Source organism: Mesoplodon bidens (genome assembly GCF_964165515.1).
Source record: "Mesoplodon bidens genome assembly, chromosome: 12".
NCBI lineage: Eukaryota > Metazoa > Chordata > Mammalia > Artiodactyla > Ziphiidae > Mesoplodon > Mesoplodon bidens.
Genome location: NC_138168.1, coordinates 30,630,815 through 30,702,903, shown reverse-complemented (window position 1 = coordinate 30,702,903; position 72,089 = coordinate 30,630,815).

Below are 72,089 nucleotides of genomic sequence, written 5' to 3'. Positions count from 1 at the left end.
CAGTGATGTGCATTATAATATTGAAGATGCCATCTGATTTGCACAGATCAGTATGCCATACCAATAGAGATATTATGTGTAGAGGGTTGCAAGTCAAAATTGGTTTCTTTTTCCTATTCTTTGCTACCTGACAATCTTGACTTCAAGACACATTCATTATGGCAAACACATTTCTAGCAGTTTGAACCTTGGAATTTCACTTGAGTAGGAAAGTGCCTGAGTTTGTAGGGCTAATTTGAATAGCTTAAATCTTTTGGATGTTTAATAATTTAAAAAAATTAGGAAATAGTATTATGGTTTATAGCCCAAATTGTACTTGACTATACAATCAAAGACTTACTAGTAGTAGTCTTTGCATACATTATAGTAGACTCAGCCTACATTGATTGCATCCTCCAAGCCTTTCTCCACATGGGTCTTGGAAACACTGTACAGCAGTGCATATTCCCAAACAAAGTGGGAAAGAACATCTGCTGAAGGGTTTATGTAATTTTCCAGTCAATTTGTTCTGTCAAGAAGATAAAGTATTTCATTCCTTTGAAGAAGCCGGTATCATTGGGTAGAATGGAGGTGGAGCTTAAAAGACTGTACAAATTGATGACAACATCTCTATACTTAAAATAATTTTTCTGTCACAGGAGGATGCTAATGCTGCTTTAATCTTTTACTAAATTTCTCCTAATTCTATTCTGAGTATTTCTGATACAGAAGTACATTATTTTTCAAGAACATGTATGATTTCCTGACACTTCAAAAACTGCTTGGTAAGGCAGCTTAAAGAGATTAACTGAGTCTATGCAAAATTGTTACTGTAGACAGTGTCTATTTTATTGATCAGACAACAAAAAATTTCTACTTTTGAGTCAACTTACAAGTATTTATGTTAGCATAAATGCTTTTCAAAAAGAAAATTATTAGGTATTACTAAAACAATTATTATTAGGAAAGTTATTAAATTAGCAGAATGAAAAGATACATGATATTATTTCGATATCTTTAAGTCTTCACAAATAACATGAGAATATTTTACAATTATCATAAATAATGGTAAGGAAGAGAAATTATGTTCACTGCCATAATTTTTATCTGTTCTTTTTAACAAGCATGTTACTCTTATAGGGTAGAGGAGAGGGAAAGATGATAAAGGATGGTTGCTATTGGAATAAGTTTTTCTTCTTATTAGCATAAAGACTTTATGTAGAACATTAAGAGAAGATCAATTTCCACCTGGGAAAAAACTTTACTGCAGCCATTCCCCCTTGTAGAAATTAACATTTTATTAAAAGACATTTAAAGAAGCGTGCTATGTGTTACATTTTTTTAGTCAGCATAGACCTAGAACTTATGCAACATAGCTTCCTATTTTCTTAAAGTTTTATATTCTAAGAAATTATAAGATATAGTTTTCCAATTATCTTGAAAGTTTCATGGGTGCCTTTTGGACAGGTGTTAATGCTACTTGATAAGTAATGAAGCTTGAAGTAGCAATAAATATTAGAACTATTAGAAATGTTTAATATTGTGACATTGGAATGCCACAAACCTATTCTAGAAAATGCAACATTTCTGATTTTCAAACACGTCCACAATATTTGTATTAACTTCTCTAAGTTTTCATTATTCCCTTTACTTATATAAAACTCAGGGCTTTTAGTTATGCATAAAATAATTTCCTGCTTCAAACAATATGGTTTAGCATTGTCAAGAATAATAGAACAAGTATTTACTGAAATTGACTAGAATTGGGAAGAACTCTAATTTTTCCTTGTGTGAGTCTTGCTCTACAATGACAGATATTATATGCATTAAGAGCTGCCCTTCCTATGACAATTAAAATTTCTAGGAAAGGGAGCATATTTATCAGTCTGTGGAGTGTTAATCAGATGAGCTGAGTGGCAGGAAGTTGTGCCCTCCTGGGTGACTGATGCAAACTGTGGTGGAACCCCTAATGCCCTTGCCAGTCATCTGGGAAAAAATCACCAATCAAAAACTGGTATTCACTGTGACACATGCACAATAAAACACGTCAAAGGCAAGGAACAAAATAGGTATTTTCAGTAAATTAGGGAAGTGAAGTTACGGGGAGAAGAACAAAGTTATTTAATCCCTCCATCAGAATATTCAGGACATAGTATTATTCATCACTTTCATGCTCTCATTCCTCTAATATGTCAAAGCCACTCTTAATGCAGTGCTTCACAAACTTCAGTTAGTCATACATCATGACTTCATGATTTATTTCACATTTAAGCATTACATATAGTTGTAAGTCATATTTTTGCTTAAATAAATAATAAAATAAATTTTATATCATTATTATAGATGAAATTTCAGTATCACTTTACATTATAGCAAAGCAAATAGTTTACTTTTTTCTAATATATTTATACATCATGAATTTCAAAATAGACATGTTCAACATGTAGATTCTGAAGTAAACTCACAGGCCATAACGTGGAAGTCATTACCCTTAGGCTCCATAATAAGGCAGGAAGCCTTTTTTTTGGCAGTCAGTATTAAAACACATTTCCTCAAATCCATTAACCTTATAATCTTAGGCTAGTTAAACCTACACTTATTTACAGGTACAAGAATCCCACATGATAATGACAATCATTAAAGGGAAGCATTACCCAACTCTTCATTTAAATTGGATGTTCCCTACATCACACACACACACATACACACAAAACCACACTTACATGCACACACGTATACACACATGCATACTTAAACACAAATGGCACAAATATGAACCAGACACCCAAGATGACTCTGTAGCCACTCCCAGTCCTCAACCACTTGCCATGACTCATTTGTGGCAGCACATCTTACTTTGAACCTCTCCACCTAAATTTTCCCATCTACAGTTAGAACTGTTCCTAGCTAAATTCCAGGCTCAATCTCAGAACTTTATTCAACTTCTTTCTTGCTTTATTATCATAGAAAACCCTTTGCTAAAATAGTCTTGTTTCAGTGTTGCTTCTAGAATATACAGTTTCAATAGAGTCCATTGTATGATACCTGTGCTATATTTCCATCACATTCTGTAAGCAAGATCAGAGTTCTGGAGAATGGGGAAGAGAAGGGAAAAGGGAAGAAATTGGGAAAAGCATTTAAATATAGGCCATAGAAGAGTAACATGAATGTCTCTGCTTTAATAACATTTCTAATAATGTTTAGCATTACAAAGTAGTTCATTTCATGAAGCATAAAGAAAGAATTAGAAATAAGTAAGCATCCTAATAATCATTGCTAACATTTATTGAATTCTATGCTACTCATAATTAACAATTTTAAAAATTAATTAATTTCCACAAGAACTCCATGAATTTGGTTCTATAATTATATCCTTTTTACAGAAGAAGGTAAAGCACAGAAAACTAACATATTCATGGTCCTATCAATAGTAAATAATCAAATTTAGAGAGAGAGTCTGTTATCAGAGCCTGAAATTTTTAGTTTTCTACTTTCTATAATCCATCAGCAAGAAATAAACATATCTATTCCCATCCTTTACCTAAAATAAAAGTATATCTACATAAGATCTCAAAGAATTCAAATCATACTAAAATACTATATGTTACATAAATTATTTTGCAAACTATTTTTAATTTATCATAAACATTTTTATGTTTGTGAGTATGTTTGTTTTATGGACTAAATAACATTCTGTAAGGATTTATAGCAGAGTTCCCCAGATTTTCTCAGTTTATGGGACTATTAGTGTCTCAGTATTTGTTTTTCACAGCACTTCTAGGAAAAATGGTTTTATTTACTAAGAAGAGGCACAAACAGCTTAATCAGTGTCTGTAGCCTAATAGCCTAATGACATTTGAAAAAGAATGCACATAAAATAGAGGAAAAATATTTCACTCCTAAATAACCATAACTACTTATAAATGGGATGTCTGTACCTGCTGGGCACTGCCTACTCCTGAAACCTTGGAAATAGATTGGATATCACAACATCATTTCTTTTTTCACATTAATTTTCACAGAGTACTTTCTTTTCTCCCTGGGACTGCCAAAAAAACAGCTTTGCGAAGATATGTCATCACTGAAAGAATTGTAATCCATTCTAATGTTGAAACTATGAACTACATGAAGCTAATGAAGCATATAATATCTGATAGGTGTCACATATTGTGCTTCTCCCTAACATTTAAAATGTCCCTGGGAACACTTTGGGGTTCACTACAGCACCCTGAGATGTACAGTTTGGAAACCACAGGCTTATGTTGAAATAACCATCACTGATATGCTCATGATTTTTATTTTGTAACTTACACAAGGCTTAGGAGATAGTTCATCCTTGTTCTATGTAAGCTTAGCTGAGGAGGCTCAACTGAAACTGTTGGGTCAACTTGAAGAAGACTTACTCTCTTGGCTAGGAAGTTGGTTCTGGCTTTAACTTAGAGATTGGGAGGTTTGCTTAGGCAGAGACTGCCGTAGTCTGCCACATGGACTATTCCATGTGACTGCATGATGGCTATATTCCAAAAGACAGGAAGTGAAAGCTCCTTAAAGAGTAACCCAGAACTGGCACATTATTCTTTCCATCATATTCTGTTGGTCACAGAAGATACAAGTGAAGTCTAGAATCAATGAAATGAAGAATTATACTGCACTTCTCAGGAGGGAGAGACAAATTCTTGGCCATCTTTAATCCACTATAGTTTGTATGAAATGTATCAAGCATAGATCCTGACAATACTTTAGGGAGGAATGTAAAAGCTTACTTAATTTAATATGCAGAGGATTGTATGTAAAACTCCATTTTAGTAGTAAGATCCTGAAAATACTGTAGAGTATTTGAGAGTTGGTGTTTAATTCCAGGTTTTCTGAAACAGTTTGTGTTCATCAATGTAAATGTTTAACCCATCATCTGTTTTTAAACAATTTGATTACCACTCGTACTAGTAAGGGTTCTCCAGAGAAACAGAAGCAATAGGCTATATTTGTATAATTATGGAAAATAAATGAAGAGATTATTTATAAGGAATTGGCTCATACAATTATAGAGGCTAAGTCCCAAGATCTGTAGTAGACAATTTGGAGACCCAGGAGAACTGATGGTGTAATTTCTGTCTGAGTCTGAGTCTGAGTCTGAGTCCAAAGGCAGGGGAGCACTGATGTCCCAGCTCAAAGGTAGGCAGAGAGAGTGAATTCTCCTTTACTCAGCCTTGTGTTCTGTGCAGATCTTCAACTAACTAGATGAAGCCGACCCTCAACAGGGAGAGCAATATGCTTTACTCAAGTCCACTGATTTTAAATTTATTAGCCTCATGCAGAAACATCCTATGGACACACCCTAAATAATGTTTAACCAAATATCTGGGCACCCCATTGTATAGTCAAGTTGACATAAAATTAACCATCATACCTTTTTTTTTTTTTTCGGTACGCGGGCCCCTCACTGTTGTGGCCTCTCCCGTTGCGGAGCACAGGCTCCGGACGCATAGGCTCAGCGTCCATGGCTCACGGGCCTAGCCGCTCCACGGCATGTGGGATCCTCCCGGACCGGGGCACGAACCCGTGTCCCCTGCACCGGCAGGCGGACTCTCAACCACTGCACCACCAGAGAAGCCCCCATTTTTTTATAATTGAAGATTGCAATGGATATCCTAATATAGGAATATTTGTTCTTTGTCTTATTATTTCTTAGGCTTAAATCCAGGAGAGAAATTGTTCTGTCCTAGGATCTAAAAACTTAAATGTTTTCTAGACGTTGTTATGTTTTCTGTAGCAGTGTGCCAGTTCCTTCACATAATCACTAACACCTGGATGTTTCCCTTTCACTTTTTTAATCTTCATTCCCCCGTCCAATGAAATACAGGTATTAATACTTGGGATGAATAACTTGAGATTTTCAAGGAAAAAAAATACGATTTACGGAAAGAAGTGTAAGCCAATATGTTACAGTGAGAAGTATATACCTTTGTTTTTTGTTATAACAAGAACCATAAATACTATCATTTTCCAGTGGCTGAGTTTTCCTCTTTGTGGTCTGGTTGACCTGTTTCTCTTCACTGCCCAAATTTTGCTGTTGTTCTCCTGTCAGTCTTTGGCAAAGTTCCTTGCTCCACAGTTTTAACCCTGTGTTAGTGGCTATTTAGTATCAGTGATGCTGCTAATACATTTGTAATGGATTTAAGAGTTAAGTTTAAGTGAAACTTTTAACATCTTAATTTAATAAAGCTCCTCCTCCTTCATTTATGCTTTGTGAAAATCTTTCTGTCTTATTTTGTTTTGTTTCATTTTGTTTTTGCAAATAGCATCTCTTCTCTAATGAAAGGCTCTTAAGGGAATCTTTGCCCTGAATTGGAATCAACGTTATCTCCTATATGTCAGTGACAGACAGGATGCATTGTCTGCTCCCTTTGTTGGGGAAAGCAATTTCTCATCTCATTTCCAAGAAAGTTTACCCTCGATTGGGAAGTGACTTGGTACTTCCGGTATCACATCATTAAACATCTTCCTGGCAGCAAAAGTTTATGAATAATTGCATCTATCTAGTTCAAACTAAATTTTATCCAGACTTCACTTATCCTAAATGGCATGATTAAACTTGATATATACAAATTAACAAACATAATAGCCAAATCCATGTAGGTACTTCAGGTTTTATCTCAGTTTTCAAGTACTAATAGCTAGCTTCATTCTCTTTGACTTAAAATTTGCTCTATGACCTGTGACTTTTTAAAAAAGCAGTTACCTGAATTAACACTGACCACTGAAACCATGCCTTTGCTCTTTTATTTTACTAAGATACCATGTAATCATAGCTGCATTTTGCATAGTACAAAAAAGCAATTAAATATTATCTTTGCAAATTAAAATGCCAAAAGATTAAATTATAAAACAGGAAGGATGGTATGACTTACTGTTCTCAATTCCACCCACATTTTGAGCTTCTTTTAATGATTGCCTAACATAATTGCCACCAGGTTCATATTTTATTTTTTGCCCTTCTGAAGTTAAGTGAGGCTACTGTAATTGACTTCTGCATACCTGGGAAAGATGCTTGTCCTCAAGATATCACTTTTTTTTCTATTTTTAGTCAGCAATTTTTCTACCAGAAATCTTTTAAAAGAATAAACAAATAGACAGACTTGTCAAATTATTTCTTAGAAATAATTATTTCTTATTATTTCCTCTTTTCTCCATCCAAAGAGGATGGGGACCTAAACGAGGTGTCATTTTCAAGTATGTATTCCAAAGTCTTTATCAACTAATTCTCCACTTATTCCCAGATTCAATTAATGGAAGGAATACAAGCTAATATTTAAATTCCAGGTTCTATAGACAGAATCTCTCTGGTTCATTCTAATATAATCACATTGTGTGAAAAGCAATTACCTATTATTGTATTTTTATTTATGTGAAAAATTAATCAAACGACTTATGCAAATAAAAATGAACATAAATATAACACGTATTTAAATGAATTTAATTAATTCTCATATGTAAGTAATTTTAGTTCTAGGAATTAACAAATAATATTCCTAACAATGCCTGTATGTATATGATCACTAAAAAAGGAGATCTTTACACTCAATTTGTCCTTTTCTGTTTGGCTTATTAACCATATCAAGTTAACTTTAACTGCTGTTTCCAGAAGGTCACTTGTCACTTTGTAATCAGATATCCTATTAATTCACTACCAATGCAACATGGATCTATCTCCCAGGAAATGTGACTAAGTCCCAAGTGCTTTTTCTGGAATTAAAATATACTATATTGTAAAACCTACCTCAAGAAAAGTGAAAAAATTAATTAGTATTAAGAAATTTAGGTGTGAGAGAAAAACATTAATATACAAATAATTATTGTAATTATTTAAAACTAATAAAGTAGCATTTTCTATTATTGAAAGTGAGTAGCAAATAAATAAATAGAATAAATAAAATTTAAAATAAATACTATTTAAATGAATTAAAACAGTACTAATTTTTAAATTTGTCAACAAAATGTAGGTACTTTATTACTCTTTTGTACTAGGGACTAAACTCTATTGATTTGTTTATTATTAATGCTGGTGTCTATAAATAAGAGTATGAAGTGATTTGTCAAAAATTATAAGTTCTAAAAAGACAGTGTGGCATCCATATACCAGGACATATGCTAAAGTGGTTAAAAGGGAGTTAGCATTACATAGTAAAAATTACAAAAACATTAGAGAAGAGACTCTAACTTCAAATCCCTTTTTACCCCTAACCAGCTCTTGATCATTATCATTCATGTAACCTTTCTGAAAGCCAGTTTCTTCAATAGTAAAATGGATATAATAATTGTTATCTTGAAGGATTGATAGAAGGATAAAATATACAGTGCATATAAAGTGCTTAGCACCATGTTTGGCTCATGTTTGGGAGTCAATTCAGGATAATAATAATAGTAATTATTATTAGTAATGGTGCAAAAGAATGCATATAATAGAGAAATATAGGTTGAGATGGCAGATAGTTAACAGAGCCTGGGGTCTGCTCCTATTCAAATACATATAAAGATATATGAAAAGTAAGAGTCTCAATGAAACAGGAATAAAGGATGAGAGATAACCATATTACTAGAAGCAATGAGGAACTTTATGCAATAGAGAAAAAGTGAACTAATAAAGTCATGGCTAACATAAAGTTTGTAAAACAATGTCACCAAAAAAAAGAAAAAAAAAAGAAAGTGGAAAATCAAGGTCAAACTTACTTCTACTTTCAGAGCCAGTATTGAGTTGTATAAGATATACCAACCAGTGTGTTCAAACACCCTTCCATCACAGACAACATGTTTTCCAAGGTAATCATGGTTGTGATCCTTCTCTCACTTCTCCTCCCAGTGACAACTTTGCTATATCAATGTAAAGAATATGTAGATTGTCTATTTAATTCCTTCTTTGAAAAAGAGGAGTAAAGCTATTCAACAACCAAGTTTAGAAGCAAAAGCTATTAATATACTTGGTATTGTTGCTCTTATAATTTTCCTAAGAAGTGCTGTGGGAAATAATCTCACAGATGATCTGGGCAGAGATAATTTCTATGATTAACTTTGCTTGAATCATGTACTTGTTCTTTGCCCAATCATTGAGCAACACTGAGGAAGTATTCTGATTTTGTAGGCTGGCTGATAATTAGGATTTTTGAAGATAATGTCAACTCCAACTAAATCTGTTTGCCAAAATCTTTATCGTAAATACAGGTTCTTTTGCCAGAAGTAACTAAAAGTGCTGAGCAAATAAAAAGAATATTTCAGTACAAGAATTAAATAAATGTCCACTGTGTATAGCAATGTGGAGGTTATTGGTGACCTTGGAGTTAATAGATTTGAGGAAATGAAAGCACAAGAGACAGTAGGGAAATAAAGACAGGTTGTATAAGAGGTAAAGAGACCAGGTAGTAGCTATGAGAAAAGAGGGATGAGCGGTTTTTCTAATGAAAAAAAGCTTAAGCTAGTTTAAAAGTTAATGGAAAGGATCTATTTGAGAGCAAGTGGCTGAAGGGTAAGAGCCAGAGGAGATATTGGTCCTCAGTAGGGGAAGAGAGAGTTCCTCTATTTTAGTAGGAAAGAAGAACAGGATGGGTGCCTATGTGGGTAAATTTGCATGTTGATAGATCTGATGGCTACTGTTGTCACTGAGAAGTATAAGGCAAGATGAAAGGAAATGCAGGGTGTTGTTCAGATGCTTGAGGGAATTGGAGCTGGTTTGAAATGGTTATGATTGATGGTAAATATATGAATTATGCAGAAAATCATAACAATTGCTAGGGATGAGCTGAGGTTGATCATTGAGACTTTAAAGGGTTAGGTTACAGTGTACACATCCTTATTGTGTGACTTTCTTCAGTAGGGTTGACTTCCCTTGATACAAGCAAAAATAAATGCTGAAACAAAAAGAATTGCATTCACCTAGGGTTAGACTTGCTGTTGAGGCAACAAAAGGAGAGGGTCAGTGAAGTCTGCGTGTTGTGAGAATGTTGGAATAATAAAAGTAGGATGTTAAGGTGGGGGAGAAAGGATCAGTAGCTAGGGATGCAAGGGGAGTTTGCATATCTTTTTTTATTAATGGGAGAAATAAAGGCGGAGAGATCCTAGTCCAATCTGGCATAAGACCAGAAATGAAATAATGAAATAAGTAAGTATAAAATCAAATTGAAAATAAAATGAGATGCACTGATTATTTCAGTTAAGGCTATTTTATTTATGATAATAAGGAGATAAATTGGATAAAATAAACTAGGAGAAATTGAAAAAGGAAAAGTTGAAATGTTCATTAAGTGTATTCAAAAATAGTTTAATTTTTGCATATATTCAATCAATGAAATGCTGTTTTATGACCCATAAGCTGGTAAAAGAATGAAATATAATATCCAGTGTTGGCAAATGAGGTCTTTAAATGAGCCCCTTCATATATTTGAAGTGGGAATAAATGGATACATTTCAAGAGAACAATTTACAATATGTATAAGAACTTAGATATGATCAGACCTTGACCAAAATACAGAATATCTAAAAATATGCATTGAAGGATTTTGCAAGACTATATTAATAAAGATGCCAATAAAATTTTACTTATAAAACCCAAACATTGCAACATGTTGTAGAAGGTTATTTTATAAACTAGGAAAATATTGGTAATAAATGATCACAAATTGAATAGAAAAAACAGGTAAAAGTTGTCACTGTCTTATAAGATTGTAAGTACTTCATTTTTCCTTCTGCATTTCAGTATTCTTTAATTTTTTTATATTTTGATATAGTATTTTCATAAAGAGAAAGAATTGAAAGTGTCCTAGAATCATAAGAGAGGGTAGTTAATAATCAATTTTAATATATAGATTAAAAGGACATTTGTTATAGCATGTATATTAAGATATGGGGGAAAAGCATATTTTAAATGCCACAGAACAATAATATCCTGCTATATGCTGTTTAAAAAATACACAGTCACACAACAGTAGAAAAATACACATTATTCTCAAATGCACACAGATCATAATCCAGTATAGAACAAATGTTAGGTCACAAAACAAGTCTCAGTAAATTTAAGAAGATCAGAATCATACCAAGGGTCTTTTCTGACCACAATGGAATGAAACCAGAAATTAGTAATAGCAAGGAAACAGGAAAAAATTCACAAATATGTGGAAAGTAGCTAACGCACTTTTTTTTTTTTTTTTTTTTTTTTTTTTTTTGCTGTACGCAGGCCTCTCACTGTTGTGGCCTCTCCCATTGCAGAGCACAGGCTCTGGACACGCAGGCTCAGCGGCCATGGCCCACGGGCCCAGCCGCTCCGCAGCATGTGGGATCCTCCTGGACCGGGGCACGAACCCGTATCCCCTGCATCGGCAGGTGGACTCTCAACCACTGCGCCACCAGGGAGGCCCCTAGCTAACACACTCTTGAACAAAGCTCTGGCTCAAAGAGGAAATCATAGGAACATTTTAAAAGTATCTCAAGAAATGAAAATGAAAGAACAACTTACTGTACTTATGGAATGCAGCAAAGGCAGGGAGCCAAGTGATAAATAGTTTACATTAAAAATAAAGATCTCCAATAAACAATCTAACCTTATACCTCAAGGAAAAAGAAAAAAAACTAAAGCCAAAGTTAGTAAAAGGAAGGAAATAGTATAGATTAGAGCAGAAATAAATACAGAATAGAAAAACAATTGAAAAAATCAACAAAGCTAAGTTAGTTTTTTGAGGAAATAAATAAAATCAACAAATCCATAACTAAACAAAGAAAGAAAAAAAAGAAGAGACTCAAAGTCAGAAATGGAAAAGGAGGTATTACAGCACATTTCTCAGAAATAAAAAGGATCATAAGGAGCAGTTATAAACAATAATATGCAAATTGGCTAATCTAGAAGAAATTGATAAATTCCTAGAAATGTACAACCTACCAAGACTGAATCAAGAAGAAATAGAGAATCTGAATTGACCAATAATAAATAAGAAGATTAAAGTAGTTATCAAAACCTCCCAAGGGGGCCTTCCCTGGTGGCGCAGTGGTTGAGAGTCCACCTGCTGATGCAGGGGACACGGGTTCGTGCCCCAGTCCGGGAAGATCCCACATGCCGCGGAGCGGCTGGGCCCGTGAGCCATGGCTGCTGAGCCTGCGTGTCTGGAGCCTGTGCTCCACAACCGGAGAGGCCACAACAGTGAGAGGCCCGCATACCATGCAGGAAAACAAACAAACAAACAAAAAACAAAAACAAAAAAAACCTCCCAAGGAAGAAAAGCCCAGGACCAGGTGGCTTCAAGGCTGAGTTCTACCATTCAAAGAAGAATTAATACCAAATGTTCTTGAATTCTTTCAAGAAATAGAAGTAGAGGGATTAATTCCAAACTCATGAGACCAGCATCACCCTTATACCAAAGTCAGACAAAAATACTGCAAGAAAAGAAAGTTAAGGCCAAATCCTTGTTGAACATAGATGCAAAAATTCTCAATAAAATACTTACAAACAAAATTCAACAACACATTAAAAAAAATTACATACCAAGGTGGGTTTAACATACACAAATCAATCAGTGAGATACAGTACGTTAACAGAATGAAAGATAAAATCCACACCATCATCTCAATAGATGCAGAAAAGGCATCCATTTGTTGTTGACAAAACAACATCCATTCATGATAAACTCTCTCAACAAAATAGATACAAAAGGAAATGTCCTCAACAAAATAAAGGCAACTTATGAAAAGCCCACAGCTGACATCATAATCAATGGGGAAGAACAGAAAGGTTTTCCTTTAAGATCTGGTACAAGGTAAGAATCCCACTGTCACCACTTTTAATCAACACAGTACTAGAATGATTAGAAAGAGCAATCAAGCAAGAAAAAGAAATAAAAAGAATCCAAAGCAGAAAGGAAGAAGTAAAATTGTGCCTGTTTACAGATGCCATGATCCTGTATGTAGACCACCCTAAACACACCACTAAAAATGTTAGAACTAATGAAAGAATTCCTTAAAGCTGCAGGATACAAAGTCAACATTCAAAATAAGATGAATTTCTTTACACCAACAACAATCCATCCACAAAGGAAATCAAGAAAACAATCCCATTTATGATAGCATCAAAAAAGAATAAAATACTTAGGGATGAATTTAACCAAGGAGGTGAAATATCTATACACTGAAAACTATTAAGCATTGATGAAGGAAATCAAAGTCACAAATAATTGGAAAGATATCCCATGTTCATGAATTGAAAGAATTAATATTGTTAAAGTGTCCATATATTCAAAGCAAGGTACAGATTCAATTCAATCCCTATCAAAAATTTAATGGCATTTTTCACAGAAATAGAAAAAACAATTCTAAAATTTGTCTGGAACCACCAAAAAACTGAATATTCAAAGCAATCTTGAGAAAGAAGAGACTTGGAGGCATCACACTTTTGTTTTAAAAATATATTTATTACAAAGCTATAGTAATCAAAACAGTATGATATGAAAACAAATAGAACATTGGAATAAAACAGAGTAAGGAAGTAAACCTTTGTACATACAGTTAACTAATTTTTGACAAGGGTGCCAAAAATACAAAATGGGGAAAGGATAATCTCTTCAATAAATGATGGCAGAAAAACTGAATATCCACCTGCAGAAGAATGAAATTTGACCCTTAACTTAAACCATACATAAAAATCAACTCAGTGGATTAAAGACTTAAAAGTAAGATCTGGGGCTTCCCTGGTGGCGCAGTGGTTGAGAGTCCACCTGCCGATGCAGGGGACACGGGTTCGTGTCCCGGTCTGGGAAGATCCCACATGCGGCAGAGCAGCTAGGCCCGTGAACCATGGCTGCTGAGCCTGCGCGTCCAGAGCCTGTGCTCCGCAACGGGAGAGGCCACAACAGTGAGAGGCCGTGTACCGCAAAAAAAACAAAAACAAAAACAAAACCTAAGATCTGAAGCTCATAATGCTCATATTAGAAACACAGGGAAAATTTCCTTAACATTAATTTTTTTTAACGTTAGGAGGTTGACCTTTTTAATATACTCTGAAGATATATTAATTTTTCTCAACAAATAAAAAGCATCTACAATTTTCTTAGAAAAATACAATATGATTTTTACAAAAGGAAAAGATAATGGATAGGAGACCTGCTTGTGAAAGTTGCTCAGATTCACTAATAATTAAGGATATACAAATTAAGCAATGATACTATTTTTTGTCTACTACATTGGCAAAAATTTCAAAGTATTATAGCATCCAACTTAATTACCAGAATGTATAAGAGAGTTGTTCATCAGTATGTATGTCTTCATCTTTACTACTTGGTTTCACACTGTTCTCTCAAAATATGTACTCCCACAGTCAGTGTACAAGAAAGCCCATTATCAGCAACATATGGCGTTATCAGGCTTCAAAAATTTTATCACGTGTATGACTAGTGGAATAATAATTTATTCATTTTTAATTTGTATGACTCTGATTACCAGCGAGTTTGAGCATATTTCATATGTGTATAATAAAATAACCTGCTTTTCTACATTTAAATTGCCTGTTTATGTCCTTTTCTCATTTTGCAATTGTGTTGTTTGTAATTTCTTTATTAATTTGAAGGTGTATTCTTTTAAAACACCACTCATATTTCCAGCACTGGAGCTTTGCAACATTTCTTCTGTCTGCCTAAACAGTGAGTATGTGAAAAGCTAACTTCAAATTTAAGTCTTCACTCAGTTGGAAGTTTCTCAAAAAAGGCTTGCCTTGACCATTAGACCTAAAATTGCAATTCATCTTCCAGTCTCCATACTACCAATTCTCATTACTAGTTTGCTTTTCCCCCCACATATCATTTATTGTTTCTAGTCTCTCTTAGCTAAAATGTAAACTCTCAAAAGGTTGAGATCTCTTTTTCTGTTGTTCATCAATATGTCTCAAGAGCTTACAACAGTTCTTGACATAAAACAGGCACTTAATATTTAAGTTTTAAAATAATAAATGAAGTAAAGACTCATTTATGTATCTAGGTGCTATTCTCTTGCTTATTTCATGTGTTGTACACTCTTCTATGCACTCCTTAGCATGTTTTGTAACTTTGTGTATGGTAGATTTTCTTGTATGAAGTTTTCTATTTTAATGTAAACAAATCAAACTTATTTCTAATGGTTTGTGTTTTCATATCCTGTTTCAGAAATCTGTCACTGCTTGTGCTTTAAAATTTAGTTTTTTACGTCCACCCTTAACAGTTTAGATTTTTTTCAACTTTTAATTATTTCACTTATATGTAATACACGGCAGTGGATCTATTTTCTCATATAGCCAAATTTTGCTAGGTCAGTTTTTGAAGATTTCTCCACTGAGTTCTTTCCACCTCTGTCATATTTGTTTCCATATATATGAGTGTTTGTTTCTCAACTCTTTATTTTGTCCAATTTGTCTGTTTTTCTATACTTTTATACTCATGTATTCTGCAAATATTGACATATATAGTTTTCTCTTCCCATATTTATGTATTGGCTTCTATTAATTCTTGAGCATTTTCGCATGTTATTTTGTGGATGCAGAGCATATATGTAATACACTTATATGCATATACGTGTATAATACCTAACTCTACTACTTGTAATACTAATATTGTAGATTATCAGCCTAATATTCTTAATAAGCACCTTACTTCATGTTTAGAGGTAATGCTCTAATAATTTGAGAGGGCTTCAATCTGAGGATATTCTGCATGTATTTACTCTTTTAGATGTAAAATAAGAGAAGGTACAGCATGGCAAAATGAATGATAATTTTGTTTACAGCACATAACAAGTGGATATTCTGCATTTTTTTATTTGAAAATGTCCTAAAATATATGAGCAATTTAAATCACCCAGTGATTAGAAGCATAATTATTCCTACTATAAAGGAATGCTAAAATGAAGGAATATGAAATCTCTTAGGAGAAGAGATATGATCAAACAGGAATATTGCATTCATAATGGTAATTCTTCTGAAATCATTATTTGAGAAATGTTTTCACACCAGTTACTAAATGGATTATTGATTATAAAATGACTTAAATCGTTTTCAGAGTTGATCAATTGGTGATACATCCACATAACATTCAGACAAGGACCACTGTTTTCAGGCTTATGCTTTTCTCATTTAGAGAGAAATCGGGATCAAAGTTTCTGCTCAATATTTGGTTATAAACATAAGTATATAAACTTCTACCCTATTGATAGCACAGCCAGTCATTTATTAAACAAATTAAAGCACATATTTGATGCAGGAAGTGTACTAGACCCTGTGTTTCACAGTGGTAAACAAGAGAGCAGGCGCTCGGCTCTGACAGTTTAGAGAGAAATGTAGAAAATGAAGGGGGATTAATCAGTGAGATGGGGTGTAAGATCGTGAATAAGAACCAAACCTCAAGCGCCAGACACCCTGTACTCTAATCCTAGCTCTACCACTAATTAACTGTGTGACCTCAGGCAATTTATTTAACCTCTCTGTGTCTCCATTTTCAGTCAGTAATCAAGAGAAAGTAATAGTGCTAACCAATTGAGTTGTGAGGTTCAAAGGACTTATGCAAATTATAGCATAGTATATAACATAGAGTATATAGTATGAGATAACGATTTTAACATTATTTTTCTCATCATTATCATTTTTATTGCAGTGACCTAGATATGACCTTATTTTGAAATGTCTCTGCTGATACAGTTGAGTTAAAATGAGGTCATACTGAATTAAGGTGAGCAGGCCCTAAATCCAATGGTTAATGGCCTTATAAAGAAAGAAAGATTGGAAGCACAGAGAAATACAGGGGAGGAGGGCATCTGACAGTGAAGGCAAGGATTAAAGTGATACATCTATAATAAGCCAAGGAATGCAAAGGATTGATGGCAAGTACCAAAAGTTAGGAGAGAGGCATGGAACAAATTCTCCCCCAGAGCCTGAAGAGGGAGCGTAGCCCTGCAGATTTGGGACTTTGAGCACTTACACTGTGAGAGCATAAAGATTTGTTTTAAGCCATCCAATGTGTGGTGATTAGTTACAGCTAATACAGGAAAGTAATACAAGTTGCAGTTGTTATTATTTAATTTAAAGGCAAGGAAACAAAAGCACAGTGGAATTAATGAACTGTTCCAAGGTATACAATTAGAAAGTGATGAAGCTGGGCTTCTAGTCTTATGCTGTTTGATTTAAGGGCATTCATTTTAACCACTTTGCTTCTTCCTATACTGATACATAATCCTAATACCTGCTTTGTAGTCAATATTTATTGAAATGCTGTTACATGCCAAGTACCACTCTAAACGTTAGAAATCTAAAAGTAAACAAAACTGAGAAAAACAACAGTTTGGTCTAGTGAAGGGAGTCAAATAATTATGAAAAATATGTATTATTTCAAATATTACTGTTGTTAAAGAGAAAATAAAATAAGTAAGAGGGATAGGGAGTTCTGATTGGGCAGTGGTAGGGAATCTGGAGTTTTAAATTGGGTAATTAGGAAAAATGTCTCTCTTCACATGACATTGGAGTGAAATACTGAGTAAAGGGGAGTAAGCATGTTCAAATCTGGAATAACAGAGTCCCAGATCAAGTGAAAAACAAGTGTAAATGTCCTAAGGTACAAGTATGACTATTTGAAGAATTACAAGGAAGCCACTGCGGGTGGAGTGGGAGATAATGAATAGTAAGCAGGGAACTCTATTCAATACTCTGTAATGACCTATATGGGAAAAGAATCTTAAAAAAGAGTGGATATAAATATATATATAACTGATTCACTTTGCTATACAGCAGAGACTAATACAACATTGTAAATCAAATATGCTCCAATAAAATTTTTTTAAAAAAAGAACAACAACAACAAAAAAATAATGAATAATAGGAGCTGTGGTTGGAGAGGAGTCAAAGGAAAAGGTTTAACCTGATATATATGTATATTGACATGTGGTGTGTTTTATAGATAGATATATAGATGATAGATAGATATATATAAATACATGAGATAAGCATAAGTTTTGCGAATGAAGATTAAGAGAAAATAAAAGAGATCCACAGGCTGCGTTGATCTGGAAGAAACGTTTATTCTTCTATAAGCAAGTCTTATATGCCAAGAGAAATGGCAACTCAACATATGTATGAATAATTTTTGTATAAAGTTTTATCTAGAATTATTACATGGAGAAAAGGCTGCTTCTTATAATACATATTACTTATGTTTTCAAAAACACTTGGTTCATAAATTTATTTCATCATCTTCTTAAAGGGTTCAAGACAAAAATTTAATATAGCTTTATAAAGATCACTATGTATGGTGAGAATCATAAGGCTGAAGAAATGAATAAATTATTGCATTGTTTCTTCCTTTTAATGATTCAACCCATGTTTATAATTGCAGTTCTCCTACTTAGGATTGGGTGGCCTATTAGCCTAATTGCTGACATTGGTTGTCTACCTTTTGCCTTCATGTTTAGTCAGTATCTTGATACTGGTAGGTGCATCAACTTCTTATAATAGGCTATATCCTTTAAGTAATAATATAATATATAATGTTCTTTGACATTCAATTTATCTTTCAAATGTTGAACCTGCATATATTTGTGTCACTTGTGGGGAAGGTCAGAAGTAGGGTCTGTGATTATGAAGTATAGGAAAGCAATGGGTTGGTGTAAGATTAGAGTTATAACCTTGGCATTCTTCACCTAATTGGCTACTGCACAGATATGTTTCTAATTAACATTGTACTATTAATACCTACTATATAGAAGTAGTAAAGAGTATTTCATATGAATCGAGTACAGTTTTCTATATTTTATCGGTGACCTAGAAGAATAAATGAATGGGTTCTCTAGCCCTTTAGAGGAGAAGATTATAATTCAAATTGACCTTGACAAGTTGGAAGAGTAGTCAGAAATAACGAAAATCCTGAGGTCAGGTATAAAGCAGGAACTACAATAAGGAGAAACATGATACCTACAAGACAGGGAATGACTAGTTAGGCATGATTGTGTCAGAAAAGTACCTAGAGATCACAGGCGACATGAATTGAACATAATTCAGCTCAGTAGCATTATTTTAGAGGTTTGGACACATAATACTGAAATGTGCTATAAAAAGCTGCTATTCTGATGAAAAATTATTAAGATAAAACTTCATCTACATTTTACACTGATTAGTTTAAAACTCAAACAGTGTGTCAACTTTTGGACAACTAAAATCTGGAGAATTTGTAGATGGCCCAAAAGACAGAAGTAAGATTATGTGATTAGAAAACTTTAATTTCAAGAAGTAATAACGTTATTTGAAATGTGTGATTATAAAGGAGATATAAGGAGTGATTTCACAACTGCCTTGAAGTATACAAGTGGAGATTTTCAGAAGTGTTGACCAACTAGTCTTGAGCTTCTTTGCAGCCAAAATTCTTATTAAAATTTCAGCAGGGATGATATAAATTGATGGGGGAAATCACAGTCTAAAAGAGATAATATAACCTGACATAGACTAGAAACATACTTTTAATATTTCACTTTCTGAGAATCAAAGTATGGATTCATGCTTTTAGATAATGGAGTCTGAATAGCAGATACTCCCACCCCATTTCCTTCCACACTCCAGCCCTAGTCATATATAGTTTAGATTCCATCTATACCAGTACATGTTTTGTTTGCGTTTTTACAGTAGTAGTTGGTATAAGCAAGCAGTGTATTAAGAATATTACTATTAATTTACCAAAAAAATGCATGAAAAAGATAGGTTGAAATTTATATTCCAAATCCAATCTTTACTTTGTTGTATGAATCATCTAGTTAATACTTTTCATGTTCACTCTTCCACTGCTCAATTTTGACCTCATGGGAAGGTATAGTTTATGTGGATACAGATAAATTACTTCACTGATATGATTTAAGTGACACCAAAAATGTGCCTAAAAATATCTACTCCATAGCATTCTGCTGGTTTGCCCTTATGTTAAAATTTTTCATGATAAATATCATACCTTCAGGCACTTATTGAAAAGATTTCGTATTTTAAGTGGGCCAAAAAATTATACTAAGAGGTCTAATGTACTTAGCTAGCTTTGACTTTGACATACATAATTTTCTTCCAGATTAAATGTGTACTTGCCATTGTTCCCACTAGCTCCAACAGTCACAGGGTTTGAGGAATGGGTTGGTGAAGAGATAATAGCTGGTGGGTAGGGGAGGAAAGAGTAAGGTCTATCTTGAGAGTATTGGATCCTGCCCATGTTAAGGGCACAGAGCCCTGGAAGCACAGGCACATGGACAACAACAAGGCAGTAGGGATGGGACTTCCCCAAGCAGAGCTATAAAGTGTCTGAAAATGTGAATTGGAGGAGTCATAATCTATCACCGATTTCAATGTTTTGCTAAGCACCAGCCATTCCTAAAGGTTTGTAATAGACACACCATGGGTTACCAGTGAAACATTTTATTTTTCCAAAAAATGCTGGTAGAACATCAGTTTTATCTAATATTAACATTTTGAATGTTTTGGAGAGCTCATGTTTGTGACTCCCTCTATGAGTTCTAAGGGAAGAAATAAGTAGAAAGCAAGGTGAAATATGTTCTTGAATATGCTACTTTGTTCTGAAGCTATGTTAGTAGAAGTATATAAATTACTGATGTTTTCATAATAAATTGTAGTTATATCAGTGTTGAGAACTGAAATCATCCCAGTCTTCTATTTCATTCTAAAGCAATTATATTTCCTTGCCTTAAAACTTTTTTAAAGGTAATCAAATAAAAATTACATTCAAAAGAGGGTTTTGCCTGAAGTATAAAAAGCATATTATAATCATTTTGGGGTCTTCTACGTAATCTTCAGGAATATCAGCCTCATGATAACTGAATAATTCAAAAACACCATATACTCAATTTCTCTTCACAGATTATTAATCTTCCTAGCACTAGATTTATTGATCATCTATTCAGTCATTCTTCGCATACTTCATAAATCAAAAGCATGAGTGAGGAAGAAATTAATTTAAATATTCATACCAGAGGCATTCAGTGTATATATGTGTATATTCATTTCTAACTTTTAGCCCATACTTTGTTGCCTTTAAGGAGCTTAATGTATATAGGGATAGCAGATCCATAAAGCAAAAATTATATTGGAGAATAGTAGAAGATGTTTGTGATTAACAAAAGAAGTGGTATAAAATCAAACCAAGTAATCATGGAAAACCTCGCAGAAGAAATGCTTTACACACCTGCAACAGCTAAGCTGCACAACTATGCCCCAATCATTCCAGTCATGCCTTTGCTTCTACTGTCCCTTATGCTTTTCCATTGTCACCCGAATGACTGCTTTTTTCCATTAAAATTGAGTTCAGGTGGGATTAAGAGACATTTAAGCTAATATTCTTATAAGCAGTTAGATAGGCGAGTCTGTACCTCAGTGGAGATGTTTGTGCTATAGATAGGTGAGAATCATTCATATCCTTATTAACCTTCTCCCAATAAGAGATTATGAAGTGACAAAATCCATCCCCACACCTTCCAGTCTCATTTCCATGGGATGACCTCTTTAGGTTTCTATTTTTTGTTCTTCTGGTAGTTACCTCCATAATTCTAAATATTTTGGTATTTTGTCTTTTCTTGATTCATGTACTCAAGATAGTATCTATTGATTCTCTAATATGAAAAATGAGATTTTAAACTCACATTAACCCCTGTGATATAAATCACCTATTTCTAAATTAAAAATAGTATCTAAGATCATTGTATGGATTTTTTAAAAATGGGAACTCACTTTCAAATTTAGAAGCATTTGCTTATTCCTCATTGCTTACTGAACTATGTAGAGACATGTGATTTTGAAATTCCAGGTCCTTTAATACCCAGGTCAATTGATTTAGCTAGAATTCACCACCACTCCACATTCAACACTTCTCCAAGGGTTGTTTTGTTGCTGAACAAATGTTTCCACTGCTTTGCCTTTTCTCATAACACTCCCCTTCCATTGGCCTCCCCCTGTTGGGTTCTGACACGTTCTTCCAAGTCTAGATCTCATGTTATTTCCTTTGGCAAACTTAATATCTCCCACTGGAAGTCAATTCTCTTACTTTTTAGTCCTCATAGACTTTTTTGAAACTTATTGATAATCCTATTATCTGCTTTAGTTCCTAATTATTTTGGAATTTAATTTTTTTCTTAAGTAAGTTGTAAGCTCCTTGGAATCAAGACCGGGTTGTCTATATAATTTTGTCACCTAGAGTGGCCTGGTGTAATATACCTCATATATTGGTTGATTAATGAATATTATTTTACTGCTGAATAAATACATGTATGAATATTAGGGTCTTCCTAACATTCAAAGAAACTCTCAATTCTTACTTGACTACACCATGTAAGTTACCTAAAAAATGTGTATTGTCCAAAAAATATATTACTGAAGGAGAAAGTGTACAGGTAGTATTTGATAGACAACTACTAGTTCATAATCACTATTTACATTTGATAGAGTTTCAAAAACTCAAGGATATTTATTAAATCTTGAATGTTTGGGGCTCTGATTATCAGAATAATTGCACCTTCCTCAGTGCCTTAAGGGAAAGATAAAAATTTTCAGGACAGTTTCATTTATGTCTCCCATGTTTAAGTTTCAGGAGAGACAAACGTAGGTCATTATTGGTGGAAAGATAAAATTTCTCATTTAGGTCAGGAGCCATATTATTCAAATAGATTTCTTTCACCGGAAGAAAAGTAAAATTCAGTGTATACACTTAAGTTTTTTCTTTCTGATTAGAAAATATAGAAAGGCATCACACATACTCTATCTCTTAATTTTAGCAAATTATTATATAATGAGCATGTTACAAAAGACTAAATTTGGAAACCTTTGGAATTGGATAGAAATTCAAAAGAAACAGAATGATCATAAGGAAAGAGATAAAGGTTAAAATGAGAGAAAAAGTGAAAGGTAGAAATAAAGGCAACATAGGGAGCATGGATTGCTCTAGTGTATGTCCTAGGTCTGGTGATTTCCTCCCTCAGGTCTTTTGGCATTCAGAACACTTGGAAATTAAGCATTCAGGATGCCTACCAGAGGCTTTTGAAGCCATTGGGAGTGCTGCAGGAAGGCAGGAAGGAGGATGGTAATATTTTGCAAAGAGTCATGGTGTGTACATTTCATTTTTCATTTGGAAAATACTTCATCAAAAATGATGGAGTGGGAAGTTACTATGAAAGAACACTGGACAGATATGCTAAGCCTCAGAGAAGCCTGCTACTCCCTTATAAAACTCAGAATTGACTAACTCCTTCAACCCAGACAGGGAGGAGTCTATCATATTGCACTTACTTATCCCTAAGTCTCCCCATTGAAAGGCGAGATCCAGGGAAGCCCATTAGCTGAGGAAGCTGGGCAGTGAAGGTTCTGTTTCCTCACCTCACCACATGTTGTGCACTGAGTGAACTGACCTCAATCTCATATCCCTAATCATCCTATACAGAAAACCAAAAGGACTGTAGTGTCATGGGAGGTAATGCCGAAATTCCAAGTTTGATTTTTCTAGAGAGAGATACATGTCAATGGAACTAAGAGCAGATTTAGATGATGAGGCTTTGAAAAAACCAAAAAAAAAAAAACACTCTATTACATATTATCTTTAATTGGTTTAAATTAAAACATGATTTTTAAGTTTTACTCATAGGTTTTTAATTAAAAACCAGCTATATCCAGTTTCTAAATAATGTGTGAGTATATTTTTAGATAATTATTAAAATTAATAAATTGTTATCAAATATAATTTTGATATGCATGACGTGTGCCAATCAATAACCAAAGGCCACAGGAGTATCACTCTAAGAAGATGTAAAGAGGGCTTCCCTGGTGGCGCAGTGGTTGGGAGTCCGCCTGCCGATGCAGGGGAAACGGGTTCGTGCCCCGGTCTGGGAGGATCCCACGTGCCGCGGAGCGGCTGGGCCCGTGAGCCATGGCCGCTGGGCCTGTGCGTCCAGAGCCTGTGCTCCGCAACGGGAGAGGCCACAACAGTGAGAGGCCCACATACCGCAAAAAAACAAAACAAAACAAAAAAAAAAAAGTAAAAAAAAAAAAAAAAAAAAGAAGATGTAAAGAGAGAGATGATGTCACATCACAAACAAGTGATAACTATTTGGTTCAATTTGAATGAATTAATGAATCAATGAACACTCCTTGTTTTATGTAACACTTTTCATCATTTCCTCCCAGAGGATATTCAGTCATCTCACCCTGAAACATGGGAGTTTTTCTGGATTCCTCCCTTTCCTTTGGCTTCCATACTAAACAGGCCTCTTCAGTGCTATTGGTGTGTCCTAATGAATATTTCTGGAATTTGTATTTTTCCATTTCCATTGCTAGTACTCACTCCAGTCCCTCAGTTTTTAAAATTAAATTATTATAATAGTATGCTTCCTGATCTTGCTATTTCTAATATTTGCCCATGTCCATCTTGGGCCAACAGTCAAATGGTAGTGTCTGTGCATGTGTGTATAGAAAAAAAGAAATAAAATTCTAAAAAGCACTGGAATGATATACATTGAAATGCTATGTGAATGATAGGATTTATATGACTTGTATTCTCTTCCTTGTACTTTTTTTATACATTGCAAGTTTTCAAAAATAATTACAAAATTTTCACAGAGAAAAATATTATTACAAGTGAATTATCTCTCTTATCATTAAATTTCATCAGCCACTTACTCATTTGTGATTATTCAGTGGCACACAATTGTTTACACATGCAGTAAAAATTTCCTAATATGAAGTACAAAATACTTTCAGATATGATTACTTCCTATATTTTGGCTACATTTTGGGTAGGTTAAACATGTAATTTATTGTCCAAACCAAGACAGTTTTAATAGTGAAAATGAGTCCTGGCTAAATAGATAAAAGATACCCCCAATTGTTTTGTTTTATTTCTCTTTTTTGTGTATGTGGAAGAAGGGGTGGATTTTTTTGCTTTTAGTCTTTCTTCATCATATTTTACCATGGATGTATTATTTATAACTTGGGATAATCATCTTTCTCTTCATTAAATGTCTTTTTTCTTAAATTCTTTCTTCAAATCAGAAACATGTGATATGATACAGATATGACCTTATTTAGAATTATAGGGTGTAATTCTAAACTATTCTAGTAGAATGTAAGCTCCATGAGGGCAGGGGTCTTTGCCTATTTTATTAATAGTTTTATCTCTAGTGCTTTGAAAATACCTGGCATATGGTAAGCACTCAATAAGTATTTTTTTGAATGAAACAATTTGATTAAAGAAGAATGGGTTGACAAAAAAATTCATTGAGGTTATTTCTTCTTCTTTTTTTTTTTTTTTTTTCTTTAGGGGCCTGTGGGAATAGAGGTCATTTATAATCTCCCATTTTTAAAAAGCAAGCAAATCTTTATCTATTGTACTTGTAGTTAAAGTAGTATATTATTAAATGTCTATTGTATAATTTTGTTGTAACTAATATAATCAGATAATTCCGAGTGAGGAAACAGAGTTAATAGTATTCAACCTTACAATTTCATAGATGAGAAACTTGGGCCAGGAAGTGAAAAAGGACACAAAACATATTAGTAACAAAATGCTAATCAAAGCTCAGGTCTGTAATACTACAGATTTCTTCACTCTCCATAAGTCTGCCAATTTTTCTCCACTAAAATTAACATCTGTATCTGAATAAAATATGGATTTTACTTAATAATATTGTATCAGTATTGGTTAGTTAATAGTAATACATGTACCATATTAATGTAAGGTGTAAAATAAAGGGGAAAGTAAGCATTGGGTATATGAGAACTATCTTTGCAAATTTTTGTAAAGCTAAAAGTGTTTCAAAAAGCAAAGATTATTTTTTTAAATAGTATTTATATTCAGCATAAAAATAGATGAAATAGATCACTAACATGGTCTACAAATAATGTTTTGGTTAAGAGATGAAACTGAAGATTAACAGAATCGGTTGTAATCCAAATATATTACTTCCAGTCAAGGAACTGAGATTCCTAACAACTCTTGTGTGCCTTCCAACTGTAACATATTTTATATGTCTTTGCATATACACATATTACAACTGTGGCATTGGCTTACCATTTTAAAATTAATTAATTGATATCTTCATTTACAGAAGATGATGGTTTCAATATTATGAACCAATAGCCATGTAATAAGCATCAAATAATGATGGCTGCCTCTTTAGCTTTTATTCATGCTAAAATCCACTTACTCAAGGGTACATTTTGAAAAGCAAGAAGAGTATTCTTGACTGCATATCTAGATGATATAGTACTATTCCTTATATTAAAGGTCTCCCAAAACAGAAAAAAGTAGCACTGTCTTTCCCCTGTTATCATCTTCATGCCACAAAAGTAGGTTAAAAAATATGTTTAAATATGTGTATTTTCATATTATGTTACTGACTAGAGTTTCCACTGACATTTGTGGAAACAACATCTTAAAAGTTATAATAAAGAAATCGAATAAAGGCAACTTCTCACTCAGGTAATTAGCTTTCCCTTTGTAACTATCTTCATAGGATTTTACTGGGTAAAGTTTTAGAACGTGTCTCCATATTTCGTAGCCTGGCTCAACCAAATGTTTTTATAACTTTGTGTACATGTCAAAGGTCCTCTGCGGGAATTCTGTGGGAAATATGCAGACTGACCTGCACATAAGGAACAAGGAAAACATCACAGCATGGGATGGTATGGAAGTTAAAATGAAATATTTGCAGCTCTGTGCATGGCTTTTTTAAAATCTTCCATAGGAGGTCTGCATTGTGCTGACAGAGGAGTCACATTTTTATGGTTAGGATGCTATTTAGAATTAGACACTGTCTGAATATGATTCTCTGCACAGATTTAGAATCCATTAAATGTTGCATGAAAAAAACAGTACTATTTGAGACTTTGTCACTTAAATCAATTTTCTTTTGCTGTAACACACCAAAGTAGGGAGGGGAGGGGTAAACTGTCCCTTCCTATCTTTGTTAGCGAATGTCTGTAATAAATAGAAGCTAAAATGTGCTGTCAGAGGTCGATGTCACATCTTCATTGTTATGCAATTAGCTGCCAGCATTATCCACGATTGTTGCCTTTAACAACAAAAAGAATGTTGATGTGAAGTTATGGGGAGTTCTATTTGCTTAATTTCTCTGATATCTACTCCTTAAAAAATTTCTACTTCTTAAAAATTTCTACTCCTTAAAAAGAATCCCAGTACAGTTTTTGAAAATGTACTTAATTTTTAAATAACTTAACCATTATGTGTTCTGATGATTAGGAAGAAACAGTCATGATTTTAATGAGAATATTTTTGAAAGTCTTCATGAGAGATCAATGCCATGGTATGTTGTTCATTGTTTATCTCACATAATGACTTCTAATATTTTTGTTTCTGAGTTATCAATTTCACTAATGTCTTGAGAATATTTCAAAAGGAGAACAGGAGACAAAGGAAGCCAAATGAGGGGGCAAAAAAACCCCACTGCCATCTCAAGTTTAAAACAAAATGTTAAAAACAGAAAACTACTTTAAAAGGGATAGAATTAATAGGAATTGTTGCTTTTTTTTTTCATTTTAGCAATACATGTATAAGGGTTTATTGTTAAAATTAGCCTGCAAAACAGACCACAGTTTAAAAATTCTTGTTGGAGTTTCAATAATAATAATGATGTGCATTAAGGATAAACATGGCTCATTTCTCAGCACAACATAGAATCTTGCAAACCCACCTTTAAGATTTATCGCAGTCTACTGAATAGACACAGAGAAGTGATAGTATCCGTTGCTAGATTTTTCAATTTGTTAAATGACTTAAGATGTCCATCCTTTAAGTTTTGTTATTCTTCTCTAAAATAGTCATGATTATGATTTCTCTTATTCTAAGGAGCTTAACTAAATGATTAATACATGTAAAATCTGTTAATTAAAAGGTGCTTTTTAAATTAGGGCTAATGTTGGGTTTTAGTTGATTTATTGGTTGGTTTGATAAACAGTTTCTGGCTATTAGGAATATTTCCTCAAAGTATTTGCAATGGGATTGTAAAATTTACTAATAAATTGATAATATGATTAACTTTCTGAATATGGGTGAATCGTCAGAACCAGGATAGATGGATTGACAAAGCAAAACAAAACAAACTCCTTCAGTGACACTAAAGGGATCAAAATTATAAAAAACACCTCAACAAATATCTCTGTAACCTACACAAAGCCTGAAAAGTTATAAAAGCTATAGCTACTCCTTCAATTCTCTTTTGCTTGAGGCTGGGGATGAACAATTTCTTTGATTTCGCAGTATACTTTCATCTGGGATACTTAAAGTGGAAATGTAATTAAGGCTTTGGTATGCTCTTCTCCCGTCCCCTTAAAGTACAGACAGAAAGTTTTGCAGGAATTTTCAGGGGACCCAGAGACAACATGAAGCCATTCTGCGGATTCCTTCAAATTCCACGATCCGGAAGCTAATACGCCCAACTTTAAAAGATATTCCATATTCATAAAGTTTATATCTTTCAGAGGAAGTGGCATTTTTAGCATTAATCGAGAAAAAGCTTAGATAAACCCCATGAACTAATGTGATTTTGTCTGCTTGCTTTTTTTCTGGGTGTGTTCATTTTCAAATTTCTTTTGCAAGAGGATTCTGTGCTTGAGTCAAATGTTAAACAGAAATCATATCCATAAAACATAAAATAGATATTTTTATTGGTGTATGTTTAAGCTAAAATTTATGCCATTTATTTATAATTAAGTTAATCCATGAGAATGCTTTAATGAGACCAAAATTCTATAATCGAAGTTTTTGGATATTCAGTATATCAAATATTAGTATTTTATTTTTAAACATCTACCTTGTAATCTGAAGGCACACTTTCATTCATTTTCTAGTTTCTTTTTATCTGTTATTTAATCAGTTTATTTTTTGGAGAATACAGAGAAAATTTTCACTTGCATAGATAATTACCAATAGTAACAGTTTCCATTTTTAAACAACCTACCATATAATTTGAAGATACTATTTAGTGTCACTGATTCAGAGTTTGAATAAACAATAATAGGATTTTAAAAAATTGAATATTGAGTGCTATATTAAAACCACTCTCGGGCCTCCCTGGTGGCGCAGTGGTTGAGAGTCCGCCTGCCGATGCAGGGGATACGGGTTCGTGCCCCGGTCTGGGAGGATCCCATATGCCGCGGAGCGGCTGGGCCCGTGAGCTGTGGCCGCTGGGCCTGCGCGTCCGGAGCCTGTGCTCCGCAGCGGGAGAGGCCACAACAGTGAGAGGCCCGCATACCACAAAAAGAAAAAAAAAAAAAAAAAAAAAAACCACTCTCATTCTTTAATGTAAAAGACAAAGAAAGTAAGGTAAAAAATAATCAATAGTAAAATGTTTTCATGAGATTATCATGATCCACATTCAATTATTACTGTTCAACTAATACACAGAAAACATTTTACACCAGGCATGTAACTTAACTCTCTTGACTACACATGTGATAGCATACACACACCTTTTTACATTTACTCAGGTTCAATTTATCTAAGAAAAATTTAAAAAGAGTAATCATTATATGAATACATAGCTGTATAGTTAAGATTAAGAACTTTGTATTCATTAAAAGCTATGTCTAAGAAAATGAAAACACAAATCACATAGTAGGAGGAGATATTTGGCACATATATAACTGAAAAAAGACTCATATCCAAAATATATAAAGAACTCCTAACACTAGGAAAAGAGAAAGAATCCAATAGGGAAGGTATGGACAAAATATTTGAACAAGGATTTCACAAAATAGGACAATTCCACATGGCCAAGAGGTTCAGTGTTATTATCAGGGAAATGCCAGTTAAAACTAAAATACGACTTTTTTATACCCACCAAAATGGCTAAGATAAAAAGGTCAGTAAATTACAAAATTGAAGAAGATGTAGAGTAATGAGAAATCTCAGACATCGCTGGTTAGAATGTAAATTAAAATAATCCTTTGGAAAACTTTTTGGCATTGTCTAGTAAAGCTGAACATAATTTTACCCTATGATCTAGCAAATCCACACCTAGAAATATACCCAAAAGAATTATGTAATCGTATGCATGAAAGTACATTAATAGGAAAGCTTAGAGCAATGATTTTCATATTAGTCAATACTAGCAAACAATTTAAATGCCCAACAAACTAGAACGAGCACTTAAAATGTGAAATATCCACACATTGTGCAAGTAATCAACAGACCCTACACGATGAGAATAAATGACATGCAAAATATTTAGTGAAAGAAGCTCAATTTAAAAAACATATTGTATGTTTCCTTTAAAATAAAATTTTAAAAAACTGGGAAACAATTCTAATACTTAACAATGCATAATTAAGTAACAATAACATAAAGAATATCATACAAGGAATTATCATAAAAGCCAAGGTATTGGTTATCTTTGGGAAGAATGGATGAGAGAGGGGTTGGGAGAGGACAGAAAGGGAACTTCAAAGGTGCTGGATATATTCTATATCTTCATCTGAGTCAATGAATGTGTACAGTATATGATAATTTTTAAGCTCACATTTGTTTTGAATACTTTTATATATGCATGTTATACTTTAACAATAAAATGGGTTTTAAAATGAAACACGATTTAGATCTCTCCTTGAGGGGGTCCACTCTATGTCCATCTGGGCCATTTACCAAGGGAGTCGTAGTCCAGAGATCTGGCAGTGGTTACCAGAAGGTCAAACTTTTAATCATATTGTAGCTTTTGTTTGTTTATAAGACTAAATGAATAAATGAAAGTTATGCCCTAGGGTGTGTATCAAAGATCAAAGCTAAGGAAGACAAATTCAGTCACTGAGACAAACAACATTAGAGAAGCTGACGATGGGAAGAAGCAGAAAGTGAAAATGAATGCTAGAAGTTAATCTACGTGTATTTTTACTAACACTGATCAACCATGCCATTTGAGAACTGGCCAGCCTAGCTCAGAGACATAGAGTAAAAAATAACAAACAATAAACCAGTGTTCTATCATATGGACTCTATTAAATATTTGACCAGGGATTTTCATAAGTCATGTAAAAACATAGTCTTGTTCTATTACCATCAAGTCCTTTTGAGGTTCTCCAAAGAAATACATATGCAGAGCACAAGACCAAATCTGTACATTTTTCTAACATTTATTGCACTTTGCCACCAAAGCCCAATGTGATCCTTTGTTAAGCTAGATTGATGAGACATTCTTTAGTCTAGGTTAAAAACAAACCTAAAGACCCTACTTCCACTTTTTCCTGCGCTACATCTATTATAAAATTTGGATGGTAAGAGAGTGTCAATCCAAAGAAAAGCATATCCTCATGTGTAAGAGAAGAAGAAGAGCTTTCCCTAAGGATTAGTGAAATGTTGGTCTGGTAGTTTTCTTCCCAGTGAGCAGTTAGTTACCCAAGATTTAAAAGTGGAAGAGATATAAACATTCCAAGAAATGGATTTCCAGAAATAAAGAACACACATCTAGGATTATGGCCCTGGCTCTTGAACTATCTGTATCAGCATTTCTCCTTGGGAACAAAGTAGAAGATGGGCAGAAAAGTCAAAACACAATATTGTACACTCCTAGAGTCAGATAGTTGGGCAGCTATCCTTTGTCCTTAATCAGGTCTAATAATAATGGTTGTTTACTGAATTTCTATGCAATGTTGCAGACACTGTTCTAAATACTATTCATATGCTATCTGATTTATGTATTGTAAAAATTCAGTGGGATAGTTCTATTATATTTTATAAGTAGCAAAATTAAGGGTCAAAGAGGCAAAATGAATTTCATGAAGTCATGCCTGGTAATGAGGGGAGTCAAAATTTTGATCAAGAACTTAATGACTCCTGAACAAATATTTTTTTTACTAAACCACACTGACTGAGGCTCTTCCCATACTTCAGCCTCCAAATAGGAACACTTGAATAGAGTTTTGGATTGTCATTTATTTTTAATTTTTTTTAACATTTTTATTGGAGTATAATTGCTTTACAATGGTGTGTTAGTTTCTGCTTTATAACAAAGTGAATCAGCTATACATATACATATATCGGATTACCATTTATTAAAGCACAAAACAAAATAAGGACAAAAACAGAGAAAGGAAAGGAATTTATAAGAACAAGGAAATTAATCTAGGGAATAAATTAAATTCCACTATTAGACAAATCATAGAAGATTTTTGCTTTGGAAATATTCAGATAGAATGAAAGATGGGTTAAGTTTCTAGAATTACAAAGGATATTGTTATGATTACATAAACATACATAAAAATACCAGAATTCTCTAACAGCATTTTTCCTTATAAATCATGAAAAAGGCCATTTTAAAATAAGTCTATTGAAAAAATCTTTACACAATAGGTAGGAAAGCTTATGGATTTCCACACCACCAAATATTACACAGAATAAAGGGTTAAGTTAAATTCTTAGTTGATAGACAAAAACAGATCATTAAGAATATATTTGTGGTACCTTCCTAACTTTACTATTATATAAAGTATTCTGGGCAAAATTACCAAGAAATAGAATCATAGAAAGGATGGGCCATTGGCCTGATTAGTATGGCAAGTCTTCTGCACTAAAGTATCTATTATTATGACTAGTTGTCAGTGCCTAATTTACTTGGATTTTCTCTTTTCAATCCTTTACCTCATTATATAAAAAATATATAATTTCTACTACAAAGGTAGAGACTAACCATTTAAAGCTGCATTCCAAATTACTATGATGAATAAAAGTGTTTAATAATTGTAATAACTTTGTAACCCCTTGACAATCTTACAGATAATTATTATTTTAGACTATAAATACTACCTCCAAAAAGGCAAACTGTCATCTACTTTGAATCATGTAATTGTCAGTCTTCTGTTCAAAATTCTAAACCATAGCAACAGGAATTTACTTACCATTTTAAGGAATGCAGGTAAGAAACTAGGGAATAATTAGCTAAGAATCGAATAGGCAGAAATTTAAAGACGTTTTAAACATTTAATATGAATTCATTATGTAGTTTGCTTGCATTTATATTTATATACATATACATTATATATATATGTATATAAATGTAAGTGTTCCATATATAAAAATATGTTTTCCATATAGGCATAAACATATGTGTATTCTATATATACTGTATTCTGTATATTTGTACTGATTCTATACACACACATATATATATACATACATATATATATGAAGATGGAGTGGAAAGCCACAGCCATTGCCTTTAAAATTGTTAGAGATGAAACGTGAAATCATTCCTCTAACCATCTTGTTTTAGGGATATAAATCACATCAATATGCCTGTTTCCAGGGGAAAAAAATGGAGATTTGATTTATTTTAGATCTATGTCCAGAAATTTAGCAGTACCTCAGTATCACTTTGATCCATAAGACTTTTCATAATAACCTTTATACAGTGACATCTGCCAACAGGAACATTCTTTATATTATTAGCATTTTTGTTATTATTATTTATGAAGAACCCTAAATACAAATACAAGGGAAGTACAAAAATTATATTCAAGGAAAAATAATCTGAATCATTCTAAATTTGAACTTATGACATTGTGATAATTTTAGGATATCTTTTCAAGAAATCTAGTAATTTTGTCTCTTGCAAGCAACACTTTTGTGAAAGATTGAAGTTCAATTGTTTGATCTAAAGCTTGTCATAAATCAACATATGTATTTGGTAGAGTATTTCAGGGGCCAATTATGAAAGTGTCAGGGGAAAAACATATTGGTTATTTAGATATCACGTAGACACAGCCCCATTAATATAGTCTACTCTGTTAAAATACAAACAAACAACAGTAAAACTCATCAAATTCGTTATTACTTTTACATGCAGAAGACTGGTAATTTGAATGAGGAGAGGTAAAGACTTACATTCCCAAAGTGCGTTCTGAGAACCACTTGTCTAAATCTCTCACCTGAATCCTGGCTGCAGAATCTAAAATGTGAGCAATGAACTGCGTGAATACTCTGATGGTGACCCACAGGAGAAGTTGTTGCTGCCTTGGATCTGGCCTGGACTCTAGAGTTTCTCAGAGCAAAGCATGTGTGTATGCTTCCCATTGGGATATGCAGGAAAGAGGGTTATCACTTAGATTCTGTTCAAGAAAGTAGCTTGGTGAGAAGGATGGGAAGTGGACAGCTGGATTCCTAGGAAGATGTGGAAGGCATAAAGCCAGATGTGAAAATCTTAATCTAGTCAAAAGATTTTAATCATCAAAAAAGACTAGCGATTTTGAATACAGCTGGTGGCTGTCACTTGAATTTAGGTCTTTGAGATGAAAACGTAAGGGAAAAAAATGTAAAGCACATTTTGTAAAAGTTTCGATCACAGGCAGCACTGCCTTGAGCCCCTCTAGTGGGCACTGGCATTAAGGGGAAAAATATTACTTCTCTTCCTTGTTACATCCCTTTGATATAGTTGTCATACTGTTTTGGAACCATGAGTGCTTGGATGGTGGGACAAGTGAGAGACAGAAGCAGGGGCATGGAACACAGAAAGATATACCTGGAAGAGTAGTGATAGCACCCCTGCACCTGGTGAAGAAGCTACAGCTGTTTGGTGAAGAAGTTGAACTTTTGGCATCAGGGATTTCCAAATGGGTGTGAATGCCCTGGAGACCAGAAAGCAGCAGGCTTTCTCACGGTAACTTTGAGGACTCATAAAAGAGCTGTAGAAACTGCAACATTCAATGGAGTAGAAGTGGGCTTGAGAGGAAAAAAACAGCTATATCTAACACAGTGGTAAAATCATGATCATCCCACTGGAGATGGCTAGGTTTGGTGATCTGTACAACGACATACACAAATGTCGACTCTTAGAAACAGAAAATGGCTCCAGTAGAGAAGAAGCTGCTGCCCCAATGGAAGTAGGCTTCATCATAAGCACATGTAGAAGCCAGAAGATTCCCCAAAGTTCTTGAAATCTTGGCAGGCAATGGACTGTGTGCTGGGGTGGGCAGTGGAAACTGAATTCCTGTATTTGCAGGTAGCAGCACAATCCAGGAGATTCTGAGTTATGCTAATGAAAATAATTTACACCCATAGGCAAGCAGGAACTAGGGAAAATTAACATACTAGCATTTAAACAACTAAGAATCTAATTTCTCAAAGTTTTCTCTCAATTTTATTGAGTAAAAAGGGCAGTTTTTCCTAGGAAAATCCTAAATTAAAGTGGGCCAAACTTATTTTGCATTGAACTAGATTTCCTCAAAGTATAAAGAGAAATTGCATGAAAATGTAGATGATACCTATTATTCTTTAAACATATTATTTTGATAGCTGGATAGTATTGAATGAACATTACACAGTTTATACACATACCTAATTGTACATTAAAGTCATTTCTAAATTTGAATATCGTGAATAATGCCTCACTAAATATATTTTTTGCCTAATGCTTTCCATCCCTCCACTGCCCCCAGATAATTTCCTTTTGTCAGAATCCAGGAAGTGGAATTGCTATGTCATTTAACATATATTACAAAATTATTTTTAAAATTGCTTATACAAATGGCAAATGAAGTTAAAAAATACACATTTACTTCTCTTTTATCAACATAAAGTGTTCCTTAATATTTCCTAAATTGAAGGGGAAAATGTATGTTTCACTCATGGCTAAATTGGCATTTCTTTACTTTCTAATAAGTATTATGATTTTTCAAGTTAGTTATTTGTTAGTTATGATGACTTTATTGATATTTTTCACCATTAACATTTTGAAGTTTTAGTGTTGCATGTAAATTTGAACTAGTTAATTTTTAATTGTCTACTTTATATGTGCAGCAAATATTTTTCAAACATATTAATTTTACTTTATAATAAAGAGATAGATATTTTCTATTGCAGTTGTGCTTAAATTTATCAATCTTTTATTTGTGTTTTTCCCCATTGTTTCTGAACTTAGAACATTGCTTTCCATCAACTCCACCCAGATTAAAAGATATTCATATTAGTTTTCTTCTGTTTTTATAAATATGTAAATACTCAACGTACTTGAAGTTTGTTTTGATGTAGTATGTGAAATAATGGCTGTACTGATTTTTTTTTACAATTTGCGAAGCAAGCATTTAGATGTTGTTTATTGAATAATATATTCCTTGCTCTCTGAACTGTTAATAAGTCTCTATACATTTATTTTTAACAGTTATTATTAATCAATAACACAGATAGGGGTGGGGAGAATATAATCTTATTGAGAAATAAGAATACATACAGTAGTCAAGAAAAGAATACTTTGAACACAAACTACAAAGGAAGATTTGAGTAGAAAGTTCAGCTAAGTTTGAGACAGCTTTCCATTTAATTAAAATAAATAATAAATCCTTAAATTCCCAAGTTGTAATAGAAGCATCCTGCAATCTCTGCTAAATTCTCTAGTAAAACTTCATTAAGATAAGCATAGGGAAGCACACTCATGCACACAATACTGAAAAGTGACGCAGTTATAGCAGAGTGTGTGGGGGGCAATTTCCACTAAAACTGAAGATCTACCATTCAGGAGGAAAATTACAGTGTAATTGAAAAAATATTTAAATGATAATTTTGTATAAATTCCAAAACCCCTGAAATGCAGAGCTGATCCTCTTGAAATGTGTCAAAGAGTCAGACTTTGGCATAGGCAGGAATACAATAACAGGTGACATCACAGACCAGAGCAGAAATGGAAGCACATTATAATAAATGGTTTTAGGCCAATTGTTCATCCTGATAACAAATATCAAATAAATCAATATAAATTTATTAATTTTATACAAAACTTAAAAAACAGATGAAAATAGAAATAAATGTCTATAAAATATCTGGATGAATAAGGACATCCAAGCTTAAAACCTATGGAATGTAGCAAATCGAAAATGTTTTATAAATAGGACTATGTGGTAATAAGTCAAAAATAAAATGAGAGAAGTTTTCATAACAAATGTGTCAAAAATATTACTAGAGTCACTGTCCTCTCTTGTTTATTCAGGCTTATAACAACCATTTAATGAGTCCCCAGAAGTGTCAGATGTTGGGCTAATTACTGCGTTGTAGAAAACACACACTCCCCTGTACTGGTGGAGCTTAAAATGTTTGCAGGACAGGCCAATAAATATTACACAAAGAGGTATTTAAGTTAAATTTTGGTCAGTGCTACTAAGCAGAAGTACAGGAAATGTTTCAAAAACACATAACAGGAAAGATTTTCATGAACAAGTGACATGTTTCAGCTGAGCCCTGGAGAGTATTAAAAAAGTGAAAGGGGTAAAGGGAGATATTCCAGGCAGAAGGAGCAGACTCTAAGATGTCCCCAGAGTGTAAGGAGTTTCAAATAGTTTATTTCCTTCTGAAAGAAGACCAGAGTGGGAAATATGAGATTGAATAGATATGAAGACCAGATCACAAGGGCCTGCATTAAGTAGTTTACTAAGAGCAAGCCAAAGTCACTGAAACATTTTAAGCAGAGAGCAAGGCCATATTTGAATTTTGAAAATCTCATTTGGACTCTTGCATGAAAATGATATTGTCTGGGGCAAGAGTGACTATAGAGCACAGTAGAGGGAGAAGCAGTGCTATGGAGATGATACCTATTATTCTTTAAAGTGTCTCTCATCAGCAGCAGAGTCTTGGCTAGTAACACTTACTGACATGGGTAATACCAGGAGGAGATAGGGTTTAAAAGAAAGAATATTCATACGAACTGAAAATGTCCAATTTGAGATACCTGAAAATCATAAGTGTATATTAAGTGAAAAACATCCAAATAATTATATAGTATAATTTCAACGTAGTAAAAAAATGCACAGATAAAAAGTTATAAGAAATCATACCAAAGTAGAAATATCGTTAATTCGAATTATGAGATTTGGGATACTTGTTAAAGTACCCCAGATACTTAAAACCTTATTATTTTGAAATTTAAAACAGTTTTAACAAAGAGTGTGCTTATTTTTAAATCCTTCATATTTAGTGTTTTACTTTTTTCAGACACATTACACATATTATCTAATTTAAAGACACTTCAGAGCCTTCTTTCTGCATAGATTCACAAGGCAAATATGCTAATGCTGATTCTGTTGTGCACATTAGGTAGGAGATACTGAGTACCACCGTCATAAACCAAATTTCATGGAAGTTAGTTACCTCTTTGTGAATCACTATTCAACATCTTTTTAGCAACTGCATTAATCATGTCAGAAGCAACTGAACATGTATGTCATGATATTTGAAATAACCTGTACAGTGTTAAACAATTCCTAGTCTATTTTAAAAGTGAAGCCTCCTGAAATGATCCACTGCATTTCCCAGTGGGTTTGGTAAAAATTTGTGAATGCTTTGTAACCAATTCTATTTGAACTTCTATTATACTTTCCTAATGTTCAACTTTTATTTTAAAGCTAGGCTTTATGTTTTTCCATTTTTAAAAAGAGCAGTTCACCAACAAAAATCTCATCATAAACCAAGCTTTTTTTTTTGCCAAGAGAAACTCTTTAATAACTCAACTGGTGGGCAGTTTTTGAGTTATGGGCCCTTCACAGTGATGATAAAAACTATAACCTTCAGACTTATCTGGTGAGGTATATTAATGGTATATTCAACTTGACATTATGACCAGTATGGCCCTCAGGAGTTGGCCTGTAAATGCCAGGAGCTGTCAAAGAGTTAAAGACTTTGTTTCTTACAAGCTATAGTCACTACATCTTATTCTTTATCCTCTTACTGGTTGATGTTTCAGACGTATTCCCTGGATACACATTTATTGCATACATATAGTTTAAAGGCAAAGTGCTGGATATTATCCTCATTCCTGCCTTCAGGGATCTTATATTTTAATTGCCAAAATAAGACGTTCAGAAAAGTGACTGTAATATGTAATTCAATGTGTTATACAAGCTAAAGAAAGTAATATGGAAAGTTTGAGAAGGTATTTCCAAAGTAGCATAGGATTTCATACAAGTAAAATAAAACAATACAGTTTGTTACTATACTAATATAAAAATTTAAAACATGAAACATGAGAGTCTAGAATCCTGAAAGAATTAATCAGGGATTGCCTGAACAAAATCCTTGAAGGAAGTTTCTATACTATAGAATTAAGGCCAGAAGTCTATGTCTGCCCAGGAAGAGAATTAATTTAATGTCTTTGGTCCTTGTTGTTTTCCCACTGCGGCTTCCCTGGGTGAAGGTAAAGACAGTGAGAGATTCTCGGAACTGTCACAATTCCTGTCCAAAAGTTAGCTCACACCAGCGACCAGAAGAAACATCAGCATTTTCCAAGTCTTGGTTCCCTGGTATTTTTTTCTTGACATTTCCTTCTTGATGTCTTGCTTGTCAAGAAGCAAAGCACATGAAACTACTTGAATATGTAACTGTATTAACTTGACCAGATTCAGTAAGACAAACCCAAGTTCTATGTGTAGTCCCCAAAAGCACCTTCTATTTGCAAACTAAATTTAACCCTATTATGCATAAACTCAGATTCTCTACTTTTTAATTTTATGCTTTGACTGTCTCACAAGGTTATATTCTTTCTCACTCTTTCCTTCAGAATAGAGCTAGCTGGACCAGCTATGACTTAGCATCCAGTTTCTGGTTACTTTATTTGTATGTGATGTTTCTCATTATAAAGTGAGAATCTCATTCTCAGAGCCTTTGCCATGTTATTAAATTCTACTTGGCTAAACTCCTATTGTGTTCTTGTCATTTCTTAGGTTGTTTGGTAAATAGTTAGAGTTTACCCTCTTATTATCAACAGCTTTACTGCCAAAAATGATATCCTTAATTTTAAGCATACTGAATTAATTTATTTCTAAAATTACATCAACCCCCTGCTCCGTAAAATAAATTTTCTCCATTTAAATCCCCCATTGTTAATATAGCCCAGTTAATAGTCTTCCACTTTTATATGTTTTCCTAAATTTTCATCTTCCCATAAAAAGAGCCATGTCCTTTTTTAAGTTTCTGCCCTTTATGCAATTATTTTCTTATATTTTGTTCCCTCCACAAGATAATTCTAAAAAAATATATATACATACCATTATTAAATTACATGACAATAGTATTTTTTTCTTACTAAGGTTATCGTTCAGTCAATTGTGAATCTGGAAGCATATTTTGAACATTGTTGGTAGCTTTCACCTCTTCCTTGTTCCACTGTGTAAGGGTGACCATATTCTTCCATCATTTCTTCACTTTGTAGTTTATCAGCAGCTGTACTATAACTTTATGGGTTTTTTTTTTTTATATTATACACCAACAAACTAGCTAGTTAGCAACTTGCTATAACCTCTGTGTTCTTCCCATCTAATTTCTCTAACTGATTCTCAAATGAGGAACCCATCTATCCCAAGGGAACCTTTCTGTGTACTCCACTAGACCAAGAGCATCCATATTGCTGTTATATGTGTGTACATCAGGACTCTCTCTATTTGTCAGAATCAATATTCCCAAGATGGATAAAGACCTAGCTACAATCTGACAACTCTGATAATTGCACCTGAAACTAGGTTGCAAATAGTGCAGATCCACTCTAAGCTTATGTATCTATTAACATGGAATTGTAGCTGACAACCTGATATGTGAGTCATATTATTTCTATTCTAGATGGGATTTCCCAAAATCAGTTACTTAGGTAACTGACAAATAAGTTGTAAAAGTAATTCACCATGTGGAACTACCAGAAGATTTTAGTGTAGCTACAGAAAATATGACAAAGGCTAAGCACACTACTTAACAACTTCACCGTGTACTCCTACTTCAAAGCTATCAAGCACTGAAAGCTTTATAAGTTGAAGATGTACTCTTTGTTTGCATTACCATTGTCATTACAAAAGCTAGCAATATACATGTACCAAGTGCTCTAATGGGAAGAAAATGAGATTTCACTAAATCCACATTGTTGATACTGAGGGATCGCAATTATCATGGGAGAAAGAACTGTTCGGTTACCTACTTGTAAGATAGCAAGACTGAGTACAGAATTGTAATTCATTCCACAAGCAGGCTTCCTACTAGATTATATGTATCAGGTTTATCTGAAAACCAAGTGTATGATGGACAGAAAAATAGAAAAAGAAATTGAGTACAGCTCAACTGTAATTATACAAAATACCATGTAAAATTCTGCAAAATATAATTCTGGTGAGGTGATAAAAGAGCAAAAAAGATGACTTTTAAAACTTAAGCTATTAAAAATGCAGCAGAATTAAAGGCACTTGATAAAATGTGCATACACACACAAATATATATATTCACTGGTTGGGTTCCCTTGAAAGAAGACTGGGCAAAATTTAGCATGTAAGAAAGACATTTATTAATGAGTGCCGTTGAGACCAAAATGTGTGGAAGGGAAGGGAGGAAGGATTGGGCAGAAGGAAGTGGATGTTGTGGTGCCCTGCCTAAATTCCTGCTTCAGGACCAGGAATTCATTCCCACAGCTGATTAGAGTGCTGGATGCTGACAAGATACAGCACTTTTCTGTGATTACCCTTGGCCTAAGGGAGCTCCCTCACCCCTTAGCCAAACCCACCAGTAACTCTGAAGCTGGGATAGCCTTTCAGAGCTGCATTTTACTCCACCATAATCTGTCATTGGATGCAGGCTGCCACAGAAAGAGACATGGCCTTGGATGAGACAGTTTTCTTCACCTGAGGAAATCCTCAAAGATGATTAAAAACTAAAAATAATACTATGACAACTCTTCCAGCAGCTTGGAAAATAGTCCCTACATTCCTGTAACGGGATCTAGAAAGTGCACTGGATCTAGGATCACCCACAAAATGTTTAAAGCATGGTAGTGAGTCCTTTAAATAATTGCAAACATCACCATCCCCAACCGATGTTTCACAAATTCTTATTTGATTTGTGTAAAATACTCCCAAAAGTAACTTTTATATAATATATGTTTTTCAATAAGAAATTGAGAATTGACACTTGAAATGAAGATTTTCCCTGAGGAGATTTATTGGACAATGCTCTGGGGAACCCCATAGAAGGGAGTGAGGGGAGATATGGAGCTGAAATATTCCGAGTTATCCCCAGTTTAAGTAGAGGACCAAGCCTTTGTATCCTGCATCAGTTAATCATTGTATGTGGACTGCCCCTTGGGAAGGGAAACACCTCAGGTGAGGTAGTTTCCTTTAATCAAAGGAATTCCCACTAAGCGATGATGTGTATTCTGGCAGCAGCAAGCATTACAGGCAGCCTGTGGGAATGAGTTCCTTAGTCCTAGAAGGAGACTCTGTGCATCACCCACAACAGTAAATTTGATTAACTGTATTATTTGAAAATATCATCAAAAACTTACACCAGCTTTTCTTTAAGGAAAACTAGTAATATCCTATCTTACATATAGCACTGTTATTTTCCTTAAACTTATCACTTTTGTAGACTGTTATTTATTTCTTTTTATACATCATAATCTTTATATATATATATATATATATATATATATATATATATATATATATTCAGGAAGGAATAAGAAAAACAAACTATTAATAAAGCTCTTCAGAAACATATCTCAGCAAGTGTCCTTCAACAAGAAGTGTCATATAATCGAGAATATTTAATGTACAATATGTGTCCATTTCATCTTTCAGATATGTGAAAGTAGGGTTGAGTAAGATAGAGAGGATGGTGGAAAAAAATCTTACTTCTTATATTCTAAGACTGCTGGGATTGAAATTCTTGTGAAAATCTCTTTTTACAAAGTGACACAGTAATCCATGCTTTACATTTCTCTTCTGTGTCCAATAATGAAAACACTATTTTTAATTAAGTATGCAATGCATAGAACTTTACAGTTTTCATGACATATAATTTATTCAGTTATAAATTAATAATTTATATATTGTGCGTCTATGTTAGCTTGGGCTACCAGAACAAAATACCACAGACTGCGTGGCTTAAACAACAGAAGTTTATTTTTTCAGAGTTATGGGGGCTGGAAGCCTGAAATCAGGGTGCCAGCAGGGTCAGGCTCTGGTGAGGACTCTCTTCCTGTCTTGCAGATGGCCATCTTCTTGCCCTGTGCTTACCTGGTCTTTCCTCTGCCTGTGCATGGAGAGAGAGATCCCTCTTTATTCCTCTTCTTATAGGGCCATCAACCTTATTGGATTCGGACTTACTTATACATAATTACCTTAATTACCTCCTAAAAACCCTATCTGCAAAATATGGCCATATTGGGGGTTAGGGATTCAACCTATGAATTTGGGGGGCACAAGTTCAGTCCCTGGCAGCTTCAAAAAGGAGGTTACCTCTTCCCTCTTTTTGATGTTTACCTTCAGGCCTTTAATTACCTCCAGTGCTCTAAGTCTAGTATTTCTAGTACAGTCCTTCCCCTAAAAATCTGTAAGGCATAATTCTCAAGTAACATAAATTATTAGAAAACATGTGGGAATTTTTGCTTTTGCACAGCAAAGGAAACCATAAACAAGATGAAAAGACAACCTTCAGAATGGGAGAAAATAGTTGCAACTGAAGCAACTGACAAAGGATTAATCTCCAAAATATACAAACAGTTCATGTAGCTCAATGTCAAAAAAACAAACAACCCAATCAAAAAATGGGTGGAAGACCTAAATAGACATTTCTCCAAAGAACACATACAGATGGACAACAAATACCTGAAAAGATGCCCAACGTTACTAATTATTAGAGAAGTGCAAATTAAAACTACAATGAGGTATCACCTCATACCAGTCAGAATGGGCATCATCAGAAAATCTACAAAGAATAAATGCTGGAGAGTGTGTGGAGAAAAGGGAACCGTCTTGCACTGTTGATGGGAATGTAAATTGATACAGCCACTATGGAGAACAGTATGGAGGTTCCATGAAAAACTAAAAATAGAACTACCATCTGACCCAGCAATCCCACTACTGGACATATACCCAGAGAAAACCATAATTCGAAAAGACACATTCACCCCAGTGTTCATTGCAGCACTATTACAATAGCCAGGTCATGGAAGCAACCTAAATGCCCATCGACAGATGAATGGATAAAGGAGATGTGGTACTATATATATAATGGAATTTTACTCAGCCATATAAAGGAATGAAACTGGGTCATTTGTAGAGATGTGGATGGACCTGGAAACTGTCATACAGAGTGAAGTAAGTCAGGAAGAGAAAAACAAATATTGTATATTAATGCATATATGTGGAGTCTAGAAAAATGGTATAGATGTTCTTATTTGCAAAGCAGAAATAGAGACAGACATAGCGAACAAACATATGGATACCAAGGGGGAAGGGGGATTGATGAATTGGGAGATTGGGATTGACATATATACACTACTATGTATAAGATAGATAACTAATGAGAACCTACTACATAGCACAGGGAACTCTACTCAGTGCTCTGTGGTTACCTAATTGGGAAGGAAATCCAAAAAAAGAGGGGATATATGTACATGTATGGCTGTTTCACTTTGCTGTACAACAGAAACTGACACAGTAGTATAAAGCAACTATACTCCAGTAAAAAAAAAATAAATAAAATAAAATATTTATGATGCTGAAAAAAGAAAAAAAGGAAAGAATGTAGGAATTTTAAATGCTATATATAGTAAGTTAAAATAGAATTTACATCTATAGCAAGTCATATGGAACTTTGGACCAAAAGAAGAAAATTATGACTTATTTATGGTTCATGATTTCTGACAAAACATATTGAATGTTTTTATTTTTTTAGAGACAGTTTTATAAGGTGTATTTTTTCTGTTTAATTTTAGTTAAGTTTATCTCTTTCTGATGTCTGGTTTTGTTGCTATGATTATTTTCTTTTTAGCTATAATTATGTTTTATAGTTTAACTACCTTGACCACTATTTGCTGCTAACATTCCAAACATACAATTTTGTACTTAAAAACACTTCAGGGCCTCCCTGGTGGCGCAGTGGTTGAGAGTCCGCCTGCCGATGCAGGGGATACGGGTTCATGCCCCGGTCTGGGAGGATCCCATATGCCGCGGAGCGGCTGGGCCCGTGAGCCATGGCCGCTGGGCCTGCGCGTCCGGAGCCTGTGCTCCGCAGCGGGAGAGGCCACAACAGTGAGAGGCCCGCATACCGCAAAAAGAAAAAAAAAAAAAAAAAAAAAAAAAAACACTTCAAACATAGTTTGTCTCATGGATGTGTCATAATTCAGACATAAGAGATACTAAATTTTCCAACTAACTAAGCGAAAGTCATGATGTAAAATCACAGTGTGAACTTTCTTCTTATCATTTAGGAATGTGAAATCTATCACTATTTCTAGTACTAACAAATATGTAGGAACATGCATTTGAAAGGTATAAAGATTAATAAAAGTTCATCTTTTTATTCCAGGTATCCTAAAATTGAGTCATAAAAGTTGTTGTAAATTATGACTCTGAAATGGAAGAAATCACTGACGTATGCTAAGGTAATTACCACCTGTAACTCAGGGTAGTGTTTCCTAAATGCACTGTGCATGTCTTTTACTGCTCCTGCACATAACTAAGGCATTTTTAACATAAAAGTTAATAAATCACATCATTGAGAATGTACTAAAAACTCTGTAACATGGAAACAATTACACATGATTAATGGGTGAAGCAAGTCTTCCAAGTAGAAAGGTTGTACTGCTTGAAAAGGCATCAGGGTAAGAGGGAAAGTCTAAAGGTTGTCTGGTAGCTAGAGCTTAGGGAGGTTTCTGGAAGTGGTATATAGCTCCTCTGATAAGATTTGTAAGAGAGCTATGGAGTTTCCAGGTCATTCACTAAGAAACAAATTAAATGCAATAATCCTGTGAAGAATTTGATAAACTAGAGGTAGGGTAGGGTTATGAAGTTATAATTAGTGGATTCCATTGTCAGTCAGACTTCCCCACAATAGGGTAGTCATGGTGACAACTGACCATGGTTTCACACCACATATATCAGGACACTGCCCTCTTTCACTGAGAATTTTGAATATCTCCTAACAATAAAGGAAACTGTACATAATATGGCTCTGGTAGCTAAATACAAGCATCCTTTCTACACAATATTTGTCAGATTAACGTAGTTCCAATTTAGCTGTCAGTAAAATTTCTTATCTTTCCTGTGGTTATGGGCCAACCTCTGTCTTATGCTAATTACTTGGCTGTAGTCACTGCATCTCAAATGTACCCAAACATTTTCCTCATACCTCTCTTTCTTTTGTTGGATGGCAGACTGCTGCAGTGCCCTACTGTCTTCTCACATAGTTTAGCACGGAAGGGAGTCATTTTGCTGTCTGGAGTTAGTGGTTACACAAAGGATGGATACACTAGACTAACAAACACATTTCAGCTCAGGGCTCCACCAGAAGCTAAATGAGACCTTTATTATTTTTTTTCAAGACAAAACGAAGCTCAGGCCCCACAGCTGCTCCATAAAATATAGTTTTTAAAAAATCACTAGAATGTGAATAAATACTATATGAAACAAACAGTCATTTATGGTCCATTTTGGGGATATGTTATGTGGCTTGGGTTAAGAGTAACTTGAGAGCAATGAATCTACCCCCAAATTATCAAAAAGTATCTTTTTTATATAAAGTGTATATACAGTTTTTGCTATACTGAATGTACCTTGTGTCTGTGGTAATTGTATTGTATATAATGGTACCACAGCAGGTGTTGATTGTATAGCTTTGCTAAGGGCTGCATATAAATACCTTGCATGCATAAGAGGTTTAAAGAAATATCCCCGGTAACTGGGTGCGCGCATCAGCATTTATTTTTAATAAAGGCAATACTTCTAAATGTAGAGGAAAAATGTCAATAATTGAAGTCTAACTTAGATTCTTGTCTGGAATTTACCTTCTTATACATATAGTAAATGTACAATAATGTAATTTTTGCCACCTCAAAATTTAAAAAATTTAAGTCTCCGGAATTGTCCTGAACTTTAGAATAATTTCCATCACCCCTGCAAAGCTTTTTGTATTGTTTGATTCAAGCAATTGTAGCTGTACAAACTCTGGTAAAACTTTAGCACCAAAATATTCTACTCACAAAAAACACATCATTTTTTTCAGTTTAAGGAGCACAGGACATAAGCTTAAACAAAGAAAGAGGGACTTATGAACACTTAAAATAGTTCTGCTAAAATGTTAGAAAAGCAAATGCCTCAAAAATATCAGATTATTATTTCTGACACATAGGAGCTAGGCACACAGAGAGAGAGCCTAGGTCACAGTATTCTTATGTTCCTCAAATAAAATGCCTAAATGACTAGATGGACATTGCAACACAAATCACAGATATTGTCCCCTTAGTTTCTATCAGCATTTTGCAACTCTGCATTAGCCAAGACAAAGAGTAGTTCTTTGTTAGTGAAAGGACTTATAGCACATTCCTGAGTTCCTAACACCATAGAGCAATAACAAATATAACATGATACTACAATCATAAGGCAACATTAAATAAATAGGAACTTACTTATCCAAGTTCTGTCTTTATAATTAACCCTATATGGGTGTTACACAAATTCCCATATGTTTCCATTAGTTAAAATGTTTGAAAACTTTTAAACTGAAAATATCTATATAACCATTGGATATGAGAGAAGAAAATTTAGTTTCATTTGCTAAAATTTGAGAAAAATTTTACTATGGAGTTTGATGATTCCCTTTATTTACACAAAGATGGCTCTAAAAATGTTGTTTTTTTCTAAAATTTATCTGCTGTCAAAATACAACGGGTTGTTACCATTTAGTCATTCAAAGCCTCACCCTAGACTGAAATTTAAAATCACACTGGTTCCTCATTCTCTCTCACCCCCTCCCACATTCAATTCATCAGATCTTGCAGATAGTAATTCCTAAATATCTCAGGATCTGTTGTCTCCTCCTCAAATGTTGTGGCCTTGATTCCAGTCTCCCATCACCAAACACCCCTCTGCAGATAACCTTCCTTCAGAAGGTACTCTACTTCTTTGAGATAGCTTGGAAAAAATTATGGATGTTTTTTCATCATACCTATACCAAACTGTCTAAAGTTCTCTGGACACACAAAATTATTTTGCATTGCCCTACCTCATAAACTGTTATTTAGCAATTAAAACCCAATGAAGACCTTACCCATTCTTAGGAAGCTTTGACAGTTTCTACCATCCCTTTCACTTTTTATGTATATTTATTACTGTTTATATTCTGTGAACAATCAATTATTGGATTCTTACTTGGGAGTCAGTCTCAATTCTGATCACTGGGCAACCTCTGCTATGAATACATTTCAGTCCCATGAAAATCAAAAATGCACATAAATTCTCAATTATGACTCAATGTCAAAAATTCTATACTAAAATACCTAGAGGATGTTGTGTTGTGGGCTTATTTGTATATTCTTTCTCTCCCACTGGACTAAGTCTTTTGAGGGCAGGAATTATGTCTTACTCATTTTTCATCCCCAGAACCAAGAATAATATCTGCATATAGTATGTGACAGTTATTCAATGCAAGCTGAATATTTTTGTTCTACAAGCCTTGAAAGCTGTTTCAAAGAAAGACTTACAAATAGGTTTTGAGCTATGATGGCATTACTGAAACTAACAAAAAGGCTACCAAAACTACTAGAGATATCCCTTATTTTTTAACACTTTGAGTTTTTAAAAACATACGAATGATAATTATGAGCTAACATTTGTTGGGAGCACACAATATTTCAGGCATTGCTATAAATATTTTACACATATTAACTTATCAACTTTTTGTTAATGCTCACAATTACTCTACAAGTTGAATACCATTATTATCATTATCCTAGTTTTCCAGGAAACTTGAAACTGAGGCACAGAGAGTTCAATAATTTACCCAGATTCCCAAAGCTAGTTAGTAGCAGAGCCAGGTGTAGCCATGTTCTGATGTCTTTCTCACCTCTTTTGATGGTTTCTGCCTTGGGGCCACTGACACTGGTGCCAGATTTTTCTGATGAATTATTATCAATAGACACTTTTCTCAGTGTGAAGGCCAAAATTTACGTACAGCACATTTAAGATTATATGAACTTTCCATCAAAATATTTTGTCACAACTGTACCTTTATGTTTATATTAGCAAACTTCAGTGTTTAACAAAATTTTCAATGTGTTTTCTTTAATTTCTCTCTTGAAAAAGCATTATTAAACAAGTTTTACTACATTAACTGAATTAATATCAGTTTAGACAGGTGGCTGATACATTAAATGTAACAAATCTTTAAAACTTCACTGTTAATAAATTGAGTTTGCTTTATAAAAATGAGTATATTTGATTTGTTACCTTAGAGAAATTTTCTATATTTTAATCCAGTGTTGTATTTTCAAATGTTTTATATTGATTCTCTTTTCATCTTAGTGTCATGACGTTTTTAAAGCTCAAAATAATTTTTGGGTCCTATGAGTATAGGGATCTAAGCTTGGGAGCTGTGCAGAGCTTAGCCTAGTAAGCAGTTGCTTGCAAAGCTTGTCTTTTTAGTTCTTTTATCTCAGTATAAAAACCACAGTGGGGTTATTGAATGGTTGAAAATTGGTGGCAATAAAAAATTAAGCATGAAAATACAGTTGCAGTAAAACCTTGTTTTAGATATGCAATAATATTTAAATGAATACTTTTTAGGTTAGTCATAATACATAAAAAATAACTGAGCCAAATTTAGAAGGAAAAAAAAAACAGGAAGAGAACTTTGTCTATTGAAGAACCATGGTTTTAATAAGCTTAGATTCTGATGGTACAGTATAATTCAATAGGCCATGGAGGCAAAATTAAAATGATATGGGTCATATGCTCAGATTTCCTGCCAAAAATGCTTTAAGTGCTGTAGAAATTAGGAGTGATGCTTGGATAGTAGCTTCTTTCCTATCTTCTATTTTTTTCTATTATCTTTCTTTCCCCATTATTGAATTTAAACCTCCCTTTTAATTTTTAAAGGAACTAAATATATATGTAATTTCTTAAGGAAAATATAATAATTGTTATATTCAAGGGAAATAAACTAGTAAATAAGCACTGCAACCAATTCAAGGCTGCTCTCAGCAAAAGTGAGAGCCCGGCAGTGTAATAAGTCCCATTTGCTCTTTGTTCCCCTAGGCACCCAGCACCTTTGCACTGGCTCCTCATGCCCAAGGGAGCCCTTCTACCCCATAGCCAATACACACACACATACACACACACATAAATATAGAACCCATCAAGAATTCTATTTTTAAGTAACATGAAATGCTTAGATATTTCTTGGCAGGCTCTCTTCCAAACACTGTATGTGTCCTTTGTCACAGTCTTTCTCATTATTAAGGGCTATTTAGAAAATCTAACAAAATCCTGTTCTGTATTACCTGGTGCCATATTTTCATCCCTACTGTACAACAATGTAATGTGGAATTTAATTGAGTGCTTTAAGGAATAAAATATTAATGAAAGAATAGACCTTTTGGGGATCCTACAAGGTACATCTTTCTGCTATTTCTGCTATTTTCTTTCTCTGTATGGGAGTTTCCTTAAATTCACCATTATTAACAAATATTTAATTTATTCTGTGGAAGTCATTGTGTTAAAAATCATGAAGGATGTAAGATGCTGACCACATGGAAAGTTCATAATGCCTAAAAACTGAAGATGGGTATATATTTGCGATATTGAAGAAGGATGGTCTATACAAAAATATAAAAGCAGGAACTGAGTGTGACAGGAAGAGCTGTTAGATAATTTCAAGATTTCACAATGTCGCTATTGATTCTTCACCATGTACATAATAATAACATATGAAAGAGAAAACAGAACAAAATAAAAGGGCCTCAAAGGTAGAGAAAATCTTACCGAACACAAAGGGAACATAATTGTAGAGCTAAAGCAGCTCTACCATACCGATGCAGGGTTCTGGCTGCTGGTAACCAGGAGTTTGACTGCTGTGGGTAAAGGGACTAAATATGTTCAGGGCAAAACAACAGGCTCCAATCCTGGCTCACTGCTAAATTCAGGTTTTATGAGTGTAGTCTCCCTGTTCATGAGGGTAAGTACAAAAAAAGAATAGTGCTACTGGTCATATAACTGATACTACAGCTGCTGATCCACTGTGGTTCTACCTAGTCAGGAAGACATATCTGTAACCATGATACAAGGACAAAATCAAGCCTCTCGTTGGCTTGAAGACTGGCTGTGCACTCTCACTGCAGAGAATAAGCCATATACTGTATGTATGACTGTCTGGGAGGGCATAGATAAAGGTAACTGTGATGGAGACAGCTGCTAAACAAGAAAAGAAGAATGCAGAAGGAGGGAAAGAAAGAATCACCCACAAAATAAATAGCAAACAAAATTCTAAAGTACATAAAGGATTCTAATGCTAAAAAGACCATTAAGAAATGGAAGATTAGAATATGAATTTTATTTCATAGGAAATAATTTTATAGACTATGTCAACAAAGATATTTCTTAAAGTATGTATGTCAGATTACCCAGGAAGCGGGCTATGAGGTGAAGATTTGCATGCAGGAATTTTACTAGAGGGTACTTTTGGGAATAACACTTCTGGGAGAGTTAAAAACATAGGTCCGGGCAAAGGGTAAGGTGAACTGTGATGCAGTTGCAAAAGAGGACTTGGTTAAACCCAAGGGGTGATATGGAGCTGAGATGGCAGGGTTAAGGTAAGATAAGAGAAGGAATGTCTCAGCATTAAAGGAGGAAGCAACATACACTACAGTCCTCCATTTAACGTGGATACCCCTTTCAGGACCGTGGTTGTTCTCATTTCCTGGAAAAACTAAGAGGAAGGCTAGAGGAGTGACCTACAGCCCTGGCTTCCACAGCTAAACTTAGAGAGAGTTACACTGACAATCATCATCTCCTTCCTCTATCACTCCTCCTAGATTCTCACCTTCAGCTACCATCCCTGTTGATCGAAGTCCCTTACTTGGTGCTGTACTCGACTAAGACCCTGAGGGTTCTAAGCTCTCATCATTGTATTCTTTTGCTATAGTTACTGCATCTGCACATTTACCAAAATTGATCAAGGGCACACCAAGAAGGATCCAACTGAATCACTTAAGTCACATTTATATTCTTTCAGCTCTGTTCTGAATCAGCAACACTATCTCCCTCAGAGGATCAATGACCTCTGTCAGAATTGTGAGATTCTTTTTTCCTACTGATTTCTGGCATGAGGAGTCCAAAGAGACTAGGCAGTAGTCATTACTTAAAGTGTAGTTAGTTACTTTCTGTTTCCCCTGGTGGAAGCATTCACCTCTGGAAACAGACACCAACACATAGACCTGCAGAACCCAGGGTTTGGGGGAGGAGAAGCACAAATTCTCCAAGTAGCTTACTGAGAATCATTATACTACTTATATCCTTTGGTTCTTGAACCTGTGTGTTTAGCTTATGAAGGATACAACACCATGTAATTGCTTTTTATTTATGGTATATCCAGTGTTGTATAGGGTGGTGGTCTTTCTTAACAGGGTGTAATCTCCAAGCTAGTGCCTCTGCTGTGCATCTGTCATTCTATCAGTCTAACAACTTTTGGGAGATGAGTATGTGATAGGACAAATAGATAACCTTGGTCCTATGCTCACTGGACCATTTCTTTTGTAGTAAAGGGGGTTCTTTGGTTCAGAATGCCCTTGAATAATCCTCTGTCTCAGACCCTGAAGACAGAAGTCAAACCTCTACTTAAAATATGTGTTTATTTTGATTCCAGTCAAGATAAAGCATTGTTCCTTCCAAGGTGGAAGAAGTCCAAAGAAATAAATTACCACCAAAAAGCTGGTTGGTCTCTTTGAGGATAATGCCATATTGGGTCCTTGAAGTGGTTAATTTTGCCTGTCATCTTGACTTGGGTGCCAAGACTTTCGGTCAGACTTTATTCTGAGTGTGTCTGTGAGGGTGTTTCTAGATAAGCTCAACATTTGAATTGGTAGACTGCGTAAAGCACATCACCTTCCCTAATGTGGGTGGGCCTCATCCAGTAAATTGTAGACTTGAACAAAAAAGCTGAGTAAGAGAGAACTCCTGCTCTCAGACTGTTGAGCTGGGATATTAGTCTTTTCAGACCTTCAGACTCAGATAGAAATATCAGCTCTTCTTGGGTCTCAAGCCTGCCAGCTTTCAGACTGGACCTTTACATTGACTCTCCTAGACATTCAGCTTACTCCCTGCGGACTGTGGGACTTGTCAGCCTCCATAATTGTATGAGCCAATTCCTTATAATAAATCACTTTCTCTCTCTCTCGCTCTCTCTCTCTCTATCTCTCTCTCTCTCTCCCTCTCTCTCTCTCTCTCATCTATCTATCTATCTACATACACACATATACACACACACTTCTTATATACTTCCTATTGGTTCTGTTGTTACTCTGGAGAGCCCTGACTAATACACGTCCTTAACATTGGTCATTGGCAGGTAGACCATTCAGCAATAGTGCCTTAGTGAATGGGAGCCCATGCTCTTGGGCCTATCCATAACTTTCCTTCATGTCATCATTGCTACTTCATATCATTTTCCTTCATATCATCCCTGGCCCATTGCGCCAAACTTGAAACAGCTGAAGACAAATTCTGACTGATGTCAACTAATCAAGACATTCTGACTACTTGTTATTTTAGTGCTTCTTCTACAGGAAATGCTCTATATTAACATGAGATTAATATATACTATGAACATGAGATATGGTAATCTTCAGACTTTGTGATTACCCCCATAGGTCTATTCATGCCTCATCCCCAACCCTTTTTTTTTTTCATTTTCTAGAATTTTATTTGAGTGGAATCATACAGTAAGTACTCTTTTTTGTCTATCTTCTTTCACTCATCATAATTATTTTGTTTCAACTGTGCTGCTGCATATATAACTAGCTTATTCTTTTTTTTTTCCTTTTTTTTCCAATGCTTTTTCTTCATTGTTTTCTTCTTTTTTTGTGAGAGGTCATCTGTTTTATTTCATCAATTACAAGGTTTTATAAAATCCCTTTACTTTGAAAATGTCTGCAGCCAATGGGGAATTTGAAGAATTCTCAAGAACAGCAGCAAACTATGTGCCAAGAGTGAGCAGAATGCTTAAAGATAGAATCAACTGAAACAGGTTATTTACTAGACATTATTAATGCAACTGCTATTTATCACGTCTGGTCTCTCTGATGCAAATTTAATTCCCACCCACATCTCCATGATAAGGGCATGAAATTCTAGTCCAGTTCTTCCAATCATTTTTTTAATTGTGGTAAAAAAAAAACCCCACATAACATAAAATTTATCATCTTAACAATTTTTAAGTGTATAGCTCAATAATGAGCAGTATATTTCCATGGTTGTACAACAGAACTCTAGAACTTTTTCATCTTGCAAAACTTAAACTCTATACCCATTAAACAACAATGCCCCACTTCCATTTCCACCTCCGCCCAAGCCCCTTCTGTGAATATGACTATTTTAAATACCTCATATAAGTGAAATCATACATTATTTGTCTTTCTGTGACTGGCTTATTTTACTCAGAATCATGTCTTAAAGTTCATCTATATTGTAGCATGTGACAATAATATTAATTATTAATAATTAATAATATTCCATTGTGTGTATATACCACATTTTCTTTATTCATCCATCAATGGACACTTGAGTTGCTTCCACCTCTTGGCTATTATGAATAAAGCTGCTGCAAACATGGGTGTACAACTATCTCCTAGATATTCTGATTTTAATTCTTTTGAATATATACCCAGAAGTGGGATTTCTAGATCATATGGCAGTTCTATTTTTAATTTTGGGGAGAACTGCTGTTTTCCATAGTAGTTGCACAACTTTACAATCCTACCAAGAGTTCAAAAAGATTCTAATTTCTCCACATCCTTGCCAACACGCATTACTTTCTGAGTTTTTTTGTTTGCTTGTTTTGTTTGTTTTGATAGTAGCTGTTATGGACTAAATTGTGTCTCCCAAATTTGTAAGTGGAATATCTAACCCCCAGTACCTCAGAGTATGACTTTATTTGGAGACAGAGCCTTTAAAGAGGTGATTTAGTAAAAATGAAGCTGTTGGGGGTAGGCCCTAATTCAATCTGACTGGAATCCTTATAAAATGAAGAAATTTAGAAGCAAAGAGAGACACCTGGGTGGGGGGTGCATGTGCACAGGAGGGAAGGCCGTGAGGGGACACAGCAAGAAGGCAGTTATCTGCAAGCCAAGGAAAGAAGCCTCACGAGAAATCAAACCTGTCAATTCCATGTTCTTGGACGTCTAGCCTCCAGAATTGTGAGAAAATAAATTACTTTTGTTTAAGCTACCAACTCTGGGATATTTGCTATGGATGCCCTAACAAATTCGTACAGCAGCCAGCTAACGGGCATGAGGTGATATCTTATTATAGTTTTGATTTGCATTCTTCTAATGATTAGCAATTTTGAGCATCTTTTCATATACTTGTTGGCCATTTGTATATCATCTTTGAAGAAATGTCTATTCAGCTCCATTGCCCATTTTTAAAATCAGATTACATGTTTTGCTATTGCTGTTGAGTTGTAAGAGTTTTTATATAATCTGGATAACTCTTTATCAGATACACTATTTGCAAATATTTTTCCTGTCCTGCAGTCCATGATCTTTTATATTTTCTCCTTCCAATCCTCTGCCTGAATCGCCAAGTCATGTGCCACTGTCCATGAGTTTATATGTAAATTTAACCTTGGACCAAGTTTTACCTTTCACCCAAAGTTGGGTGATCAATGTTTGGGGCTATAGAATACCAGCAACCCACTTCCATCTTGTACTCACATACCAGCGTGACTCATTCATGATCCAAGCTTGGCTTTATTCCTTCCGTCAGCTGGGTGAAGAAACCCCTTCATGTGGTCTTAAATGTGAGCTGAGGGAGATGCATTTGCCTACCTGCCCTTAAAGCCTATTTGTGCCCTCTGGATCTGCTCAAGCCTAATCCTAGAATTATAACTTCTATCATTTGATAAATTGTTCCTTGCTCTGCTTAGACTTGTGACTTTTAATATCTGGATTCAGTCATTTATGTTCCATAGTAAAAGCCTCAGTCTCTACCAGGGGTCATTAGCATGGTGGTGACTATTTCTCAAATAGTGTATAATTTTCTGCTTTAGTTAGCTTCGCTTTGCTCCAGAAACCTAGATGTCTACACTGAGATTCTCCCACTAGGACTTGCCATAAACTCTTCATGGTATCTTATTCCACACACATTCCTCCATAGGGTTGTTCAAGATTTTTGACCCACAAGGCAGTACTGCATCCAGTGAGGCCTGGATCTGCTGCAGAGCTCTTTCTTGCTGTTAACCCTGTGCAAACATGACAGCCATGCAAGTTACTCAATGAAAGATTGGAAAAGTATTCCAAGTATGTATAATATGCTGCCCCAGATCACAGAGACCTACCTCTTACTCAGGTAATGGCACTTGTAAGACAAAATAATTTATTCCTTACTTTGTATGGGATATACTGCCATTTCGCAGAACACTAGATCCTTAAAAACTTTACTGATATAACGGGTCTCTGAATATCCATAGGGATTATCAAAGTTGAGTTACGAGTATAAAACAACCGCTCTGAGTTCCAAGTAGAACAAAATATTAATATTTTTTTAAAACTAGGCACATGGCATCACAGTTACAAACATCAGAGATAAAGAAATAATACTAAATGCTCGCAGAGAATAAAGATATATTGCTTATGGATGAGTGATTTATAGGAACAAAACAATCTTTAAAGAGAAGAACAAAATTAGAGGACTTAACTATCTGATTTCAAGACTTATTATAAAGCTATAGATACCAACAGAGTGTGATGTGGTATAAGAATAGTGCATTGATTAATGGAAGAGAATACAGTCCAGAAATAGACCCACACATATATATGTGTTTCATAGAAAATATAGTACCTATGTTTGTTTTAATTATTGTAATGACATCATGAGAAGAGTATTTTTGCTATCTGAGCTACATGTGCAGGAAGGACACTGAGTGAAAATTACCATGCTAATCCTAGTCAACACAAACAGCTATGAGATATAATCACCAATGTTGTCTTAAGTCACTAAATTTTGGATTGACTTGTTCTACAGCAAAATGGTAACTGAAGCAATGTTTAACATTCATAACAGAAAATGAAAACAAACAAAAAACCCACATCCCTGGTCAATCTTCTTGTATGTAGTAAAATATTCCCTCATTTATTCTTAAGCTTTAGGAGACTTTCCTGCTTTCAAATTTTCCTTTCTCGAGGGTTTTTCAAGCTCATAATTTCCACATTGCCATTTTCTTGAAGATTTCTTTTTCTTCTTTCCTCTACCAAAAACTCTATTACTTATGCTTTTTTCCCAAGCAGTACAGTGACCTTTCTACAAAGATAATGTCCTATAAATAAGATGAAATTAAATAATTACAAGGAAATAAAAGTGTACACCAGGTGGTTGTGTTACCGTGAAAAACTTTTGGGAGAAAAATGTATGTCACAATTAAATATGATGTACGTATTCATTTATATAATGTTGTATATTAGCTCTGATTAGGAACATAAGTCCTATTATATCATTATTCCTATAGGAAAATACATTTAAACATAAAGAACTTAAGACCACTTAAATCATTAAAATGAAAGCATTTTATAGCTCTAAAAAACTACATGAAAGTAAGATTTTTAAAATTTCATTAACGTTCTGTGCCCATAACATGATCTTCTCTTAGTTTTAGGGCTCTTTAAACATTAGTTCTCATCTTTGACTGCCTTGTAAATATTTTTTAGTTAATACCATTGAATGCTTCTTAAATATTTTAAATATTGAATACCACTAAAGATTACTTTAAGATATTCTAAGTAATATAAGGGAGACACAACTTTGAGAAAAGATCTTAATCTACTTTCATAACTTTAGAAAGTCCTTTTTTTTTTCTCGGTATCACTAAAGTATGCTTACATTTATATAATGATAAGATTGTGATCAGCTTTTTTTTTTTTAATACCCCTTTAATTTTGGCAGTTTTCTTTGGAGAGTGCCGCCTCCTGGTATAGCAGTTTCTTTGTGAGTTCCATAATAGGCTCTCTGTTTGAATTCTACAGTTTTATTCCAAACACTTGCCTTCTTTTTGAAGTGTGTACATCCTACACAGATCCTGTAAGATGATTTCCTTGTATAGTGGGAAGTTTTTGACATGCGGGTTTACTGGAGTCCCTTGGCTTTAAACTTGGCTCAGAGCAGATGGTACTGCTAGAGAGAGCGACAACACAGCTTTGAGCTTGAAAATGTTAGTGCGCACATGATGCTTTCCCCCCTCAGGTCTGGTATGATTGATGGGACTTTGGAACTAAAACCTGAGAAAAATAGATCCTTCACAATTGGCGATTTGCTGGCCAAAAAAGTTAAAAAGTTCTCAAAGAAGAATGGGACACAGTTCATTGTTTCAGTGCCAAATAACAGTCCCCTGCCATCTAGAGTGACTTGCCTCTAAAAATAAAGCTTTAAGACTGCTGAGTTTAAGGGAGCCTATAATAATAAATGTAAGGAAAATGAAATAGTTGTTTTGGCTCTAAAATACCTTTTAGCATTTCTATTATAAGAGAATGGAAGCTAAACGGCACTTAAACCTCTGCTCCAAAAAGAAAAAAGAAAACGTAAAGCTTAAGTACTGTGTTTTGATATAACATCTAAGGGAGGTGTTAAAATAAGCAATTGAAGTTAAATAATTAGAAGCAATATGATTATTGAGAGGATGACGTGTATAGGAGAGATGGAGGTGTGAGAAAGAGTGAGAGAGAGATATTCAGGTAACTTCATTATAGTTTATAATATATTCCTATAAACCATAGAAAGCAATGTATTTAAAGAGGACAAATAAAGGCTGTGTAGGCAATTATATGAAACCAGAAAATGGGGATAACAAAATCGTAGTAAATCATTTTCTATCCAATATTGTATCTACTAAGAAACAAAAATATAAATGTATACATATGTGTGTGTGTGTGTGTGTATATATATATATATATATAATTTACCCTTTAACTAAAAAAATTGCTAAATATTTATTATAGATTGGGTCAGAAAATTACCTTGAAGTCCATCATCTTAACTCTACTGGAAATCTTGTGAGAGATCCACAGTTATGTAAAATTAGGATCAGATAACACTGTAGAGCAGACTCCCCTCATTTTTTAAAATATAGATTTGTTGGTATCCGAAGGCACCAAATACTGGGGTTAAAATGACAGACCAAGGAGACTTCATTGAAAGTCCAGAGGCAGGGAAGTAGTAGTAAAGATTTGTGACCAGGGGACCTGAGTATAGTTGTGGCAGATACTGGAAGCTCTTTTGGGCCCAGTAATTCCTTGAACACCGTTTTGGGGGTTTTTTTTGGGTTTTTTTAGCATTTATTCAATACTAAGTGCTCTATGGTGCTTAGTCCTAGGAATTCTCAGAGCAAACATGTGAAGTTTGTGTTATTATTCATATTTTATAGATGAGAAAATGAGACTTAGTGATGTGAAGTATCTTGTCCAAGTAAGAAAGTTATTAAGTAAAAGTACGACTCAGGAAGTCAGATTAAAAAGCCTTGATTCCTGATACATACAAAAATTTCATGCAATACTAATCAGTGAAGGTAGGAACTTTTGCCTTATTCACTACTATACCCCCAATGTCTAGAATAGTGCTGATAAATACAGCATAAATATTTGTTGAATAGAGAGTGTAATAAATGTAAAAAAAAGAGCTACATTTTCAATAATAGAATAAGGATTTAGAAATTATTATATTAATTTAATATAGTGTGCATTAATTAAAATGTGATGTGGTGTAAAAAAATTAAAACATATAAAGTGTACACTTTTGTAGCATGAAAAGCTGCCAGTGATTTCATGATACGTAAAATATAAGGATACAAAGGAATTTTGCACGTTAAAAAAAATTAAAACTTCTTCCCATGGCAAATTTTTAGTCACCTAAATCACCAAACGTAGGCTCAGATATATCCCTCCCCAGGAAGGATTTCAGAGTCCTTTCCCTGAAAATAAAGTTCTTTTCTAGGTAACTGGAAATACCCCAAAAAGAAAAATTCCACATTTGTTAAGCAATAATTACTTATTTTTCAGTGTTGAAATCATTTAACATTTTGGCATTTTTTTTTCATAATAGCAATTTACCAAGAATTAGTTACAACCATATATTTGCTGAACACAGATTAGTCCAGACCACTGTAAGAAGATAAGGAGTGTGTGACTTATATCTTAGGGTAATTAAAGTTTAGGTTTATATGAAAATACTTTCACTCATGAAGAAAAGAAAGAGCAGTTATTATAAATATGTAAAGAGGAGGGTTTTAATTCAAAAATAATTCAGAAAAGAGAAAGCTCAGTGAAGTTCCAATGAAGACTTGGCCTTGACATAAAGGTAAGATATAGAAAGACAAGACTGGTAACACCAGATACAGTCGGGAAGGTTGTCTAGGGGTACAGAATTATTTTAAAAGAATTGGAAATAAAAATATTTTATGAGGGAGATACTAAAAAAGTGGACTGAGATAGATATAAAGACATCAAAAATATATTTTTTTTTCGGTATGCGGGCCTCTCACTGTTACGGCCTCTCCCGTTGCGGAGCACAGGCTCCGGATGCTCAGGCTTAGCGACCAAGGCTCACGGGCCTAGCCGCTCCACGGCATGTGGGATCTTCCTGGACCGGGGCACGAACCTCTGTCCCCTGCATCAGCAGGCAGACTCTCAACCACTGCGCCACCAGGGAAGCCCAAGACATCAAAATTTTAAAATTGATAATAAACCAACGCAGTTACCTAAATTTAAACAGTCCATCGATATCCAGGCAATAAAGGCCATCTTGTTCTGCAGTATTTATTTTTTCTTTATTTCTGATTAATTCTTTATTTCTTCTAAAGTAAATTAACTCTTGGTCTGTTCTGTCCTTCTCTTAGCCAATTAGTTCATTATGGCTTCACTTTTTTTTTTTTTGAAATAAGAGAATTTTAGGAATGAGATTTTCATGGCATTGTTAATTTTGAGATTCAGTTTTTAAGTTACAGAGAAATGTTGGAGCTACTGAATTTTGGAAAAGGGCATTATGACAGTGGATTTAACCTGTTAACATAAGTAGAGGATTTGGTATGTTCCTTTCTCTAAAGGTACTCTGATTGATATGAGAATGCCATGGAAGAGTGACAAAAAGAGAAACAGCATCTGCCAAATTTTCAAGCTATTTAGACGTTGGATGTGTTCCATTATTTTGCCCATGATGTCTTCTAATAAAAATATTTTGTCTCAGAATAAAAGTTTAATATCTAAAGTATTCTTTGGTCTCAAAATGTTAATAATATATTCAAGTATTACTGATTATGTTTTTGCTTAACATAGCAGAGAACTACTGATATAAACATTTCCATATATTAAGAATGATCTTTTTTCTGCAAACTTTTCAAATGTCTTTATTTTTCTTGATTAATCTTTTAAACTTTGACTTTTTTATTCTATTTTGTGAGTACTAATTTTCTAGATGGCTATTTCTTTTTTTAAATATTGGAGTAGAATTGATCTACAATGTTGTGTTACTTTCTGCTATACAGCAAAGTGAATCAGATATACATATACATATATCCACTCTTTTTTAGATTCTTTTCCAATGTAAGTCATTACAGAGTATTGAGTAGGTCCTTATTAGTTGTCTGTTTTATACATAGTAGTAGTTGGCTATTTCACACTTTGGTCAACTCACTACATCTCTGTGGTGTATGAGGAAAGCTCTTTTCCTTGTCAGTTTTTTGCAGATCCTATAAACATGTTCGAACCGCAACACAATGCATTCATGAGTTTTGATAAATTGGTACATTTGTATAACAACTACTATAACCAAAATGTTACCAAGTCAAAGCTCCCACTGCTCCCTATAGGACAGGCCAGTGAATAGAGAGATTAGGTGTTGGGGCAAGGAATAGTAGATTTATGTGGAAAGTCAGCAGACCGAGAAGATGGCAGACTAGTGTCCCAAAAACCATATTACCCTAGTTAGAATTCAGCCTTCTTTTATACTAAAAGGGGAGGGGGTGTAGCTGGTTGTGAGGCAGGAAAGACAGGGCTGGGCCCAAGGACAGCCTCCTCATACGTAGGCATTAGGCAGAAGGCAAACCACCCTCCTTTTTTAGCACTTAATGAGGCCATGACACATGGAGCAATGGCAACTAAAACAGAAACTTTGTATCATCTGAGCAAGAAACTCCGACTTTGAAAACCATGAAACATGTGCAAATAAAAATGCACAGGTTGCTTGCTGATGACTGGGTGAAGGACAAAAGCAACCCACCGCAGTCTCCACATTCTTGTGATCAAGGAGATTTCCCAGCCTGACACATGCACAGAGGGGGTCTCAAATCGTCCTCTAGTAACCTTGGACACATTGTAATATCATTATAATATCATTAGCATTGTGGTTTTGGCCTCTCCACCCCTCTGGGTTTCACTTGGTTGCTCATGGGAAAGATTCAAATAGAGGCTGGTGGAAGTCCAAATAAGGAATTGAAGATGACAGGATCATAGGGGAGGGAAAGGGGAATCACCCTCATCTAAACCCCAGAAGATTAACCCCATATTAACAACCTAAGCCCTTATTGAATGTTTCTCACTCATGAGGATGCCCACACTCTTCTCTGAGTGTGTAAATTTCACTTCTGCCCTAAATAAACTGCTTCTTTTTGTGCTCTCCCACAGTCACTGTGCTTCTAATAAACCCTATGCCTGCTTTACAATCTTGGTCTCTTTGTGGAATTCTTTCTTCAAAGAAGACAAAAGACTGAGGTCTTCTATGCACTGAAATCAGTTGTTGCAGACCTTTTGGTCCTGGCCAGACCCTAGAGGGGATGTGATAATCCTTTGTTCTTGCAGCTGTTCAGTAGGGATGGTCAAGTAAACCTCCAACAAGACAAAGGTTATTCTCTGTTATGCAACTTTTTACCTCTATGTGAATGAAAAGTGCTATGCCTTTAAAGGTCAAGCCTCAGAAGCAGAGCCTTGAGAATGAGCTATCATGTGTACTTCAGGCTGTAGGCAATATTCTTTTTACAAAGGTACAGAGCCAGCATGACTAAGCATAGGCAAAAGAGCACAAAGGTTAGAGCTAAAGGAATACGGAGTCAGGTTTTTTCTTCTCTGTTACAAAATACAGAAGATTGACCTCATCCCAGAATTTCCTTTTTAATCCTTCCCATTCCAGTCAACTCCCACCCATAGCAACTACTGAACTTCCATTTGTCACAGTAACTTTATCTGTCCTTGCTAGATTTTCAAATAAATGGACTCATAGAGTATGCAGTTATTTTTGTCTGGCTTCTTTTGCTCAGGATAATTTTGCTAAGATTCATCTGTTGTGTCATCAATAGTTCATTCTTTTTATTGCTTGAACACTATTTCATTTATGAATACACCATTATTTGTTTATCCATGTAACAGTTATATTTATGTTGTCTCCAGCTTGGACTTCTTATGAGTAAGCTGCTGTAAGCATTCATGCTCAGATGTTTCTAGGGACAAGTCTTTTCATTTCAAAGAGGAGTGGAGGACTTCCCTGGTGGCGCAGTGGTTGAGAGTCCGCCTGCCGATGCAGGGGACACGGGTTCGTGCCCCGGTCCGGGAGGATCCCACATGCCGCAGAGCGGCTGGGCCCGTGAGCCATGGCCGCGGAGCCTGCGCGTCCGGAGCTTGTGCTCTGCAATGGGAGAGACCACGGCAGTGAGAGGCCCGCGTACCACAAGAAAAAAAAAAAAAAAAGAGGAGTGGAGTGGCAGGGTCTCATGGTAACACTTTATAACACATTGCCAAACATTTTTTTAGAATGTTTGTATAATTTTACAATATCACAAGCCATGTAAAAGAATTCCACTTGCTCCAAAATCTTGCCAGGTTATGGGTTTTGCCAGTTACTTTATTTTAGACATTCTAAAGTACCTGTAAATGCTTTTCATTTTCATGTTAAGTTGCATCTTACTTGATGACTGACATTGAATATCTTTTTTGTGCTTTTGGCCTTTCTTATATCATTTTGTGAAGTGTTTGTTAAAATATTTTGTTCATTTTTACTGGGTCGTTTCCTAATACTTGAGTTTTAAATGATACTAACATGTTCTGTATATAGTCATTAATCAGGTATATTTATTGCAAATATTTTCTCCCAGCCAGTGGCTTGACTTCTGATTTTCTAAACAGTGTCTCTTGAAGAGCAGAATTATTTAATTTTCATGAAGGCTAATTTATCATTTTATTCTTTTCATAATCTAAGAAATTTTTGCCTATCCAAAAGAAATAAAGATATCCTCCTATGTTCCCCTATTTTTTCTATAATGTTTCATGTTGTATCTCTTATGTTTAAGACTATGATCTATTTGCAGTTAATATTTGCATTTAGTATAATATGAGTCAACGTATCTATCTATCTATTTATTTATGTATTTAATTTTTGCTGATGGATATCCACCTCTGTAAACATTGTTTTAAACTATCCTTTCTCTGTTAAATTCCCTTGGAAACATTACTGAAAATCAATCATCTGTATATGGACAGGTCTCTTAATGAGTCTAAGCTCATACTACTCCCCACACCACAGACCAATAAATTGAGAGACTAGGTGCTGGAGCAAGGACTAGCAACTTTATTAAGAAAGCCAGCAGACCAGTCTCCCAAAGAACCATATTACCTGAGTTAGAATTCAGGTTTCTTTTATAATAAAAGGGGACTCTTCCTTGTATGGCTGGTTGTTGCACACTTTTTGGTACATGAATTCTCTGTTCTTGTAAATGTCTGGGTAGGGCTGGTCACGATGTTACTGTAAACCTCCAACAACACAATTTTCTTTTAGGCAACTTTTTATCTCTGTATGAATGGAAAAGTGTTATCCCTTTAAAGGTCACAGACTTGAGAATGGGCTCTCCAGTATATTTTAGGCCATAAGCAACATTCTTTTGTAAAAGGTGTAGAGCTAGCATGGCTAAGAACAGGCAACAGAGCACAAGAGGTAGAGCTAAAGGAATAGATCTAATATGTTGTCAGGTTTGTTCTCTGTTACATATATACTTCTGGACTCTCCCTCTTCTGTTGAACTGATCTAGTTGTTTGTCTTTAAGCCAAAACTGCACTGTCTTGCTAACTGTATCTTTATAGTAAGCCTTAAAACCAGATAGTATAAGTTATCTTTGTTCTTATATTTTCATTAAATTTTGTCTAGCATTGTTCTGGGATACAGTTAGGTGAATTTGAATCATTTTGATCTTCTATGACTTGTATTAAGCTTGGTAGAATGTGCCCAGGGCAGCCTTTAGTCTAAGCTGTAGTGTCTACTTAGTTATCCCCATAACTAAGGTAATCCCATTTTGAGGAGTCTACATGATGCCAGTATTAAAAGGACATTTACCTTTGACTAGGAAGAATAAAAGCTATTTCCTGCACTATATGAACTTCAGAGATTGTTCTGTCTACTCTTCTTAAGTGATCCTTCTATCACCACCCTCATTGGGTACTTTTCTTACATATTCAGATAAGGATTCTATCAAAGACTTGAGGTAACCCCTTCACAGATCACTGGAATGCTTTATCTTTCTGCAACTTCCTCCACTCTAGTATGTTACTCTGCAAATTATAGCTTCCTTGGCCTCCCTGAGTGCCAAACTGCATATTCTCTATGAGACTGCCTTGGTTACCCCTTCCTGTACTACAGCTTGGAAAATCTCTCTAGGCAATAAGGAAAGGCTCTCATAGGGCTCATATTATTTCTTCCCCATTTCTTAGGGATCACTGCCTGTTAACTAGTTATACAAAGCCATTGTTTCATATAGTTTTCTAAATTTTCAATTATTTAAGACATAGGGTAAATCTCATCCTCGTTGCTCCTTCACAGCCAGAAACAGAGATTAACAATTAAGTATTGCATTAGATGTAGGTTTTTCATTGTTGTGTTTTATTAGATTAAGAAGTTTTGGGCTTCCCTGGTGGCGCAGTGGTTGAGAGTCCGCCTGCCGATGCAGGGGACACGGGTTCGTGCCCCGGTCCGGGAAGATCCCACATGCCGCAGAGCGGCTAGGCCCGTGAGCCATGGCCGCTGAGCCTGTGCGTCCGGAGCCTGCGCTCCGCAAGGGGAGAGGCCACAACAGTGAGAGGCCCGCATAACGCAAAAAATAAAAAAAATAAAAAAAAATAAAAAAGAAGTTTTCTCCATGTCCTAGTTTACTGAAAGTTTTTTTCAGGAATGGATGTTGAATTTTGTTAAATATGTTTCTTCATATATTGAGAATATCATGCTTTCCCCCCCCCCCACCATCTGAAAATAATGAATTACATTGATTACTTTTGTATGGTAAAACAACCTTGCATTCCAAGAATAAGACCTACTTCGTTATGGTACATTACCATTTTTTAATATATATTGCTGCATTTAATTTGTTAAAATGTTTAAAAGATTATAGCTTCTGTGTGCATGAGGTATATTGTTTCATTTTGGTTTTGTAGTGTGGTACTCTTTACTTTGTTTGATTTTTTATCAGGGTAATATTGGACTCAAATTAATGAGTTGAGAGATATTCACTATATTTCCATTTCTGAAAGTGTCTGCATGAGATTACAATTTTTCCTACATTAAGTGTTTGATAAAACTAACCAATGAAGCTATCTGAGCTTGGAGGTTTCTTTGTAGAGAGGTATTCAACTAAAACTTCTATTCCCCAGATAATTACTCAGGATTCCACACTTACTGGATGGAGTTCAAATATCTCACCACTCTGTATGAGATTGAGAATTATTCACTTTGAAAATCCATGCTTGGTCTTTGCCCCTCTTTGTAGCCTTTCATTGGATAAGTGTATGGCCTTGAAATCAGCAAAGATTAAAGGGGATGCCTATGTAGATTTTTGGAGGTCTTTGCTGTGTATAACCTCCTTTATGGAATTTTTTTCCTGCAATTTCCAGCTTCTTCAGATTCCCCAAAATCTGATCTTATTTTTCATCCTTTGAGGCTACTGGACTCTCTTTGGGTTACCATTCCTTTTGTCAACTATTAAGAAATTGTCTCAAGGCAGGAGCTGATGTGGTCATAAGGCCCCCCTCATTTGTTTCCCTTCTCTCTGGAATCATGGATCTGTGCTACACATTGTCTGATGTCTTAAACAGTAATTTCATGTATTTTGTCCTGTTTTCTGGTTATTTACAGTGAAAGTTCTTGCTATTCCATTACGGCCAAAATGAAAAATCTCAAATTGTTATTTAAATACAAAATAACTATAGAAGCAATCACTTCTAGCTAGCCAAGAATTAGTCTCATTATTTTCCTATGCAAACAATGTCTCAATACAGACTATTTTTAAATACATTTTCATTTCTCTCAGGATATCTAGAAAATTGAAAATTCAATACTAATAAAATATTTATTATTTCATTGATAATAATGGTTATAATAGCAAAATTAAATGAGTTATTGCTATACTAAGTTGTTATATCTAGCAATAATTTTTAGCCTCTCTGGAGTTTAAGTTGAAATTTTAGGGTCAAAAAGATATGAAATGTGGTTCTTACTTTCAGTGAGTTTATAATGTAGAAACCATTTTGTTCATTTTTCAGCATCAATGGATTTCATTTATTATCAAAAAATATATATAAAATGTCTCCATCTAAACAGTAAAAATGGTTACCTGTAACATAAACACAATTTAAGACTGTGCATCATGTTATTGGTTAGGTTTCTCTTTTCTCATTGGCTTCTAGAAAACGCATAGCCAAACTGTGGCCTTGGTTTGACATATATATATAGATAACTGTGTTTCACTTTTAGCTCACTAATGGGACAATTTTTATGTCTAAAATATTTTTCTTAATTCTGTCACAAACGCATCTCACTTATAGTTATGTCTTAATATTTTATGATCTTTGAAGCTGCCTAAATTTCTTTCTCTATGAGCCAGGGTACAAATATATTCATAAATATGTACATAAACATGCATAAAAATGTAAACAGATCATTTAGAAAGAAAATATTTTCAAAGAGATGTTAAATACATAGAGATAAATGAAAAAAGTTGACCAAATATTTACATTAAAATTTTATCATGACTAAGATACTTTTGATCAGAATCAAAATTAAAAGTTTCATTAATTGCAATTAATAGTATTAAAACGTAGCAATTAAAATGTGAAGTTTTAAAATAGATGAGTGGTTTAATAGAAAATTACAGTTGAAAAACTATAGGGCACTGTAGTTTATGCCTAGAATCTGTGATAACAATTTCCTCTCCTTTATACTTCCAATCCAATCTGTCTCCAACTCCTGAAAATCTTGCCTCAAAAATATCCCTTTCAGTTTTATAAATTATCCAGCTTCTTCATGTTAATTTAGTCTTCACTTGTAGGTAGTATATTATGATATGTAAGAACATAGACTCCATAGCCAAACTGCTTGTGTTTTAAATTCTTTCTCTTCCATCTAATAGCTGTGTGACCCTGGAAAAATAGTTTACCCTGTTGGTGACTCTGCTTCCTTATCTGCAAAATAGTATACTAATAATAGTATCTATTTTATAGGATATTGTCAAAGTATACATAAATCAGCACTGAAACAGTATTCAAAACATTTCAGTTACTTTTTGCTATTATTATTTTCTAAGCCAGAATCATCTCTGGCCTGTTTTATACAGGTCTTTTCTAATCAGATCCTCAGTATTTATCTTACCATACTCACTTAATTCTCCACACAGTACCCTGAGTGATCTTTCTAGTAACACCTAATCATGTTACTTCTTTATTACCTTTCATTTGTTGCTTATATACCTTTGTTGTAATGTGCAAAATCATTTTTGTGACCTTATCCTTCCATTTCTTTTAACTCCAATTATAATAATCTTCCATATGTTTCTCTTAGACACTAAGCCGTTTCTTGCCTCACGGCTTTTGTATATGCTACATGAAATGCAGACTTTATAGAATTAGACCAGGAAAGTCACTAACCAAACAAAAATAACAATAACAACAACAAAAACTTGGGAGGGAGGAATCTGATTTCCATGGTTGCCTTATTATATTACCTAAAGTGTCCAGTTTTCAGCAAAAAATAAAATTAAATGACCTCAAAGAAAAAGAAAAGTATAAACGATACACAGGAATAAAAGCAATCAATAGAAAATGTCACTGTGGAGACCAGATTTTGTACCTGCAAAATAAAGGTATTAAATCAGTTATTGTAGTTATATTCAGGAAACTAAAGTAATCCATATATTTTTAAAAATCAAGAGAAAAAATGACATTAATGTCTCACCAAATTGAGAATATCAGTAGAGACAGAAATTATAATAAAGAACCAAACAGAAATTTTGAAGTTGAAAAATAAAATAATTGAAACATTCACTAGAGGGTCTCAACATTAAATTTGAACTTGCAGAAAAAATAATTTATAAATTTGAAGATAGGTTAATAGAGATAATTCAGCCTAAGAAATAGAAACAAAAATAAGTGAAGACAAATGAACAGACCCTCACAAACCTGTGGTTTACCATAAAATCAACATGTGTATAGTTGGAGTCCCAGAAGGAGAGGAAAAAGAGAAAGGGACACAAAGTATATTTGAAGAAATAATGCTAGAAACTTCCCATATTTGGTGAAACACATTAATCTACACATCCTAGAAGCTCAATGAACTCCTAGTAAAATAATTTCAAAGAAATCCATAGCAAGACATATCAAAACTTCAAAAGCCAAAGAGAAAGACAGTATTGAAAGCAGCAAGAGTAAAATGATACATCACATAAAAGGTATCCTCAACAATATTAACAGAAGTTCTCATCAGAGGGTTTTCTGACCTCCTTACCCTCACATGCTGGCTAAATTTAGTCTACTTACCATATACTCCCTGCATTTTTACTTCACTGATTTTATGTTAAACTGTGATTTTTTTGTTTAATTCCTGCCTCTCCACTTCCTTGGCAAATTGGAAGGAATGACTCCTGACACACACAGTAAATCCTAAGTAAATGAATGAATTGGTGAAGTAATTAATATACACATATGATTCATCTATATATCTGACTTCCTCAGTTTTATTTCCACAGTTTTTTTTTTTTTTTTTTCTGACTACACTAAGGAACTGTTTCAAATTCTCCGAAAGTTTAAGGGAAAAGACGTATAAGGTATTTTTAAAATATTAATAGTGATTAATTCATATTTATCTTTGAGAGAAGGGATGAAAAATGATAGTGTTTTCTTTTTGTTATCCTACACATTCCAAATTTTCAATAATGACCTGCTATGGACTGAATTGTGTCACCCCCAAAATTCATATGTTAAAGCCCTAGCCCCCAATGTGACTGTATTTGATGATAAGCCTCCTAATTAAGGTTAAATGAGATCATAGGATTATGGTCCTAATTCAGTAAGATTGGTGGCCTTATAAGGAGAAGAAGAGAGAGAGAGAGATCTCTCTCCATGCACAGGCACTGGAGAAAGACCATAAAAGCACACAGTCAAAAGGTGGCCATTTGCAAGCCAGGAACAGAGCTCTCACCAGAACCTGACTATGCTGTCACCTTAATCTTAGACTTCCAGTCTCCATAACTGTGAGAAAATAAATTTCTGTTGTTTAAGCCACCCAGTCGATGGTATTTTATTATGACAGCCTAAGCTGACTAACATAACCTTATATTTATTTTACAACATTACAGAATCAGTTTTGTATCAGTCATAATGGTGCTGTATCACTAAAAGTTTACATACTTCTGCACTATTTTTTTCAATGCTTTGAATCAATGGAAAAAAAGAGTCTTAAATTAAGAATTAAGGATAATGCAGTGATTGTTAGAACAAGCAGTCAAAACAGAAGTAAAACTCAACATCTCTTCTTCCTCCTCAACTTTTCCATCCCTCACCCCAAACTTACACTAATGTAATTTTTCTGAGGTACAGACTTGGTTACTATATTCACCTCTTTTTCCCTCAGATAAGTTATTGTGTTTTATATCTATGTCCTGACTCTCTCAATAGAATGTGAGCAGGAGAGTGTAGACCAAGAATAAACTGAGCCCTCCTGTTACCCAGTGTAGTATCCCAATCCTCCATCACATCTGTGGATTGTATTATGGGAGTTTCTTATGTTATAGGGATATCTTTGTGTCTCTAACTTAAGAATTTTTTTACCTGCTTGTGTAGTTAAATATTAAGGCCAGGAAATATTTCTTGTTCATTTAGAATCCCTATTCATTTTATCAGTGGCAATAATATTGTTCAGTCTAATTTGTTATTTCTCAAACAGTAGAACAGTAGGCTGAACAGGGCTAACACCAACCAGCTTTCTCTCTGGACCTTAATTTCCTCATATGTGGAGTAAGAGTATGTACATCTGAGGTCTTATTCAATGTTACAACTTCGCTTGCGTCCAGTCATGACTCTCCATTGCTAAGAACCCTTCAGTAGTTTCTTCATTCCTCTCAAAATAATAAGCAAACAACTTAGCACTGCCCAATGCTAAGTTTGGCTCTAACTGCATAAACTAACTTTAAATCTGCATTTCCCACTTCAGCCTTCTACAAACCGTGATCCCTGATGACAGAGAGCTGTTGTCATTACCTGGACACATAATATGCTTCCAGACACCTGCACCTAATTCCTCAGCCTGCAGTGTCCTCCCCAGAGCAACCACCTCTCAAGGATATCTCAGCTACACCTTCTTCTTTAAAGCCCTCTCACCTTCAGATTAAATCAATTGTGCCTTTGTAGCCTCAAAGCATATTGCTTGTTTTTCTGCTTTCCCCTCATTAAAAGGGGATGTTTATATGTGTGTCTACCACCATGAAAGGAAATGTCTTGCATCTTTTCCTTACAAGTATCCCTAGTAATGTGTACACACTCACACAAGTTACTTAACTCATTGTTAAACAGTAAGTTAAAACTACAAGCAATGTACCTTAGTAACTTAGTTACTTAATAAAGTAACCTTCTGTTGGTTGAAAAAACATTACTCGTTCTGATTACCAGAAGACTCACAAAAATTCAAGCATAACATTCCAGCCAAGCTTTAATCTTTAACTAAGCACATTCCCTGGAATCTCATGAGAGACTGAGTCTGAGATATATTTTACGTTAGTTTATCACCCCTAAGCCCCTTATTAGCATGAGGTCTCACA